Source organism: Loxodonta africana, chromosome X (genome assembly GCF_030014295.1).
Source record: "Loxodonta africana isolate mLoxAfr1 chromosome X, mLoxAfr1.hap2, whole genome shotgun sequence".
NCBI classification, from domain to species: domain Eukaryota; kingdom Metazoa; phylum Chordata; class Mammalia; order Proboscidea; family Elephantidae; genus Loxodonta; species Loxodonta africana.
This window is the reverse complement of record NC_087369.1, coordinates 40,856,840-40,928,185: the sequence shown is the minus strand read 5'-3', so window position 1 is coordinate 40,928,185 and position 71,346 is coordinate 40,856,840. Positions and strand designations below refer to the sequence as shown.

Below are 71,346 nucleotides of genomic sequence, written 5' to 3'. Positions count from 1 at the left end.
CAAGTAGGACTTGAAAAGAGATACCTTGTGGCCACCACCCCATGTGAACAAATGCAGGCTAGCCTGCTGGATGGTGAGAGCTCGATGGCCTAGATACCTCCTTTGCCCCTGCCAACAGAAAGACAAACAGCCAAGCAAGAGATATGTGAGTGAGGCCTTGGACCATCAGCTGACCAGAAACTCAGGAGTGAACCCAGACAACACTACATGCTGCAGAGATGTGTCATCCCAACTGAAACCAGAGACTCATGAACAAATTAATGGCTGTTCTTTTGAGCCACTAAATTTTCACATGGTTTGTTCTATGAGATAAATCTTTACTTAACTAATAACCCCTCTATATTCTGCTTTAATTATTTTCTTCCATTCATTGCCAAATATTTTATTATACTACGAAATATTCACTTATCTATGGGGCAGTTCTACTCTGGCAGTGGTTTTTTTTTTTTTTTTTTTGCTTACCTAACACTTAATTATATAAGCATACTATGTGATAGGGACTGTGCTAACCAATAATGCGTAGAGTAGTAAGCAATAACACACATGGGAACTATCTTTATGGAACAAAAAAAACGATGATAGCTAAAATTTATTGTGTGTTTTCTATGTACTGTCTACCCTCTTAATCATTTAGCATACATTTGTTCATGCACCAACTCTATTACTTCTCCATTTTACAGATGCAGATATGGAGGTTCAGAGAACGTTAAGATATTTGCTTTAAGTCACAATAAGTAGTGGAATGAATTCACATCTTTATCCGTCCCTTGTGCTCTGGACCATTATGCTTTAGTTTAAGAACAGGTATAAAGAAACCTAGAACTAATTTTTATTATTTGTTTTCTTCTGGTGCCTGAGGATTTCTTTTGTTGCTCTCTTTGTATTTGTTCAGGTTGTAAGGAAAATTCTTTGATTTTGGCCCTTTCTTCTTATTAGATGTATATATTTATTGATATAAATTGACCTCTAAGCACTGCTTTTGCTGTGTCCCAAAGGTTCTGATAGGAAGTGTTTTCATACTCACTGGATTCTGTGAATTTCTTTATTCCATCCTTAATGTCTTCTATAATCCAGTCTTTTCTGAGCAGGGTATTGTTCAGTTTCAAGGTGTTTGATTTCTTTTCCCTGCTTTTTTCTGTTCTTGATTTCCACGTGTATGGCCTTATGGTCAGAGAAGATGCTTTGTAATAGTTCAGTGTTTTAGATTCTGCTAAGGCTTGCTTTATGCCCTAATATGTGGTCTCTTCTAGAGAATGTTCCATGTGCACTAGAAAAGAAAGTATAGTTGGTTGCTGTGGGATGGAGTGTTCTGTATATGTCTATGAGGTCAAGTTGGTTGATTGTGGCATTTAGATCTTCTGTGTCTTTATTGAGCTTCTTTCTGGATGTCCTGTCCTTCACCGAAAGTGGTGTACTGAAGTCTCCCACATTATTGTGGAGCTATCTATCTCACTTTTCAATTCTGATAGAGTTTATTTTATGTATCTTGCAGCCCTGTCATTGGGTGCATGAATGTTTAATATGGTTATTTCTTCTTGGTATATTGTCCCTTTAATCATTATATAGTGTCCTTCCTTATCCTTTACAATGGATTTAACTTTAAAGTCTATTTTGTCAGAAATTAATATTGCCAATCCTGCTCTTTTTTGATTGTTGCTTGCTTGATATATTTTTTTCCATCCTTTGGTTTTTTTTTTTTTTTTGGTTTTAGTTTGTGTCTCCAAGTCTAAGGTGTGTCTCTTGTAGGCAGCATATAGATGGATCGTGTTTTTTAATCCATTCTGCCACTCTCGGTCTCCTTATTCGTGCATTTAGTCCATTTACATTCAGTGTAATTATGGATAGGTACGAATTTAGGGCTATCATTTTGATGTCTTTTTTGTGTGTTGTTCAAAGTTTCTTTTTCCCACTTAATTTTCTGTGCTGAATAGATTATCTTTATATATCGTCCTTTCCTCGTATTCATTGTTGTTGATTTTGTTTCTGCTGAGTTTCTATTTTTTCTTGTATTTTATTTTGATGTATAGGATAGGTTGTTTCCTTTGTGGTTGCCTTAATGTTTACCCCTATTTTTCTAAATCTAAACCTAACTTTTGTTTCTTTCTATCGCCTTTTCTTCCTCTCCATATGCAAGATGTATGACTACCTTTCTTACTTTCCTAGTCCCTCTTTATTGTTTTAATGTTGTCTTCTTTTACATAATAACATCGCTGTTTCCTTCTTTTGAGCGTTTTTTTTTTTTTTTTTTTTTTTTTTGATTTATTTTTGTGATTTCCCTGTCTGGGGTGACATCTGATTGCTCTGTCCATTGTTCTAGTCTTGTGGTGATACCTGATATTATTGATTTTCTAAACAAAGAACTCCCTTCAGTATTTCTTGTAGTTTTGGTTTAGTTTTTATGAATTCCCTAAAATTCTGTTTATCTGGAAATGTCCTAATTTCACCTTCATGTTTGAGAGACAGTTTTCCTGGGCACATGATTCTTGGTTGGCAGCATTTTTCCATCAATTCTTTATATAAGTCATCCCATTGCCTTCTTTCTGCCAAGTAGTCCGAGCTTATTCTTATTGACTCTCCTTTGTAGGTGACTTTTCGTTTATGCCTATCTGCTCTTCAAATTCTGTCTTTATCTTTGGTTTTGGCCAGTTTGATTATAATACGTCTTGCTGACTTTCTTTTAAAATCTACTTTATGTGGAGTTCGATGAGCATCTTGGATAGATATCTTCTCAGCTTTCACAATATCAGGGAGATTTTCTGCCAACAAATCTGTGTGTATTTTCTGTCTTCCCTCACAGTCCTGGTACTCCAATCACTGGTAGGTTATTTCTCTTGATAGTGTCCCACATGATTCTTAGGGTTTTTTTAATTTTTTAAGTTCTTTTATCTGACTTTTGTTCGAATATACTGGTGCCACGTGTTTTATCTTCAGGCTCACCATTTCTGCCTTCCACTTTCTCAGTTCTGCTCCTCTGACTTTCTATTGAGTTGTTTAATTCTTTAATTTTATTGTTAATCTTCTGAATTTCTGAATGCTGTCTCTCTATGGATTCTTGCAGCTTATTCCATTTTCCATTATGTCTTCAATAACCTTTTGAATTTCTTGAACTGCTTCATCTGTGTGCTCCTTGGCATGTTCTGTATATTGCCTGATCTCCTTCTTGATGTTCTGAAGAGTTCTGTATATTAATCTTTTGTATTCTGCATCTGGTGATTCTAGGAAGGCAATTTCATCCAGAAGATCCTTTGATTCTTTGCATTGAGAGCTTCTTGAAGTGATCATGGTCTGCTTTTTTATGTGATTTGATATTGACTGTTGTCTCCGAGCCATCTATAAGTTATTGTGTTAGTTTATTTTATGCTTCCTTACTGTATCCTAGTTTCTTGCTTTGTTTTGTTTTGATATACCCAAATGGGTTGCTGGAGTGAGCTAGCTTGATTATTTTTCCCTTTGAAACTCTGACGTCCTGTCACCAGATGGCTAGAGCTGTTGTCAGGTATATCAGTCTAGGAGTCCATTCACTTTTCTTGTATGAATTCAGCTCAGGTGTCCAGGTAGTAGATCATTAAATTTATGGTACAGGCTCTGTCCTACAGTCTTAGAGGGGCTGGAGTGATTGGTGTAGGTACTGGTATCTGGTTGCAGCAGGGGGTCACACTCTGAACAAGCCAGGGGGCTGAGAATCATCCCTCATGTGTCTCTGAGGAAAGCGTGTCCCTGTTCCCTAGAGCACACAGGTGGGTGGGTTCTGCAGATGGACATTGGGCACCCAATGCTTTTGGTTGTAAGGACTGGGAGTTACCAGTTATCATTGGATCCCTATCACGGGTGGCTAGGTGACATAGGTGGAGCCACCAGTCCTTAGGCCCCTGATGTGTGTAGGTGAAAAAAAAAAGACCCTGTTTAATAGGCAAAGTGGTGTTAAATATCAAACACCCACCTCTCTATCGCAGAGCTGAAACAGTTGAAGTCTGCTAAGAAGGGCCTATTCTCCAGAAATAGGCCCACACATGTCCATGCAGGGGGGAAACATATTCATAGTCCATAGACTTTTTATGCCTGGACAGAGCTGATTCTCTCCTAAGCTCCCTAGCTTAGCGAAGGTGGCAGATTATCTTTTTCCCCCAATTCTGAATTTATTCCTTCTCCAAGGCAGGGGGAACAGCTCAGAGTGCTCAGCAGGGCCTGTCTCAAGCCCAGGGAAACTGACAGCCACTGAATCCAGCTTGGCAGCTTGTGGGGGGTGGGGTTAAAATGTACGGAAGTATTTAGCTTTTGCCAAGAGCACCATTTTTCTGTGGTTCTGGAGGTGTGCGTAGCCTGTGTGGCTGGCTGTCTCTCCCTGAGGAAACTGTGTCCAGATTGCTATCTCCAGCCCAGCTTCAGTAGCTCCAGAGAATGGTGCCTGAGGGTTCCCGGCGATTCAGCTCTGGCAACTCCTTTTTGCTTCTGATCTGTCTGTCCCTTTCCCTGCTGCTCAGTCCATTTTCTAACTTTGCGTTCGATGTTCAGGGCTCCTAACTTGTCATAAATATAATTGTTTCACTTGTTTTTTGGGTCTGTTTTTGCAAGAGGGATCACCAGAAGCGTCTGACTACTCCTCCATCTTGGCCCGCCTCTCTTTACTGTGATCCAAAATAAAGTCTTTAACCTGACTCTACTTCCTTGCCACTTACATCTTGCTTAATATCTTGTCCATTAGTATCTGTCTTACTGTATCAGGAAACTAATTTTATTTTTTTATTGTATGTTAAATGAAGATTCACAGAGCAAACTAGTTTCTTATTAAACAATGAATACACATATTGTTTTGCGACATTGGTTGCCTACCCCACAACATGTCAACACTCTTCCCCTTCTCGACCTTAGTTTCCCTCTTACAAGATTTCTTGTCCTCTCCTGCCTTCTCGTCCTTGCCCCTGGAATGGTGTGTCCATTTAAACTCCTTTTGTTTTGTGGGCCTGCCTAATCTTTGACTGAAGGGTGAACTTCAACAGTGATGTCAGTGCTGAGCTATAATGGTGTTCAGGGGCCATACTCTTGGGGTTTCTCCAGTCTCTGTCAGATACTGAGTCTGGTCTTTTTTGTGTGTTTATTAGTTACAATTTTGTTCTACTTTCTTCTCCAGCTTTGTCCGGGACTCTCTACTGTTGATCCCCATCAGAGCAGTTAGGGTGGTAGCCTGGCACTATCTGGTTGTACTGCAGTGACTCTGGTGGAGGCCATGGTAGTTTTGGTCCATTAGTCCTTTGGACTAATCTTGCCCTCCAGTCTTTAGTTTTCTTCATTCTGCCTTGCTCCCAAAGGAGTGAGACCAGTAGAGTATCTTAGATGGCTGCTCACAGTCTTTTCAGATCCTAGATACTACTCAGCAAAGTAAGAATGTAGGACATTTTCTTTATAAACTATGTTATGGCAATTGAACTAGATGTTCCCTGAGACCATGGTCCCCAGCCCCCAGCCCAGCAATCTAATCCCTTAGGGAATTTGTATGTATCTATGTAGCTTCCATGACCTTGCCTTGAATAAGTTGTACTGGCTTCCCCGGTATTGCGTACTGTCTTACCCTTCACCAAAGTTACCATTAGGATACAAAAATTCTTAACAGTAATTGTCTTTGGGGAAGAGGACGTTCTTTCCATTTAAACGATTTTTCACTATTTGAGTTTTTGTTCCCTATACATGTATTGGAAACCCTGGTGGCATAGTGGTTAAGTGCTACAGCTGCTAACCAAAGGGTCAGCAGTTCGAATCTGCCAGGTGCTTCTTGGAAACTGTCTGGGGCATTACTTTTTAAACAAAATTTTAAACCTAATTTGAAAGTAATATATTTTAAAATTCAACAAGCTTTTAAAAGATATTAAAATAAATGATTTTTTCTCATAACTATCTTTTATAAATGAACACTGGGAAAAGGTAATTGGATCGAAGCCTATCTCTGCATGACGACAACCCAGTGAGCAGTTTTTTCATTGGGTAAAATGTTTTGATGGTTCGAGTGTGTCCAGATGTGCCTCAAAAGAAAGGCCTAGTGATCTATTGCCAAAAAATCACTTATTGAAAATCCTATGAAGCACAGTTCTACCCTGACACACATAGGGTTACTACGAGTTGTTATCAACTTGACAGAAAGAGATTTGGTTTGGTTTTAGATAGACCACAGAGTCAATCTGAGATGATCTAGAACAAGAAGGCTTAATCAAAAAGTACCTCTTCTAGTACTATTATGTTTAATGTATTTTAAAATGCTTTCCAGGCTTGAAGTCTTCTAAAATAATACAAACATGAAGGAGATGTTTGCATCTCTGGTGGCATGTGACCTAGGATAGATGTCTTAGGGAGCACCCAAAAGAACAGACAGAAGCTAAAAGGAAACTAGCAAGTTAATAAGGGATGTTGTTTTGAACTGGGAGTCCCTGGGTGGTGCAAATGGCTAACCATTTACATTGGGCTGCTCATCAAAAGGTTGGGGGTTCCAGTCCAACCAGAGTCACATCGAAAGAACGGCCTGGCAATCCATTTCTGAAAAATCAGCCATAGGAATCCCTATGGAGCACAGTTGTTCTCTGGCACACATGGGGTCACTATGAATTGGAAATCAATTCAACAGTAACTGGTAAGGTTGTGAACTGCCTTAGTTTCTCTTAGCAGCCACATCTCCCCTTTACACCCATCACTTCATCTCTCCTTTTAATTTCAGAAGAAGAGTCGTCCAGGAACCCTTCTGGCTCCTGAAAATTCTTGGTCCCATATACTCAACATTCCTTTCAGAAGTTTATCTTGCCTTATTTGCAACTTTCCCTTTTCAGTAAATATGCTAAAATATCATGAGGTCTATTTTGTACGTTTTTTGTTTCACCTGTGCATAAATGGCTACAGTGATTACCCTCCTTGTTGTCCAAGCCTTGCGAAGTTTGTTCCCATAGTGACCCTGGGCTTGGCCATAGTGCTTACTTTGTTCAGTGGGATAACAACAAACATGACACAAGTAGAGACTTGAAAAGAGATACCTTGTGACCACTACCCCATGTGAACTAATGCAGATTAGCCTGTTGGATGGTGAGAGCTAAATGGCCTAGATACCTCCTTTGCCCCTGCCAAGAGAACGACAGTCACCCAAGCAAGAGATATGTGAGTGAGGCCATGGGCCATCAGCTGACCAACAAACTCAGGGGTGAACCCAGACAACACTACATGGTGCATAGATGTGCCATACTAACTGAAACCACACACTCATGAACAAATAAATGGTTCCTTTGAGTCACTAAATTTTGGCATGGTTCGTTACACAACATAAATCTGTAATTAACTATATAACCCTTCTAGCTACTGTTGTAATTATTTTCTTCCATTCAATGCCAAATATTTTATTTCCTACCAAATAGTCACTTATCTGACACATAATTAGATAAGTGTACTATGTGATAGGGACTGTGCTAAGCAATAATACATAGAATAGTAAGCAATAACAGACATAGGAACTGTCTTTATGGAACAAATAAAATGATAATAGCTAAAATGTATTGAGTGTTTTCTATGTACCATCTTCCATGTTAATCTTTTAGCATACGTTAGTTCATACACCCACTCTGTTTTTGACCCCGCTTTACAGATGCAGAGGACATTAAGATACTTGCTTTAAGTCACAATAAGTGGTGAAATTCAGATCTTATTCCACCACTTGTGCTCTGGACCATTATACTTTAGTTTAAGAACAGATATAAACAAACTTAGGAATTTAGTCGTAGCTCTGACAGTAACTTATGCGTCAATGAAGAGAATGCAATTCTCCTTTCTTTATCTTTAAGGGTCTGCCTAGCTACACTTTTACTATGATCCAAAATAAAAAGTCTTTAAGCTGACTCCAGTTCCATGCCACTTAAACTTTGCTTCATATCTTGTTCATTAGTATCTGTCCTCCTCTATGGGGAAACTAAATTCTTTTTTTTTTTTAATTATACTTTAGATGAAGGTTTACAGAGCAAACTCGTTTCTTTTTTTTTCCTTTTTTAAATTTTTATTGTGCTTTAATGAAAGTTTATAAATCAACTCCGTCTCTCATACAAAAATATAATGCTAGCTGCTCTCCCTTAATGAGAGAGCACACTCCAGCATCTGTCCCCCCTGTGCCTTCTCATTTCCCCTCCAGACAGGAGCTGCCCACATAGTCTCATGTGTCTACTTGATCCGAGAAGCTCACTCCTCACCAGTATCATTTTCTAACCTATGTTGTTGTTAGGTGCTGTCGAGTCGGTTCCGACTCACAGCGACCCTATGCACAACAGAACGAAATACTGCCCAGTCCTGTGCCATCCTCAAAATCTTTGTTATGCTTGAGCTCATTGTTGCAGCCACTGTGTCAATCCACCTCATTGAGGGTCTTCCTCTTTTCCGCTGACCCTGTATTCTGCCAAGCATGATGTCCTTCTCCAGGGACTGATCCCTCCTGACAACATGTCCAAATTATGTAAGACACAGTCTCACCATCCTTGCTTCTAAGGAGCATTCTGGCCGCACTTCTTCCAAGACAGATTTGTTCGTTCTTTTGGCAGTCCATGGTATATTCAATATTCTTCGCCAACACCACAATTCAAAGGTGTCAACTCTTCTTTGGTCTTCCTTATTCATTGTCCAGCTTTCACATGCATATGATGTGATTGAAAATATCATGGCTTGGGTCAAGCGCACCTTAGTCTTCAGGGTGACATCTTTGCTCTTCAACACTTTGAAGAGGTCCTTTGCAGCAGATTTGCCCAATGCAATGCGTCTTTTGATTTCTTGACTGCTGCTTCCATGGCTGTTGATTGGGGATCCAAGTAAAATGAAATCCTTGACAACTTCAATCTTTTCTCCATTTATCATGATGTTGCTCATTGGTCCACTTGTGAGGATTTTTGTTTTCTTTCTGTTGAGGTGTAATCCATACTGAAGGCTGTGGTCTTTGATCTTCATTAGTAAGTGCTTCAAGTCCTCTTCACTTTCAGCAAGCAAGGTTGTTTCATCTATATAACACAGGTTGTTAATGAGTCTTCCTCCAATCCTGATGCCCCGTTCTCCTTCATATAGTCCAGTTTTGGGATTATTTGCTCAGCATACAGGTTGAGTAGGTATGGTGAAAGAATACAGCCCTGACACACGCCTTTCCCGACTTTAAACCAATCAGTATCCCCTTGTTCTGTCCAAACGACTGCCTCTTGATCTATGTAAAGTTTCCTCATGAGCACAATTAAGTGTTCTGGAATTCCCGCTCTTCGCAGTGTCATCCATAGTTTGTTATGATCCACACAGGTGAATGCCTTTGCATAGTCAATAAAACACAGGTAAACATCCTTCTGGTAATCTCTGCTTTCAGCCAGGAGCCATCTGACATCAGCACTGATATCCCTGGTTCCATGTCCTCTTCTGAAACCGGCCTGAACTTCTGGCAGTTCCCTGTTCATATTCTGCTGCAGCCGTTTTTGAATGATCTTCAGCAAAATTTTGCTTGGGTATGATATTAATGATATTGTTCTATAATTTCCATACTCGGTTGGATCGCTTTTCTTGGGAATAGGCATAAATATGGATCTCTTCCAGTCAGTTGGCCAGGAAGCTGTCTTCCATATTTCTTGCCATAGACGAGTGAGCACCTCCAGCGCTGCATCTATTTGTTGAAACATCTCAACTGATACTCCATCAATTCCGGGAGCCCTGTTTGTCGCCAGTGCCTTCAGAGCAGCCTGGACTTCTTCCTTCAGTACCATTGGTTCCTGATCATATGCCACCTCTTGAAATGGTTGAATATCAACTAATTCTTTTTGGTATAATGACTCTGTGTTTTCCTTCCATTTTCTTTTGATGCTTCCTGCGTCGTTTAATATTTTCCCCATAGAATCCTTCACTACTGCAACTCGAGGCTTGAATTTTTTCTTCAGTTCTTTCAGCTTGAGAAATGCCGAGCGTGTTCTTCCCTTTTGGTTTGCCATCTCCAGCTCTTTGCACATGTCATTATAATACTTTACTTTGTCTTCTCGAGAGGCCCTTTGAAATCTTCTCTTCAGTTCTTTTACTTCATCAATTCTTCCTTTTGCTTAACCTGCTCAACGCTTAAGACCAAGTTTCAGAGTCTCCTCTGACATCCATCTTGGTCTTTTCTTTCTTTCCTGTTTTTTCAGTGGCCTCTTGGTTTCTTCATGGATGATGTCCTTGATGTCATTCCACAACTCGTCTGGTCTTCGGTCACTAGTGTTCAATGCGTCAAAATCTGTTCTTCAGATGGTCTCTAAATTCAGGTGGGATATACTCAGGGTCACATTTTGGCTCTTGTGGACTTGCTCTGATTTTCTTTAGTTTCAGCTTGAACTTGCATACAAGCAGTTGATGGTGTGTTCCACAGTCAGCCCCTGGCCTTGTTCTGACTGATGATATTGAGCTTTTCCATGAACTCTTTCCACAGATGTAGTCAATTTGATTTCTGTGTGTTCCATCTGGCAAGGTCCATGTGTATAAAAAAAAAAAAAATTATGTTGGTGAAAGAAAGTATTTGCAGTGAAGTTGTTGGTCTTGCAAAATTCTATCATTCACTCTCCGGCATCATTTCTGTCACAAAGGCCATATTTTCCAACTACTGATCCTTCTTCTTTGTTTCCAACTTTCTCATTCTAATCACCAGTAATTATCAATGCATCTTGATTGCATGTTCGATCAATTTCAGACTGCAGCAGCTGATAAAAATCTTCTATTTCTTCATCTTTTGCCCTAGTGGTTGGTGCGTAAATTTGAATAACAGTCGTATTAACTGGTCTTCCTTGTAGGCGTATGGATGTTTTCACTGACACATTGTATTTCAGGATAGATCTTGAAACGTTCTTTTTGACGATGAATGCAACACCATTCCTCTTCAAGTTGTCATTCCCAGCATAGTAGAATATTTGATTGTCTGATTCAGAATGGCCAATACCAGTCCATTTCAGCTCACTAATGCCTAGGATGTCAATGTTTTTGCATTCCATTTCATTTTTGACGATTTCCAATTTTCCTAGATTCATACTTCGTACATTCCAGGTTCCAATTATTAATGAATGTTTGGAGCTGTTTCTTCTCATTTTGAGTCATGCCACATCAGCAAATGAAGGTCCTGAAAGCTGTACTCCATCCGCGTCATTAAGGTCGAATCTACTTTGAGGAGGCAGCTGTTCCCCAGTCATCTTTTGAGTGCCTTCCAACCTGGGAGGCTCGTCTTTCAGCACTATATAAGACAATGTTTCGCTGCTATTCGTAAGGTTTTCACTGGTTAATGCTTTTCAGAAGTAGACTGTTGGGTCCTTCTTCCTAGTCTGTCTTAGTCTGGACGCTCAGCTGAAACCTGTCCTCCACGGGTGACCCTTCTAACCTATAGTACATTACAACCCCTTTCTTAAGAGTTGGCTTTGGGATTGGTTCCTGTCTTGGGCTAACAGAAGGTCTGGGGACCATGTCCTCCTGGGTCCTTCTAGTCTCAGTCAGACCATTAAGTCTGGTCTTTTCACGAGAATTTGAGGTCTGCATCCCACTGCTCTCCTGCTCTCTCAGGGGTTTTCTTTTGTGTTCCCTGTCAGGGCAGTTATCGGTTGTAGCCAGGGACCATCTAGTTCTTCTAGTCTCAGGCTGATGGAGTCTCTGATTTATGTGGCCATTTCTGTCTCTTGGTCTCATAATTACCTTGTGTCTTTGGTGTTCTTCATTCTCCTTTGCTTCAGGTGGGTTAAGACCAATTCATGCATCTTAGATGGCCGCTTGCTAGCGTTTAAGACCCCAGATGCCACTCTCCAAAGTGGGATGCGGAATGTTTTCTTAATAGATTTTATCATGCCACTTTACTTAGATGTCCCCTGAAACCATGGTCCCCAAACTGCCACCTCTGCTACGCTGGCCTTCGAAGCATTTGGTTTATTCAGGAAGCTTCTCTGCTTTTGGTTTAGTCCAGTTGTACTGACCTCACCTGTATTGTGTGTTGTCTTTCCCTTCACCTAAAGTCGTTCTTATCTACTATCTAATTAGTGAATTCTCCTCTCTCTCCCTCCCTCCCCACACTGATAACCATCAAAGAATATTATCTTCTCTGTTTAAAGTATTTCTTGATTTCTTATAATAGTGGTCTCATACAATATTTGTCCTTTTGCAATTGATTAATTTCACTCAGCATATTGCCTTCCAGATTCCTCCATGTTATGAAATGTTTCACAGATTCATTGTTGTTCTTTATGGATGCATAGTATTCCATTGTGTAAATATACAATAATTTATTTATCCATTCATCCGCTGATGGGCACCTTGATTGCTTCCATCTTTTTGCTATTGTAAACAGTGCTGCAGTGAATATGGGTGTGCACATATCTGTTCATGTAAAGGCTCTTATTTCTCTAGAATATATTCCAAGGAGTGGGATTGCTGGATCATTAGGTAGTTCTATTTCTCAATTTTTAAGGAAACGCAAAATCAATTTCCAAAGTGGTCGTACCATTTTACATTCCCACCAGCAGTGTCTAAGTGATCCAGTCTCTCCACAACCTTCCCAATATTTATTATTTTATGTTTTTTTGATTGATGCCAGTCTTGTTGATGTGAGATGGAATCTCATTGTAGTTATGATTTGCGTTTCTCTAAAACACTATTGGCGTAGTGGTTAAGTGCTACCGCTGCTAACCAAAGGGTCAGCAGTTCGCGTCTGCCAGGCGCTCTTTGGAAACTCTATGGGGGAGTTGTACTCTGTCCTATAGGTTCACTATGAGTCGGAATCGACTCGACGGCACTGGATAACGGCTAATGATTGGGAGAGTCTCCTCTTGTGTCTGTTAGCTACCTGAATGTCTTCTTTAGTGAAGTGTCTGTGCATATATTTTGCCCATTTTTTAATTGGGTTACTTGTCTTCCTGTAGTTGAGTTTTTGCAGTATCATATGGATGTTAGAGATGAGACACTGATGGGAAATGTCATAGCTAAAACCTTTTTCCCAATCTGTAGGTAATCTTTTTACTTTTTTGGTGAAGTCTGTGGATCAGCATAAGTGTTTGAATTTTGGAAGCTCTGAGTTACCTAGTTTCTCTTCTGCATTGTTAGTAATGTTTCATATACTGTTTATGCCATGTATTAGGGCACCTAGCATTGTCCCCATTTTTTCTTCCATGATCTTTATCATTTTAGATTTTATATTTAGGTCTTTCATCAATTTAGAGTTAGTTTTTCTGCATGGTGTGAGCTATGGGTCTTCTTTCATTTTTTTTATAGATAGATATCCAGTTATGCCAGCACCAGTTCTTAAAGAGGCTGTTTTTTCTACATTTGGCTGACTTTGTGCCTTTGTCAAATATCAGCTGCTTATATGTGGATGGATTTATGTCTGGATTCTCAATTCTCTTCCATTGGTCTATGTATCTGTTGTTGTACCAGTACCGGACTGTTCTGACTACTGTTGCAGTATAATAGGTCCTAAGAGCAGGTAGTGTGAGGCCTCCCACTTTGTTCTTCTTTTTCGGTAATGCTTTACTTATCTGGGGCCTCTTTCCCTTCCTTATGAAGTTGGTGATTTGTTTCTCCATCTCATTAAAAAATGCCATTGGAATTTGGAACTTTTCCAGCCTGTTTTAGGGAATAAACCAATACCAAAGAAGATGCAGGCAAACTGACATTACGAATATAAAACACTAGCTCTAACACTCACACTTTATTTTCTAAGCCTAAAAAATGTCCCTATACTGGAGTTGCATTCTTGGTCATCCAGGTAAATAGAGTCAGTGACTAAAGTTTTATAAGATTAAAAAAAAAAGCAAACATACCTTTCTAAATTACAGGGAGGTTTGAACAAGTTTTATGGATCTTAACAGAAAACAGCATTCGTCTTATAATAATTATACTTTGAGAAACACAATGAAATGGATGAAATAAATAATATGTACTTTCAAAGGTGGCAAAAGTTGTAAAATGGTAGACACTTATTCATAGGCCCAAAGGAGGTTGTGGGGGGGAACAGAAGAGAAGAAGGAAAGACAAAGAAGCAGGGACTTATTTTTTACATACTTTCTCTGCACCTTCTGAATACCCCGGTGCTGGATGGATAAGACAAGGATTTAAGGGTCTTCTGAGCAGATTAGTCAAAACAGAACGTACAGTCTCTGGAAGGATGGCCTGAGGCTAAAACAAACAGCTTTTCTGAGGTCCTTTCCCCAAACACAAAATTGTGTTCTTTCCAGAACCCTGCAAGAAACCAATGTGTAAATGTTTCAAAGCTGTCTATGTTGCAATGAGTTTTTACTAAATTAGTAGCAACAGGCTTCTGGCCTTGAGGAAGTTACTGGTAACAGACTTGCGCTCCTGCTATAAACAACTAGAAAACTGGACAAGATCTATTAAACACCAGCTTTTGGATATTGGATGACAGAGTAGTGCATTATGGAGATTGCCCAAGAGGAGAAGCCCTGGTAGTGGTTAAGAGCTTGGCTGCTAACCAAAAGGTTGGCAGTTTGACTCCACCAGCCACTCCTTGGAAACCCTATGGGGCAGTTCTGTTCTGTTCTACAGGGTCGCTATGAGTCAGAATCAACTCGACAGCAATCGGTTTGGTTTTTGGTAGAGCGCTATCCTGGACCATTTGTCTTGTGCTGCAACGTCCCCATCTCACATCCATTCTCTACAAGGTTTCCAGGAGGCAAATGACTCAAGACTTGGGGGGATGTGACATCTCCCGGGAAGCCTTTAGTCCAAGAGATAGGAACCAAGATTAGGACATCCATGAGTGAGGACTGGGAAGATGAACACCCCAGAATATAGGGCTCGCCCAGAGACCAACTAGCACCTGCTCTCAAACCTAGAAAGCCCAAGGCAGGGCTATCAGGCTGAGCATCCCCTCACTTATCCTTTGGAGTTCTCAGGGACTTGAGAGCCTGGGCCTAAGAAGGGCACCTCAAGTCAGTAGATGCAGGAGTCTCAGTCTCTGATAGATATCAAGCTGATGATCCTGAATAAGGATGATGGAAGGACCCAGGCAAAAAAGTGGTGTTCTATAGAGACTCATCTCTGCTGTCACTCCTTCGAGGTTCTGAAGAGCTGTGGACAGATATGCATCAACATGATTCGAAATCATGGTGCCAGGAAGGTGTGGACCTTGATCAGAGAGGATCTTCAGGTAAGTAGTGGGTAGATTCTTGGAACTGATCGGGTATCAAAGAGAGGACCCTAACTGAGGAATGAGGGAACCATCCACCCCAGGATAGAGAAGGCCCCACAAAGTCCCTTCCCCTGCTGTTGAGTTGGGTTACAAAGCTCAGAGCTGCCAGACTAAGCAGTACCCTCATTTCCTTCCCAGAAATGGCTATGCAGAGACTGTCTCAGGTCCTTGGGATACTGCAGTTGGCCCTAGTTCTGCAGAGGGAGGACACCTAGGGCCTAGTAGGAGGCAGGAAAAAGATCCTTCCTGTTATGAAGGCATCCACAAAACAAAGGGCTCCTCACAGAGTCTCACTCCTGTTCACTGCTCCAAGGGCCCGGCAAAGCTGTCGGTCTGAGGCGCCCCTTAATTTTATCCTGTATGTATTCTGTGTGGCAAGGGCTTTGGTCTTATGTGAGGTGGAAGGGAGAGCACTCCTGGTTCTTGAGCAGGTATAGACCTAGGACCTAACAGGAGTTAAAGTGAAGACCTGTGTGTTTTGAGGGGACCCTCCACAACAGAAAGACCCCTACCGAGCTTAGCCCCTGTTTTAATCCTGGAAAGCACCAGGCAGAGTTACTGGCCTGAAGTGCCCCCTCATTTCAACACTCATGGTGTCAGGAAGAAGGGTCTGGGTCCAAAGGGGCAGTCCCCATTGGCCAGAGGACAGAGTCTTGTGCCTAACTGGTTCAAGGTGTGGACCCTGAGCGCTAAAGGCATGAACTACCCCGAAAACAGGGTCTTCTCAGAGCACTGACCCAGCCAGCACTCCTGTGAGGTCCCAGGCAGGGGTAGCGTGAGGCACGCCCTAACTGCCCCCTCTAGGGTCTCTGCGAGGTGAGGGACTTGTTCTGAGCCGGTGACTCAGGTCTGTATAGGCAGAATCCCCAGGCTTTGATAGGTATCAAGGTGAGGACCCTGAGTGAGCACAAAGGGACCACTGAAGTCTGCACAGTGAGGTCTCAGGGATCCCGCTCTTGCCCTGGGCCCTCGGAAGCCCCCACCCACAGCTTAGGCCCTCAGAGGGCCCCCTCTACCCTTGGCCAGATGTGAGGTTTCCTGACGTCCTGTCTTCTGTGACGTCCTGTCTTCTGCACAGGAAGTGCCAGAAAGTTGCCACCCCTGATCTGAGGGGCGCAGCTGATCAGCAGAGGGGGATGGAGTCTGAGGACTGGTCTGGAGTCCAGGTGAGGGCCCTGAATGTGAGCTAAGGGGACCAACTAACCTAGAACAGAGGAGGTACCATCAAGTCTCGCCTCCAGCCATCAGCCTCAAGGCCACCAGGATGACTTCAGCCTGGAGGGTCTTGGGCATGAGCGGGACCTGGTTCAAGGAAGCACCCCAGTTCTCAAGAGGGAGAAGACCTAGATCCTAACTGGAGGTGAGGAGAGGACCCTTAGAGCTAATGAGCATGCCTTCCCTCAAATGAGGGGCTGTCCACAACCCACCTGTGCTCTCAGCTCTGGGAGCCCCAGGCAGGGGGTAGACAGATATGCAGCACCCTGACTTCCGTCTAGGGAGGTGAGGGCCTTAGTCCGAGCCATCGATCCTACCCCTGCTTTCGGGTAGACTCAAGTTAGTGGAGAGAGGAATCCCAAGTCCTACCCGGGCAAAAGATCAGAAGCCTGAGTGAGGAATGATGGGGTCACCAATTGAGAACTCTGGGGTCAGGAACCCTTGCCGACCGGGCCAGACCTAGGATTCCCAAAACAGCCTGCAAAGGATTTGGCTCACTCTGATTTTCAACTCTGAGGTCTCAGGAAGGTGTGGTCTTTGGTGTGAGGGATGTGGCCTCATGACAGCAGAGGGTGGGGTTCCAGGAATGGTTCAGACTGAAGGGAAGACATGATTGAGGTACTAAGACCACTCAACCCAAACTGGGGAGGATTGCAGTGGGCTCTGCTAATGCCAGTAGCCCTGAAGCCCAGGAAAAATCTGGCAAGTTGCGGGGACTGTGGACTTCTGCCTGGAGTGTCTGAGGGAGATTAGCGCCTTCGTTTAAGCCCCAATTCAGGAGATAGAGGGATCCCAGAAACTGGTGGGAGTTAAGGTAAAGATCCTTTAGAAGGCAATAGGGAATTAACTCTTTTTCTCCCCTCCCCAAAGAAGAGAGGAGGATGCAGAAATAGCTCCCACTGCTATTGGCCTTGGGGAGCCACGCTCAGAGGTGTTAGGCTGAGGTGCCCCTCGATTGTTCTTAAGGACAGATGGTGTCAGGGACATAAAGTCCTTGGACTAATGGAGAGGCTTATTCAGCAGAGGCAGGAGACTTGGTCCCTAATAGGAGTCAAGGTGAGGATACATAGTTATGATGAGGTGACTACTCCCAGAAATAAGGGGGAACCATAGAGCCCCAGCACTGCTTTCAGACCTGGAGGACCTGAGTATGGTGACGTAGTGAGTTGCACTCACTAACTCCCAGGGCATCTCAGGGAGATGAGGGACCTGGTGAAAAGGCGCCGCCATGGTGAGGACCCTGGTGGAGGACTGAGGCTTCTAAGGAACCCCAGACAGAACGGGCCCCACTGTGCTGTCATCACTGAGACACCCTGCCAGGAGTGCTGGCTGAGCTGCTCCTTAAGTTTCTGCGTGTTAGTCCCAGAGGGATTTGAGGTGTCAGTTTAGAGTAGCGTAGGGGAAGTGCCCTGGCCCTGCCAGCAGGTGAAATGATAGCCCTAAGAGTGAACTTAGAAGAACCCCAAGTATCCCAGTACAGAGTCCCTAGCGTCAGCCCCTGCTGTCACTCCTATAAGCCCCAAGCAGGGCTTGCAATCTACAACCTAATCATTCCTCTAGTTTCCTCTATAGGGTCCTGACAGGACAATAGGAGCCTTGAGGGATCTTAGAGCAATGTCCTCAAGAATCCGGCAGAGGCAGTGGTTGTGAAAGCCAAGGTGGCATCTGTCTACTGCAGGGGTGCACACCCTCTCAGCCTCCCTCCTCCACCGTGCCCTCATCACCTGCTCTCCTTCCACACTCCTGCCTGCTGTCCTTGAGCAGAATCATCATGCCTTACGGTCAGAAGAGTAAACTCCGTGCCCGTGAGAAACGTCGCCAGGCTCGAAGTGATACCCACAGTGTCAAGGGTGCTCAGACCACTACAGCAGAGGAGGAAGGGTCCCCTTCCTCTTCCTCTCCTCCTTCTAGGGATTCTCCAGAGAGCTCCCCTGCTGCTGCTGGCATTCCCCAGGAGCCTCCGAGAGTCCAGCCCATCACCACTGCTACTGTTGTTGATGCTTCGGGCACAGGAGCTTCTGGAGGGGCCGAGGGCCAAGATGAGGGAGGGCCAAGTTCCTCTGCGGCCCCAGCCCCCACTGAGAGGTCTCAAAGAGACCCTGTAACCAGGAGGGTGAGCACGTTGTTGCAGTTCCTGCTGCACAAGTATAAAATGAAAGAGCCCATTACGAAGGCAGAAATGTTGAAGATCGTCAACAAAAGGTACAAGGAGCATTTCTCTGACATCCTGAGGAGAGCCACTGAGCACATGGAGCTGGTCTTTGGTCTTGACCTGAAGGAAGTCGATTCCACAGGTCAATCCTATACCATTGTCAGCAAATTGGAGATCACCAAGGAAGAGAATCTGAGTGGTGGCAGGGGCTTTCCCAAGACCAGGCTCCTGATGCCTCTCCTGGGCATCATCATCTTGAATGGCAACCGGGCCACTGAGGACGAGATCTGGGAATTCCTGAGTTTCCTGGGGATCTACGATGGAAAGAGGCACTTCATGCTTGGGGATCCTAGGAGGCTCATCACCAGAGATATCGTGAAGGAAACGTACCTGGAGTACCAGGAGGTACCCAACAGTTATCCTCCACGTTACGAATTCCTGTGGGGTCCCAGAGCCCATGCTGAAGCAAACGAGGAAAAAGTCCTGGAGTTTTTGGTCAAGATCAATGATACCGACCCTCGTGCTTTCCAAGCCCTGTATGAAGAAACCTGGGTAGATGAGGCAAAGAGAGCAGCAGCCGGAGAATGGGCCGGGGCTGGTCCTAATGCCAGGGCCTGGGCCCATGTCCGGGCAAAGTCCACCAGGTCCTTCCACCCCTAGTGAAGTCTGAGGTAGGTTCTTCAATTTGTGTTCCAAGAGAGCTGTCAGCTTTCTAAGTTGTGGAGGAAATTTCGGGCTGGTGGGAACACATGTATCTCTTCTTTTTGTTCTTCATCTACATGGATAACATTCAGTTTTTTTGGGGGGGGGGTTGGGTGTTACTTTGAAAATTCTTTTCCTTATAGTAGAATGTTTGTTTAGATTCGTAATCTAAGCTTATGAATAACATGGATCACTTGTTGATTGCTGTTTTCGTGTATTAGTGTAACAGTTTTGGTGTTTTTAAAAACAAATAGAACACCCTGGAATCTCTTTTGTGGTCTAGAATAAGGTAACATGCATCGGAACAGAGATTTTCTTATAAACGTGAATGATTCCCATAGTAGAACAGTTGGGCTCAAGAAATAAAGAAAAAAGTTTTACTGTTTCCTCTCAAACCTTGTAATACTTCTTTTTTTATTAACTTTTATTGAGCTTCAAGTGAACGTTTACAAATCAAGTCAGTCTGTCACATATAAGTTTATATACACCTTACTCCATACTCCCACTTGCTCTCCCCCTACTGAGTCAGCCCTTCCAGTCTCTCCTTTTGTGACAATTTTGCCAGCTTCCAACCCTCTCTACGCTCCCATCCCCCCTCCAGACAGGAGATGCCAACACAGTCTCAAGTGTCCACCTGATACAAATAGCTTACTCTTCATCAGCATCACTCTCGTACCCACTGTCCAGTCCCTTCCGTGTCTGATGAGTTGTCTTCGGGAATGGTTCCTGTCCTGGGCCAACAGAAGGTTTGGGGACCATGACCGCCGGGATTCCTCTAGTCTCAGTCAGACCATTAAGCATGGTCTTTTTGTGAGAATTTGGGGTCTGCATCCCACTGATCTCCTGCTCCCTCAGGGGTTCTCTGTTGTGCTCCCTGTCAGGGCAGTCATCGGTTGTGGCCAGGCATCAACTAGTTCTTCTGGTCTCAGGATAATGTAGGTCTCTGGTTCATGTGGCCCTTTCTGTCTCTTGGGCTCATAGTTATCGTGTGACCTTGGTGTTCTTCATTCTCCTTTGATCCAGGTGGGTTGAGACCAATTGATGCATCTTAGATGGCCACTTGTTAGCATTTAAGACCCCAGACGCCACATTTCGAAGTGGGATGCAGAATGTTTTCATAATAGAATTATTTTGCCAATTGACTTAGAAGTCCCCTTAAACCATGGTCCCCAGACCCCCGCCCTTGCTCTGCTGACCTTTGAAGCCTTCAGTTTATCCCGGAAACTTCTTTGCTTTTGGTCCAGCCCCTTCACCTAAAGTAGTTCTTATCTACTAACTAATCAGTAAAAAACCCTCTCCCACCCTCCCTCCCTCCCCCCCTCATAACCACAAAAGTATGTGTTCTTCTCAGTTTATACTATTTCTCAAGATCTTATAATAGTGGTCTTATACAATATTTGTCCTTTTGTCTCTGACTAATTTCGCTCAGCATAATGCCTTCCAGGTTCCTCCATGTTATGAAATGTTTCACAGATTCGTCACTGTTCTTTATCGATGCGTAGTATTCCATTGTGTGAATATACCACAATTTATTTAACCATTCATCCGTTGATGGACACCTTGGTTGCTTCCAGCTTTTTGCTATTGTAAACAGAGCTGCAATAAACATGGGTGTGCATATATCTGTTTATGTGAAGGCTCTTATTTCTCTAGGGTATATTCTGAGGAGTGGGATTTCTGGGTTGTATGGTAGTTCTATTTCTAACTGTTGAAGATAACGCCAGATAGATTTCCAAAGTGGTTGTACCATTTTACATTCCCACCAGCAGTGTATAAGAGTTCGAATTTCTCCGCAGCCTCTCCAACATTTATTATTTTGTGTTTTTTGGATTAATGCCAGCCTTGTTGGTGTGAGATGGAATCTCATCGTAGTTTTAATTTGCATTTCTCTAATGGCTAATGATCGAGAGCATTTTCCCATATGTCTGTTAGCTACCTGAATAGCTTCTTTAGTGAAGTGTGTGTTCATATCCTTTGCCCACTTTTTGATTGGGTTGTTTGTCTTTTTGTGGTTGAGTTTTGACAGAATCATATAGATTTTAGAGATCAGGCACTGGTCGGAGCTGTGGTAGCTGAAAATTCTTTCCCAGTCTGTAGGTGGTCTTTTTACTCTTTTGGTGAAGTCTTTAGATGAGCATAGGTGTTTGATTTTTAGGAGCTCGCAGTTATCTGGTTTCTCTTTGTCATTTTTGGTAATGTTTTGTATTCTGTTTATGCCTTGTATTAGGGCTCCTAAGGTTGTCCCTATTTTTTCTTCCATGATCTTTATCGTTTTAGTCTTTATGTTTAGGTCTTTGATCCACTTGGAGTGAGTTTTTGTGCATGGTGTGAGGTATGGGTCCTGTTTCATTTTTTTGCAAATGGATATCCAGTTATGCCAGCACCATTTGTTCAAAAGACTATCTTTTCCCCAATTAACTGACACTGGTCCTTTGTCAAATATCAGCTGCTCATACATGGATGGATTTATATCTGGCTTCTCAATTCTGTTCCACTGGTCTATGTGCCTGTTGTTGTACCAGTACCAGGCTGTTTTGACTACTGTGGCTGTATAATAGGTTCTGAAATCAGGTAGAGTGAGGCCTCCCACTTTCTTCTTCTTTTTCAGTAATGCTTTGCTTATCCGAGGCTTCTTTCCCTTCCATATGAAGTTGGTGATTTGTTTCTCTATCACCTTAAAAAATGACATTGGAATTTGGATCGGAAGTGCATTGTATGTATAGATGGCTTTTGGTAGAATAGACATTTTTACTATGTTAAGTCTTCCTATCCATGAGCAAGGTATGTTTTTCCACTTAAGTAGGTCCTTTTTAGGTTCTTGTAGTAGTACTTTGTAGTTTTCTTTGTATAGGTCTTTTACATCCTTGGTAAGATTTATTCCTAAGTATTTTATCTTCTTGGGGGCTACTGTGAATGGTATTGATTTGGTGATTTCCTCTTCGATGTTCTTTTTGTTGATGTAGAGGAATCCAAGTGATTTTTGTATGTTTATCTTATAACCTGAGACTCTGCCAAACTCTTCTATTAGTTTCAGTAGTTTTCTGGAGGATTCCTTGGGGTTTTCTGTGTATAAGATCATGTCATCTGCCAATAGAGATAATTTTACTTCCTCCTTGCCAATCCGGATGCCCTTTATTTCTTTGTCTATCCTAATTGCTCTGGCTAGGACCTCTAGCACAATGTTGAATAAGAGCGGTGATAAAGGGCATCCTTGTCTGGTTCCCGTTCTTAAGGGAAATGCTTTCAGGCTCTCTCCATTTAGAGTGATGAATACTTCTTTTTTGTAAAATTAAAAGATATATGCCTAAACTTGCTTACCTTATTCCAGAATGTAGAAACTAAACTGTGTGCATTAGGAGTTTTATTCACTGTCTGATTTACACCCCAAATGTTAACCGAGCGTCTGGTGTGTGGTGGGTTTTAAGCTAGGACTGGAAGTGCTTAAAAAAAAAAAGGAGAAAAACTCCATTCTTCTGGCTATAGAATTTTAGAGTTTAGGAGCAGCCATCAGATAAGGAAGACAGTGGGATACTCTCTAAGACCTAGATAACTAGTAAAAAGGAGTGACAATGGGGGAGGCTGGAGATGAGAGTAGTGTCCCCTGAGGCAGGACAGAGGGTTTGGGGAACTCCACGTGCCTGAGTGGGGGGTCATTTTAAGTTAGGCTGCATGGGGGGTTCTATGAGGCTGTGGGAAGGGTGTTCAGGGCCAGATACTGCTACGATGTATTTCAGCCTCAAGAGGCTGAGCCTAAAATGGAAACCTGCTCTTCACAGTTACCCTGGGATTGTGGACAAACCAGAGAGAAATCCCCACCTGGGTCAGGACTGGAAGGTACCCTGTGCTCTTGTCCAGGTGCACTTGAACACATGGTCTGACTGGGTGTGTTATTCACGTGATTTCCAGGAAGATTCTGAGAGATGGGGAAACACTCCCTTGAGGTGAGGTGTCAGGAAGCCACTGTTAGTAGCCTTTTGCGTTGGGCTGGGGGAGCCAGAGCCACTCCATTGAAGGGACTTTAGAATTAGGTTATCCTTTGGCAAACTCCAAGTGAGTACTAGCCTTTTGGCTGTGGTGATGTGAATGAAAATTGGGGGACTTAGATGAAAGTGCAGCTGGGAGGGTGAATTGTTGGTCCTTGCCATTAATTCTAGGAGTTTTGTGTTTCATTAAACTGGGGCCGTTTACCTCACAATCATATTAAATAGCATAATCCCCATTGTGCCCACTCTCCCAAAACTGTTGTTGTAAAACCTAACCACATTCCTATGGTTATAATCCCATTTGGGAATTACGTCAAAGGTACAGTATTAGTGTACGGTGTGTTATAAATCAACCCTCCAGTGGCTCCACTGGAGAAAGATGTGGCAGTCTTCCTCCACAAAGGCTACAGCCTTGGATCCTGTGGGGCAGTTCTACTGTGTCCTATAGCATTGCTGTGAGTCAGAATCGAACCAGTGGCACCGGTTTAGTGTTTTTGGTTTTTGGTTTTCTTGGACTTTTTTTGGTGGGGTGTCTTAAATTAATCTCGATTGAGATATAAAAGAGTAGATTGAGCAAGCAAGTAAGCACAGATGAGGGAAGATTGGGACCACGCCACATAAGATCTCCAAGGAACCAAGAAACAGAAAAAAAATTCAAAGACCTTCCCCAGGACCCAAAAGACAGAAAGCCTTCCCCTAGAGCTGAACCCTGAATTCAGACTTCTTACCTGCTAAACTGTGAGAAAATGAATTTCTGTGTGTTCAAGCTATCCACTTGTATTTCTGTTATAACAGCAGTACATAACTATGACATTCCCTAATGGGTAACAAAAACCTTTGCCCTTGACTATTACCTTTAAGGTTGCCGGTGCGAATCCACCCAGTGGCACTGCTGAAGAAAGGCCTGGCAGTCTCTATCTGTAAAGATTATACCAAGAAGACCCTATGGGGCATTTCTCTTCTGTAACACGTGGGGTCACACTGAGTTGGAATCAACTTGACAGCAACTGGTTAATGCTGTCAGCCTTCGGAGGCCCCCCAAGTAGCCTTGGCACTTAGAGGGCCCCCCACAGCCTTGGCCAGATGTGCCCTGTCCTGATTTCCATCTTGGAAGTGAAGTGTAAGCAAGGTGCAGCTTCTGACGTGGAGGGCAGTGATCTGTCATCATCGGAGGAGGGTGGAGCCCCAGGACTGGTCAGGAATCCAGACGAGGACCCTGAATGTGGACTGAGGAGACACTTAACACCAGAACAACTGTTTCCCATGATCCCTGCCCTTAACATTCACCGTCCCAGGCCCTACCAATACTCTTGGCCCTGGGAGGCCCATCTATAACCTTGGGCTGGATATGACATGCCCTGGCTTCCATCTAGGAAGTGCCGGGAAGGCGTGGCTTCTGGTCTGAGGGGCTGCAGTCCTTCTTCATCAGAGGAGTGTGGAGTCTCAGGACTAGTCAGGAGTCTAGATGAGGACCCTGAATGTAGACTAAGGGGACCACCTAACCCAGACCAGAGGAGGTCCCGCAAAGTCCCGCCCCTACTGCCGGCCTCAAAGGCACCAGACCGACTTTGCCCAGAAGGTCTCCTTACCGGAAGACCTTGGTTCAAGGAAGCACCCCAGTTCTGAAGAGGGAGGATGCCTGGACTCTAACTACAAGCCAGGCGAGGGCCTTAGTACTAATGAGGGGGCTCCCCGGAAAAGAGACACCACTCACAGCCCAACCTTGCTCTTAGCTCTGGGAGCCTGCAGGAAGGGGTAGCCAGATGTGCAGCACCCTGACTCCCCTCTAGGGAGGTGAGGCCCTTGGTCTGAGCCCTATCCCACTCCTGCTTTCAGATGGACTCAAGTTAGTAGAGGGAGAACTACCAAGTCCTACCTGGAAGCAAGGTCAGGGTAGGGGAAGTGCCCTGGCCCTGCCAGCAGGTGAAATGATGGCCCTAAGAGTGAACTTAGCAAAACCCCAAATAACCCAGTACAGAGTCCTTAGTGCCAGGCCCTGCTGTCACCCCAGTAAGCCCCAAGCAGGGCTGGCAATCTACAACCTAATCCTTCCTCTACTTTATTCTATAGGGTCCAGACCAGGACAACAGGAGCCTTGTGGGGTTCTAGAGCAGGGCCCTCCAAGAATCCTGTAAAGGCGGCATTTGTTAAAGCCAAGGAGGCATCTCTCTGCTGCAGGGGTGCACGCCCTCTCAGCCTCCCTCCTCCACCGTGCCCTCATCACCTGCCCTCCTTCCACACTCTTGCCTGCTGTCCTTGAGCAGAGTCATCATGCCTTGGGGACAGAAGAGTAAGCTCCGCGCCCACGAGAAACATCGCCAGGCCCAAGGTGAAACCCACAGTGTCAAGGGTACTCAGGCCACTGCAGCAGAGAAGGGTCCCCCTCCTCTTCCTCTCCTCCTTTTGCGGGGCCTCACCAAAGCTCCCCTGCGGCTCACACTCCCCAGGGGTCTTAGAGAGCCCCATCCACCACCACTGCTGCTGTAGGTGCTTCGGGCAGAAGAGCTCCTAGAGGGGCCAAGGGCCAAGATGAGGGACATCCAAGTTCCTCTTCTGCCCGAGCCCCCAGTGAGAGGTCACGTACAGACTCTCTAACCAGGAGGGTCATCACGTTGTCACAGTTCCTGCTGTCCAAGTATGAAATGCAAGAGCGCATTAAAAAAAATTTTTTTTTACCAAGGGAAAAATGTTGAAAATCATCAACAAAAGGTACAAGGAGCACTTCCCTGAGATCCTGAGGGGAGCCTCTGAGCACATAGAGATGGTCTTTGGCCTTGACATGAAGGAAGTCGATTCCAAAGGTTAAGCCTATACCCTTGTCAGCAAATTGGAGATCACCGAGGAAGAGAATCTGAGTGGTGGCAGGGGATTTCCCAAGAAGGGGCTAGTGATGCCTCCCCTGGCCATGACCTCCGTGAATGGAAACTGTACCACCAAGGAGGAGATGTGGGAATTCCTGAATTTGTTTGGGATGTACAATGGGAAGACGCACTTCATCTTTGGGGAGCCCAGGAAGCTCATCACCAAAGCTTTGGCCCAGGAAAAGTTCCTGGAATACTGGCAGGTGCCCAACAGTGATCCTCCACGCTATGAATTCCTGTGGGATCCCAGAGCCCAAGCTGAAGCCAGCAAGACAAAAGTCTTGTAGTTTTTGGCCAAGGTCAAGGATACCAACTCCACCCTGCCTTCCAAGCCGTGTATGAAGAAACTTGTAGAGATGAGGAAGAGAGAGCCGCAGGCAGAGAATGGGCCGGGGCAAGTCCTAAGGCCAGGGCCAGGGCTAGTGTCAGGGCAAGTCCAGCCAGTCTTCCCATCCCTAGTGAGTTCTGATGCAGATTCTTCGCTTTATTGTTGAAAATGGCTATTAACCTTCTAAGTTGTAGAGGCAACATGGGGCTGGAGGGAGCACGTGTATGTCTTCTTGTGTTTCTGTTCTACTTGAGTGACTTGTAGATTTAGCTCGTTTTTTGTATTTTTGAAATGTTAGTTTTCATTGAAGGTTTATTAAGATTCAGAATCTCAATTCACCCTCATGCGTTTATTGCTGTTTTTCAGATTTAGGAGTAAGAGTTTTGTATTGTGTAAAACAAATTGAAAATCCTTCCATCTTTTTTTTCTGAATCCAGAACTAGTTAACATGGTTTCAGAATAGGGATGTTCTTGGAAATATTAAAGACATCCACAACAGTTAGTTGGGATCACCAAATAGAGGCAGGAAAACATAAAAGTTGGTCAAATCTTGGTTTCCCTTATTCCGTTTCATAAAACTAAAACATGCATTTCCTGAATTTGTTTAGCTTTTTTCAGAATGTGGGAGAAAACAAATTGTGATGATTTGACCTCTTGTTCATGGGCTCTTACTTTCCCCAAAGAGTAATTGAGCATCTGCTCTTTGGAAGGCTTCATGCTAGTACTCAGGCCCTTTAGGCAAAGGCGTCACAACCCATGTACAGATTTTAGAGTCTAACAGCAGCTATGAAATAAGGAGGAGGCTGAGATATTGTCCGAGACCTCAGGCCTAGTAGAAAAGGAGTGAGCACTTCAGGGTTCCCTCTAGTGTAAATGCCCCGAGGGAGGGCAGTTTGAGGCCTTGGGAAGCTTTGATCTCTCAGTGGGGGTGGGGAGAATTTTAAGTTAGGAAGCATAGGGTAGGGAAGGGTAGGGGGTGAGAAGAGCAGGTAGGGGTGAGGCTGTGGGGAGGAGTCCAGATGAGGCTGTGGGATGGGTGTGCAGGGCCAGATACTCCCATCATGTGTTACATCATGGAAGGTCTGAGCCTGGAATGGAAACCAGCTCTTCACACTGACTGGGATTGGGGGTAAACCACAGAGATACCCCCCACATGGGCAAGACTGAATGGTGTCCTGTGCTCTTGTCCCAGTGCTCCTGAACACAAGTGCTGACTGTGTGTGTTATGCACATCATTTCCAGGGTTTCTGAGAAATAGGGAGATACTCCTTCATGTCAGGAGCCAGAGCCCATGCCATTGAAAGGACGTTAGAATGAAGCCGTCTTGAGTGTCAGTTGGCAAACTCCATGTGAAGACTAGACTTTTGGCCGTGGTGATGTGAATGAAAACCAGGGTGACATACATGGAAGAGCAGCTGGGAGGGGAAATCGTTGGTCCTAGACAGCACTTCTAGGAGCTTCCTGCTGCATTAAACTGGGACAGTCTACCCACACCCACAGCAAAGAATATACTTCCTAATATGGATTGAATTTAACCACCATGCCCCCTAAAAACAGGTGTTATAAATCCTAACCCTACACCTATGGTTATAATGCCATTTGGGAATGTGTGTCATTGTGTTAAAGAGACTGGATTGTAAGGTGTGTCTTGAGTCAACCCACCAGGTGCTCCAAAGGAGAAAGATTGTGGTGGTCAGCTTCTGTAAAGATTTACAGCCTTGGAATCCCTATGGGGCAGTTCTACTCTATGCTGTTGCATCCCTGTGAGTCAGAATCTTCTATATGGGAGTGTTCCCCCCGCCCCGCGGATGTCTTAAGTCCAATCTCTTTCGAGATATAAAGGAGGCGTTTCAGCAAACAAGTAATACAAGTGGGGAATGATAGTTGCCACGCCACATGAGTCCTCCAAGGGAAGAAGAAACGGAAGCTTAAGAAAGACAAGGACCTTCCCCCAGAACAAAGAGTTAAAGTTTTCCCCTAGAACCAGCACCTGAATTCAGATTTCTAGCCTCCTAAACTCTGAGAAAATAAATTTCTATTTGTTAAAGCCATCCACTTGTGGTATTTCTCTTATAATAGCACTGTATAACTAGGACACTCTCTAATGAGTGACAAAATGCTTTGGCCTTGACTACTAACATATATGTGGCAGTGCAAAGTCATCCAGTGGTACTGCAGAAGAAAGACCTGGCAATCTGTTTCTTTAAAGTTACATCCAGGGAAACCCTATAGGGCAGTTCTACATGGGGCTGCATTTAGTTGGAATTGACTCGACGGCAACAAGTTAATGTAAAATATTACTTCATTTTTCTTCCGAATCAGCATTTTTTCTGATTTTGTCTTCTCTGTCCTAGAGTGCTCCATATTCTCTCATATCATGGAGTAAACAAAACCAAAAATCCTCAAGAGGAGGGTGGTATTCTGTAGTGTGAAAATAATCATAGTAACAAGTGCCATTCTTTAAAGACCAGATATGTGTAGTCACTTTGCCAGGTGCTTCTCATGCCTTGCACTAAAAGCACCTGCCCTATAAGACAGGGCTTATCGATCCCACTTCACAGAAGAAGAACCGAAAGCTCAGGGAGTTTGGTAATGTGTTTAGAACTCTAGTACATAACCCAGCTAGATTAAACCCCTGGTCTGAATCTGTGTGGAGCCTAGCTTGTTCCACTCCTCCCATTCAGAGGCTTACTGTGTGTCTCTTAATTCACTGTTCTTCTCTCCACTACAAAATGTTTCTCAGGTAAGAATGTGAATAACACTGTGCCCAGAGCATTGAGTTGGACTGTATAGTCAGAGCTATGTGAATACTAGAATAAGTGAGAGGTATGAATAAGGAAAAGAAAAGAAAATATTCAGTGACAATATAATCATCGACAAATGCAAGGCCAGATAACCTGAAAAGATCTGGGGCTCATAAAATCATCCCAGAGAGCCCCTGCCTGTAGAAATTAGATCTGTTAGAACCAAGGATACATGCACCTCCAACTGTGGTTGAAGGAGAGAAGGATTAGATCAGCCTCTTTTCCTGACAGCCCACCACCTGTGCTGGGCTTCCTGTCTTTGGCTGCAGCTTCCCCACCTCATGCCACTTCTCACTCCGGGATAGGGACCCAATCTCTACAAGATTTGCAGTAACAAAACTGCTCAAGTTTGCAAGGATGTTGCATTTCTCAGGAAGCCTTTCATCAAAAAGGAGGCAAGAAGAAGAGCCCAGTGAATGAAAACAGAGAAGAAAAACACACTATAATTTAGAGATCACACAAAGAACGGCAGGGCTTGCCTGGACACAGACAGCCCTAGATAGTGCCCTCACTTATTCTTCAGGTTTCTCAGGGACCTGAGACGTCGGCCTACGGATACACTCCAAGCCAGTAAAGCATGGACACTCAACCTCTGATAGATATCTAAGAGATAACCCTGAATGAAGACATTTGGAGGGCCCCTCAAGAAGAGTGTGGTCCCCAAGTGTCCTGGCCTTGCAATTGCCCCTGAGAGATCTTGTACAGTCCTGGCTGGATATATAGCTCATCCTGACTTCCAAAAAGAGGTCCCATGTCAGCGAAGACCTTGATCTGAGGGGACCAGCCTTGGATTCAGCAGGGAGTGGATTTCCAGGACTGGTCATTTTCAAGATAAAGACTCTGAATTAGGGAGGAGGGAACCACCCACCCCAGACAGAGGAGGCCACACAAAATGCTCCCTGCTGTGGGCCCTGGGAGGCCCAGGGCAGAGTTGTTAGGATGAGGAGTCCCCTCAGTTCTGCCTGGAGGGTATTAGGTCTTGTGGGCATCCCCCAGGTCCATAGAGGGAGGAGACTCAGACCCTCAAAGGCGGCAAAGTGAAGACCCCGAGTGTTATGAGTGGGAACCCCATCAACAGAAGGAGCAGAAGAGAGTATTGCCTCTGTTCTTAGTCTTGGGAAGCCACTGGGAGAGCTCTCTGACAGAGGTACCCATAGTTTCTTCCTGAGTGGTCTCAGGCAGGAAGGGTCTGGTCTAAAGGGGCAGCCCCCATTTCTACGGAGGGAGGAGTCTTGTCCCTAAATGGAGTTAGGTGTGGACCTTGAGTGTTTATGGGGTGACCTATCGCCTAAAAAGGATCTGCCAGCCGCAGTGAAATAGCTTGCAATCCTGTGAGGCCCCAGGCAAGTGTATGGTGCGGCACGCCCTGACCTGTCCATCTAGGGTATTGGCGTGGTGAGAATCTTGTTCTGAGCCTGTGAGTCAGGTTTTCATACGCGGGACTCCCAGGCTCTGATAGGTATCAATATGAGGACCCTGCGTGGGCACTAAGGGACCACTCACTTCAGAGCACTGGAGTCCCAACAAGGATCCTGTCCTTGTTGTTGGCCCTCAGAGGCCCCGCTGCCCCTGTGTTAGGGCCTTGATCCTTGGAAGCCCTCGGTACAACCCTGTACGGATGTGACGTGTCCTGGCTTCCATCTAGGAAGTGCTGGGAATGTGCAGCTTCTGGTTTGGGTGGCTGGGAGCTCTCCTCAGCAGAGGAGGGGGGAGTCTGAGGACTGATCAGAAGTCAAGGTGAGGACCCTGAATGTGGACTCTGTTGACCAATTATCCCCAGAAAAGCAGGGTCCTAAGAGCGTCGTTCCTACCGTTGGCCCTCGGAGGCCCCCCTGTAGCCTTGGCCGGAAGTGACGGCCGGGCATGCGCTGACTTCCATCTAGGAAGTGCCAGCAAGGCAAGGCCTCTGGTCTGACGGGGTTGCGACTTTCATCATCGGAGGAGGGTGCAGTCTCGGGACCGGTCAGGAGCCCAGGTGAGGACCCTGAATGTGGACTAAGGGGACACCTAACCCAGAACAGAGGAGATCACACAAAGTACTGCCCCTACTGTCACCCGCAAGGCCACCAGGCTGACTTCGGCCTGTAAATTCTCAGGATGGGTGGGCCTTGGTCCAAGAATTGCACCCGAGTTCCGAAGAGGGAGGAGACCTAGACCCTAACTGCAGGCGAGGCGAGGACCGTTAGTGCCAATGAGGAGGCCTTCCCTTAAAAGAGGTGCCATCCACAGCCCAAGTTTGTTCTCAGCTCTGGGAGCCCACGGGCAGGGGTATCCAGATGTGTACCACCCCGACTTCCCCCTAGGGAGGTGAGGGCCTTAGTCTGAGCCATCAATACCACCCCTGTTTCGGGCGGATTCAAGTTAGTAGAAGGAGGAATCCCAAGTCCTACCTTAGAACAAGTTTAGAAGCCTAAGTGAGGAATGAAAAAAAAAAAAGTGAGGAATGAAGGGGTCACCAATTGAGAACTCTGGGGTCAGGAATCCCCGCAGCCCTGGCCAGCCCTAGCATTCCCAAAACAGCCTCCAAAGGATATGGCTCACTCTGACTTTCAACTCTGAGTCTCAGGAAGGTGTGGTCTTTGTTGTGAGGGATGTGGCCTCATGACAGCAAAGGGTGGGGTTCCAGGAATGGTTCAGACTGAAGGGAAGACATGATTGAGGTACTGGGACCACTCAACCCAAAATGGGGAGCATTGCAGTGGGCTCTGCCAGTGCCATTAGCCCTGGAAACCCAGGACAGATCCGGCAAGTTCAGGTGACTCTAGACTTCTGCCTGGAGTGTCTGAGGGAGATGAGTGCCTTCGTTTAAGCCCCAATTCAGGAGATAGAAGAATCCCAGAAACTGGTGGGAGTCAAGGTAAAAATCCTTTAGAAGGCAATAGGGAATTATCTCCTCTTCTTCTCTCCCCCAGGAGGAGAGGAACAGGCAGAAAAGCCTCCTGTTGGTACTGGCCCAAGGGAGCCACGGTCAGAGGTGTCAGGCTCAGGTACCCCTTGTTTTGTTCCTAGGGATAGATGGTCTCAGGGACATGAAGTCCTTGGAATAATGGAGAGCCTTATTCAGGAGAGGAAACCCTGGTTGCGTAATGGTTAAGTAGTATGGCTGCTAACCGAAAGGTCGGCAGTTCAAATCCACCAGGTGCTTCTTGGAAACTCCACGGGGCAGTTCTACTCTGTCTTAGAATCGACTTGACAGTAACAGGTACCAAAGGGGTATTTGGCAGAGGCAGGAGACACGGTCTCTAATAGGAGTCAAGGTGAGGACACTGAGTTCTGATGAGGTGACTCCTCCCAGAAGAAAGGGGAAAACATAGAGCCCCAACATTCTGTTCGCACCTGGAGGACCTAGGTATGGTGACTTACTGAGTTGTACTCACTAACTCCCAGGGGATTTCGGGGAGGTGAGGGACCTGGCAAAAAGGAGCCGCCATGGTGAGGACCCTGGTGGAGAACTGAGGCCTCCAAGGAACCCCAGACAGAATGGGCCCCACTGTGCTGTCATCACTGAGACACCCTGCCAGGAGTGGCGGCTGAGCTGCTCCTTCATTTTCTGCTTGTGGGTCCCAGAGGGAGTTGAGGCTTCAGGGTCAGAGTAGTAGAGGCAAGGTGCCTTGGCCCTGCCAGCAGTTGATATGATGGCCCTAAGAGTGAAATTAGAAGAATCCCCGATAACCCAGTACAGAGAGTCCCTAGTGTCAGCCCTTGCTGTCACCCGAGTAAGCCCCAAACAGGGCTGGCAATCTACAATGTAATCCTTTCTCTAATTTCCTCTACAGGGTCCTGACCGGGACAATAGGAGCCTTCTAGAGCAGTGTCCTCAAGAATCCTGCAGAGGTGTTGGTTCCGAAGGCAAAGGAGGCATCTCTCCGCTACAGGGGTGCACATTCTCTCAGCCTCCCTCCTCCTGTGGACCAACATCACCTGCCCTCCTTTAGCACTCCTGCCTGCTGTCCTTGAGCAGAGTCATCATGCCTCGTGGTCATAAGAGTAAGCTCCGTGCCCGTGAGAAATGTCGCCAGACCCAAGGTGACATCCACAGTGTCAAGGGTGCTCAGGCCACTGCAGCAGAGGAGGAAGGGTCCCCCTCCTCTTCCCCTCCTCTTTTTGGGGGGCCTCCCCAGAGCTCCCCTGCTACTCGCACTCCCCAGGGGTGTCAGAGAGCCCCATCCACCACTGCTGCAGGTGCTTCGGGCAGAAGAGCTCCTAGAGGGGCCAATGGCCAAAGTGAGGGAGGTCCAAGTTCCTGTTCTGCCCGAGCCCCCAATGAGAAGTCATGTAGAGACCCTATAACGGGGAGGGTGATCATGTTGTCACAGTTCCTGCTGTCCAAGTATGAAACGCAGGAGCGCATTACGAAGGGAAAAATGATGAAGATCATCAACAAAAGGTACAAGGAGCACTTCCCCGAGATTCTGAGGAGAGCCTCTGAGTACATAGAGATGGTCTTTGGCCTTGACGTGAAGGAAGTCAATTCCAAAGGTCAATCCTATACCCTTGTCAGCAAATTGGAGATCACCGAGGAAGAGAATATGAGTGGTGGTAGGGAGTTTCCCAAGAAGGGGCTCCTGATGCCTCTCCTGGCCATGATCTACACAAATGGAAACCGTGCCACCGAGGAGGAGATGTGGGAATTCCTGAATATGGTGGGGATGTACGATGGCAAGACGCACTTCATCTTTGGGGAGCCCCGGAAGCTTGTCACCAAAGATTTGGTGCAGGCAAAGTTCCTGGACTACCGGCAGGTGCCAAACAGTGATCCACCACGCTACCAATTCCTGTGGGGTCCCAGAGCCCAAGCCAAAGCCAGCAAGATAAAAGTCCTAGAGTTTTTGGCCAAGGGCAACAATACATGTTCCAGTGCCTTCCAAGCCCTGTATGAAGAAACTTGTAGAGATGAGGAAGAGAGAGCCACAGGCAGAGAATGTGCTGGGGCTAGTCCTAATGCCAGGGCCAGGGCTAGTGTCAGGGTGAGTCCAGCCGGTCATCCCATTCCTAGTGAAGTCTGAAGCAGATTCTTCACTTTGTTGTTGAAAATGGCTGTTAACCTTTTAAGTAGTGGAGGCAACATGGGGCTGGAGGGAGCACATGTATGTCTTCTTGTATTCCTGTTATACTTGAGTAACTTATAGATTTAGCCCGTTTTTTTTTCTTTTTTTGTATTTTTCAAATGTTCCTTTTATTTCAAGGTTTATTAGGATTCAGAATCTCAATTCACTCTCATGCATTACTGCTGTTCTTTTGCTTGATTTAGGTGTAAGAGTTTTGTATTGTGTAAAACAAATTGAAAATCCTTGAATCTATTTTTCTGAATCCAGAACTAGTTAACGTGGTATCGGAATAGAGATGTTCTTTGAAATATTAAAGACATCCACAATAGTTGGGATCACAAGATTGAGGTGGATAAATATAAATGTTGGTCAATTCTTGGTTTTCTGTGTTCCATTCGGTTAAAGTAAAACATGCGTGTGCCTGGATATGTTTAGCTTATTCAAAGCTGTTGTAGAAAATAAATCGTGATGATTTGATCTCTTGTTCCCTGGCTCTTATTTTCCCCAAAGAGCAATTGAGCGTCTGCTCTTTGGAAGGCTTCATGCTAGTACAGGGCCCTTTAGGCAAACATGTCGAAGTCCGTGTGTATAGATTTTAGAGTTCAACAGCAGCTATGAAATAAGGAGGAGGTTGAGATACACTCCAAGACCTCAGGCCTAGTACAAGAGGAGTGAGCACTTCAGGGTTCCCTCTAGTGTAAATGCCTTGAGGGAGGGCAGTTTGGGGCCTTGGGAAACTTTGATCTCTCAGTGGGGGTGGGGAGAATTTTAAGTTAGGAAGCATAGGGTAGGGAAGGGTAGGGGGTGAGAAGAGCAGGTAGGGGTGAGGTGGTGGGGAGGGAGTCCAGATAAGCCTGTGTGAGGGGTGAGCAGGGTAAGACCCTCCCATGGTGTGTCTGAGCCTGGCTAGGCTGTGCCTGGAATGGAAACCAGTTCTTCACAGTGACTCTGGGTTTGTGGACAAACCAGAGAGGAATCATCTCCTGGGGCAGGATTGGAAGGTGCCCTGTCCCCTTGTCCCAGTGTACTTGAACAGGTTTTCTGACTGGTTGTGTTCTGCATAGCGTGTCCAAGGAGTTCCTGAGAAATAGGGAGCTACTCCTTTGTGTCAGGAATCCACTGTTAGAAGCCTCTTGTGTTGAGCTGGGGGAGCCAGAGCCCATGCCGTTGAAAGGACTTAAGAATTACTTTACACTGAGTGTCACTTGGCAAACTCTAAGTGAAGACTAGTCTTTTGGCAGTGGTGATGTGAATCAAAATTGGGGTGACTTGGAAGTGCAACTAGGAGGGTGAGTTGTTTCTTCACAACAATTCTAGGAGTTTTGTGTTGCATTAAACTGAGGCAGTCTGCTCCACATCCACATTAAATACCATACTGTGTATTGACTCGGCGGCACTGGGTTGGGGGCCTAATATGGATTGAATTGCTCTCCCCCCCACCAAATAGTTGTTGTAATTCCTGACCCTATTCTTGTGTCTGTAATCTCATTTGGGAATTGGTTTTCTTTGTTATGTTAAAGGCACAGTATTAGTGTTGGGAGTGTCTTAAGTCAACCCACCAGTGGCTTCACTGGAAAAAGATGTGGCCCTCTTCCTCCATAAAGATTACAGCCTTGGAAATCCTATGTGGCAGTTCTGCTTCATCCTATACGGTCGCTATGACTTGGAATCAAATCAGTGGCAGTGTTTTTAGTGTTTTTCTTGGGCTTTTTTCTTTGGGGAGGAGGGGGTTCTTAAGTCAATCTGTATGGAGATATAAAAGAGCAGATTGAGCAAGCAGTGAAGCAAGTAAGCACAGATAGGGGAAGATTGGTACCGTGCCACATGACATCTCCAGGAACCAAGAAACAGAAGCTGAAAAAAGACAGGAACCTTCCCCCAGAGCCAACAGAGAGAGAAAGCCTTCCCCTACAGCAGGTGCCCTGGAATCGGACTTGAAGCCTCCTAAAGAGTGAGAAAGTAAATTTGTTTGTTAAAACCACCCACTAGTGGTATTTCTCTCATAGCAGCACTAGATAAAGTAGACACTACCTAATGGGTGACAAACATGTTTGTCCTGATTCCTAACCTGAAGGTTGGAGGTGTGAACCCACCCAGTGGCACCTCGGAAGAAAGGCCAGGCAATATGTTTCTGCAAAAATTTCCACCAAGAGAACCCTATGTGTGCAGTTCTACTCTGTAACACGTGGAGTCGCATTAAGCCGAAATCAACTCAACAGCAATGACTTAATATAAAATATAACTTAGTTTTTCTTTCTAAGCAAGTATCTTGTCTGATTTGTTTTTGATTTTCTTTTTCTCCTAGAGCACTGCATATATTTCCTGGAGAAAACAAAACAAAAAATTCTCAGAGAGGAGGGTGGTATTGTGTGGTGTCAAAATAATCATTGTAATAGTTGCAAGTATTTTAAGACCCAGTATTTTTCAGGTACTTTGCCAGGTGCTTTACATGCATTTCACAGAATGCACCAGCCCTAGAAGACAGGGCTTATCAAACCCGCTTCACAGACGAAGAACCTGGAGCTCTGAGAGTTTGGTAACGTGTACGAGTCCACAACTCTAGTATATGACCAAGCTGGAGTAGACGGCTGGTTTGAATTTGCTGGAGCCTTCAAGACAAAGACTAACTTGGTATGTCTAAATTCACTTTTCTTCTCACTACTCCTGGTGGAGCAATGGTTAAGCACTCAGCTGCTAACCAAAAGGTTGGAAGTTCAAACCCATCCAGAGGCTCCACAGGAGAAGGAAGTGGTGATCTGCTCTCATAAAGATTAGAGCCCATGGGGCAGTTCTACTCTGTTGCATGGGGACACTATGAGTAGAAATTGACTGGACAGCACCTAACAAAAACAACACTCATAAGAAAAAGATAGTATTTGGTAACAGCTATATATACAATGCCAGATAACCTGAAAAGATGAGGGGCTCACAAAATCATCCTGGAAAGCCCCTGCCTTGAGAAAATATATCTATTAGAACACAAATCACATGAGACTCTAAGTGTAGCTGATGAAAAGAAAGAATAGGTGAGTTCCCCCTCCTCCCCGGCAGAATATACCACCTGTCCTGGGCCTCCTGCCTTGGGCTGCAGCTTCCTCATCTCACATCGCTCCTGGAACAGGCACACATTCTTTGTTTAAAAACTGCTCAAGTTTTTAATCAAAGATACAGGAGCCAAAATAGAGACCCTCATGTAGGAAAGCTGGGGAAACCAACACTCTATAGGAATCACCCAGAGACTGGCTGGCACCTGCTCTTTCTTAGTCGTCTAGTGCTGCTATAACAGAAATACTACAAGTATATGGCTTTAACAAAGAGAAATTTCTTTCTTCTTAGTAAACTAGGCGAAAAGTCCAAATTCAGGGCGTCAGCTCCAAGGGTACGCTTTCTCTCTCTGTCGGCCTTCTCATCAGTCTTCCCCAGACTAGGAGCTTCTCCGCGCAGGGACCCCGGAGCAAAGGACACAATCTGCTCCTGGCATTGCTTTCCTGGTTGTAAGAGGTCTCCCCTCCTCTCTGTTCTCTTCCCTTTCCTTTTGATCTCTTGTGAGATAAAAGGTTGTGCAGGCCACACCCCAGGGAAACTCCCTTTACATTGGATCAGGGATGTAACCTCCTTAAGAGTGTTATAATCCCACCCAAATCCTCTTTAACATAAAATTACAATCCCAAAATGGAGGACAACCACACAATACTGGGAATCATGGCCCAGCCAAATCGATACATACATTTGTGGGGTACATAAGTCAATACATGACATGCCCTCAGACCTAGAAGGCCCCAGGCAGGGCTGTCAGGCTGAGCATCCCCTCACTTATCCTTGAGAGTTCTCAGGGACTTGAGAGCCTTGGCCTAAAAAGGGCACCTCAAGTCAGTAGATACAGGAGTCTCAGTCTTTGATAGACATCAGGGTGATGGTCCTGACTGAGCATGATTGAAGGACCCAGCCAGAACAGTGGGGTCCCATAGATTTCTGCCCTGGCTGTCAGTCCTTGCAGCTCCAGAACAGTCCTGACTAGATGTAGCTCAGGGGACCCAAGTCAGCGAGCGCCTTGATCTGAGGGGAGCATCCTCAGATCAACAGAGAATGGAGTCCCATGACAAGTCAGGTTATCAAGCTGAGGACCCTGAATAATGACTGAGGGAACCGCCCAGGGCAGAAGAGAGGAGGTCCCACAAATCCCCACCCCACCCTTACACCTTCAGCCCTGAGGGGCAATGACAGAATTGTCAGGTTAAGGAGCCCCCTTATTTCCACCTGGAGAGAGGGAAGAGAGGACTTTGGTGTAGGGGAGACTGGCCCCAGGTCCACAGAGGCAGAAGAGCAAGAAAAACACTAAGAGGAGTCAAGGTGAGACCCTGAGTGTTAGGAAGGGATCACCAATAGTAAGTAGAACAGGACCTCACAGAACTCAGCCCCTGTTTTGATGACATGGAGGCACCAGGCAGAGCTTTCAGCCTGAAGTGCCCCCTCATTTCGGCACTAAGAGCGTCAGGGAGGGATGGCCTTGGTCCAGAGGGGTGGCCCCGTTTGTGCAGAGGGAGGAATCTTGTCCCTAACTGGAATAAGGTTTGGAAGGTTAGTGCTAATGGAGCGACCTATCCCCAAAAGAGGGTCTGCCCAGAGGGCTGACCCAGCCAGCACTCCTGTGAGGCCCCAGGCAGGGGTAGTGTGAGGCACGCTCTGAGTTCCCCCTCTAGGGTATCCAAGAGGTGAGAGTCTTGTTCTCAGCCTGTGACTCAGGTTTCTATAGGCAAGAATCCCAGGCTCTCATACGTATCAAGATGAGGAACCTGAGTAAGCACTAAGGGACCATCCACTCCAGAACAGTGCGATCCCATAGAGCCCTGCATTTGTTGTCGACAGTCGAAGGCCCCCCACAATAGCCTTGTCCCTTGGAGGGCCCCCAACAGCCTTGGCCGGATATGACATATTTTGACAGCCTGCCTCTGTGCCGGAAGTCCAGGAAGGTTAGTTCCTTTCTCTAAGGGGCTAGGCTTCTGACCCCAGAGAGAGTACGTCCAGGATCGGTCAGGAGTCAAGGTGAGGAAGGACTCTGAGTAGGGTCTGAGATGATCACCCACCCCAGAACAAAGCGTCCGCCCCACCCCGTCTCAAGGTCCCGCTTCTGCTGTTGGCCCTGGGAGACGCCGCCAGAGCTAGCTGGCTAAGTTCTGCTTGGAAAGTCACAGGGATTTGAGGGTCAGGTCTTGGGAAGTGGGTTCTAGGTCTGCAGAGGGAGGAGTCTTGGGCTTAGCTAGAATCAAGGTGAAGACCGTGAGGACAAATGAGATGCAAACAATGAGCGCCACAAAGTCCCGGCCCTAGTGTTGGCCCTGGGAGGTTCCATGCAGTTTCAGCCAGACTTCTACCTGAAAGGTCTCAGAGAGATGAGGACCTTAGTCTAATGGGGGCTGCCTGATTCTGCAAAGGGAGTTCACTTGGTCCTTAAGAGGAGTCAGTGAAAAATTCCAGTATGAGGTGGGAGGGAACCAGGTGCCCCATAACTGAGTATGCCCTCTTCTCTCGACCTGGGGTAACTCTAGAATAAGTGTCGCCCTGAGGTGCCCCCCTCATTTCCTCCTGGAGGGGGCTAAGGAGGTGTGGACTGTTGTCTAATGGAGCAGCCCCAATTCTGGAGAGGGAGGAGACCTAACAGGAGTTACAGTGAGGACCCAGTATGAGGACTGATGCTATCTATCACTCACCACAGAAAAGTGGAAGTGGCAGACAGTTCCTGCTTGCGGTCTTTGGAGGTGTGTTTGAACCCTCCTTCCTTTTTGCTGCTGTCAGGTTGGTGAGAGCCTTGATTTGAGGCGAAGGGCCTCAGATCAGCAGAGGAACGTGCCCCAGGCCTTAACTATAGACAGTTAGGGCTCTCAGGCCCTACTTAGAGCCAAGATAAAGACTCTGAATGACTACTGAGGTCTCCAAGGAACCCAAAACAGAAAGGGCCCAATTGAGCAATCAGCATTCAGTGCCCCCTGAGAGGGTGCTACTTCACTTTCTCTTAGGTGGTCCCAGGAAGACGGGGACACTGGTTCAATGCGTCAAATTTAGAGCATCGCTGGGGGGCGGGGGCGAAGGTGAAGGCCCTGCCAACAGTTGACATAATGGTCTTGAGCGTTAAGTGAGCGGGCCACCTATCCCAGTACAGAAGAGACCCCAAAGAGTCTAGACCCGCCAATTCCTGTTTTCAGGTCTAGTAAGACCCAGGCAAGGCTCGCGGGATGCAGCCTCAGGCATACTCTAATTACTTCCACAGGGTTCTCAGGGGACAGGATGACCAGGAGCACAGGAACCCTCTAAATTTTCTAGATTAGTGCCTTCAAGCAAACCTGTAGCAGTGCCTTCTTAAAGCCTAAGTGGTGTCTCCCTACTTATGGTGCTAACTCTGTCTCTCCTCTCTCTTCCAGGGAGCATACGTCACCTGTTGTCCTTCTCTCTCTCCTCTTGTCTGTGTCCCTGACCAGTCATGCCTCACACTCAGAAGAGTAATCTCTGTGTACGTGAGAAACGCCAGCAGAAACAAGGTGAGACCAAGGTTCTCAGGGGTGCTCAGGCCATGGCAACAGCAAAAGAAAAGTTTCCCTCCTCTTCAGCTCCTCCTTTTGGGCGTACTACCCAGAGAAAGCCTGGTGCTAAGTCACGTAGCACTTTGCAGGGCCCTGAGAGAGCCCTATCCACCCTCACTACTTCTCCAGGGGCTTCACGTACAAGATCTTATGCAGGTGCCAAGAGCAAAGGTAAGAAAAGGCGATGTTCCTCCCAGGACCAACCATCCACTAAGCGGTCCCGCAGAGACCCTCTAACCGAGAAGGTGGGTACACTGGTGCAGTTCCTGGTGCAAAAGTATAAAATGAAAAAGCTTGTCATGAAGGAAGACATGCTGAAGATTGTCAACAAAAAGTACAAGAAACGCTTCCTCGAGATCCTCAGGAGAGCTTCTTTCAGCATGGAGGTGGTCTTTGGCATCACCTTAAAGGAAATCGACTCCATCAAGCACTCCTATGCCCTTGTGAGCAAAATGGACCTCCCGAACAATGGGAGGCTGAATCGTGGCAGGGGGTTGCCAAAAACTGGTCTCCTGATGATTCTTCTGGGCGTGATCTTCATGAATGGCAACTGCGCCAGTGAGGAGAAGATCTGGGAATTCCTGAATAAGATGAAAATTTTTGCAGGGAAGAGGCACTTCATGTTTGGGGAGCCTAGGAAACTTATCACCCAAGATTTTGTGAAGCTAAAATACCTGGAGTACCGGCAGGTGCCCAACAGTGATCCTCCAAGCTATGAATTTCTCTGGGGTCCCAGAGCCCATGCTGAAACCAGCAAGATGAAAATCCTGGAGTTTTTGGCCAAGATCAATGATACCGTGCCAAGTGCTCTCCCATCCTTGTATGAAGAGGCCTTGAGAGATGAGGAAGAGAGAGCCAGAGCCACAGTTCCAGACCGGGCTGATCCTACTGCTATGGCCAGTGTAGTGCGTGCTCCCGTGCCAGGTCCAGCAGCTCCTCCCAGGCCCAGTGAAGCGTGAGGCAGATTCTTCACTTTGTGGTTGAAGAGGGCAGTCATCGTTCCAAGTAGTGGAGGGCTGGGTGGGACAGGAGGGAACACAGTGTATCATACCTTTCTGTTTCTGCTCTATGTAGGTCACTTAGGGATTTAACTGTATGTTCTTTCTTTATTTTTCAAATGTTAACCCTTTCAAGTGAAGGCTGTTTTTAGCATTATAATCTAAGTTCATTAATGACATGGATAACACATTTATCGATGTTTCTCAAGTTTAAGATAAAGAGCTTTGCTATTTTGGGAAAGAAAAAAAAGGGGGGGAACCTTCCATTTTAGTGATCTGAAGGAAAATACATGACATTCGAACAGGCATTTCTTAGAAATGTAAAGAACACAGCAGTAAAAAAAGATACAAGAAATAGAGAAAAAAGTAAGATAGTCAATATTTAGCTTTTAACTCAAAGGCAATGGGTTTGGTTTTTTTAGTTAATCTCTACAAGGTCCTATAAGATTGCTATGAGTAGGAATCGATTCAAAAGCAATAAATTTTGTTTGGTTTTTGAATCTCTTTCAGTCTGTTATTAAATAAAATAAAAAGATGCATAACTATATTTGCTTAACTTATTTAATGTAGAAGAAATTAATAAATTAGGAGTCCTCGTTGCACAGGACCGGTAACCAAATCAGCTGGTAACCAATAGGCTGGCAGTTTGAATCCACCAACCACTCCTTGCAAACCCTATGGAGCAGCTCTACTCTGTCCTTAGGGTCACTGTGAGTCGGAATCGACTCGTCGGTAATGGGGTTATTTTTCTGTTCATTTCTTAGTTTATTCACCTACTCACTTATGCCTCCAAGATTCATTGAGCATGTGCTCTTTGGAAGATGCAGTGCTAATGCTGGGAATGTTTAAAGAAAAAAGAAAAAACAAGACTAACCATTGCCATAGAAGTTTAGGGTCTAGAAGCCGCCATCATGTAAGGAAGATGGTGACCCAAAGGACAAGTAAAAAGAGTAAGAAGGGGGGAGGTTTGGAATGAGAGCTCTCTAGTGTAAATGCCCTGAGGCATGGAAGTTTGGGACACTTTGATCCCTCAGTGGAGGTAATTAGATTGCATGCAGTGGGGAGGGGAGGGATGAGGAGTGGATTAAATGTGGCTTTCCACAGGGGTGCGCAGGGCCAGACAAAAACCCATGATATTTCTCAGCACCGAAAGGCTGAGCCTGGAATGGAAACCAGCTATTCACAGATACCCTGGGATTGTGGGTAAACCAGGGAGAAATCCCCACCAGGGGCAGGACTGAAAAGTGTCCTGTGTTCTCCTCCTGGTGCAGTTGAACACGTGCACTGACTGGGTGTGTTACGCACATTATTTCTAGGAAGATTCTGAGAAGTAGGGTGATACTCCCTTGAGGTAAGATGTCAAGAAGCCACTGTTCTGGCACTTTGTCTTAGGCTGGGGGAGCCAGAGCCCACTCCATGCAACAGACATTTGAATGAGGTTATCTTGAGTGTCTTTGGCAAACTCCAAGTGAAAACTAGATTTCTGTTGGTGGAGATATCAGTGAAAACAGGTGACTTGGAAGGGCAGCTGGGAGGGTGAATGGTTGTCCTTGACAATAATTCTAGGGCGTTGTGTTCTATCCAGCTGGGGAAGTCTACCCCACACCCACATTAAAAAACATACTCCCTGATGAAAAATATTACCCAGTTTTCCTTCCTAAGGTGCATTTTGGCTGATTTGGTTTTCCTGCATATTCACTGACACATCCTGGATTAAAATAAGAAAAAACCCCAGAGAGGTGGGTGGTTTCATCTGGGGTCCAAATAATTCTAGTAATAACTGCCATTCTTTGAAGACCCAGAACATGCCAGGCACTGTACTAGGTGCTTTCCATGCATTACATGTATTACGCACAGGGACTGAGCCCTCCAAGGATCCCAGGAAAGAAAGGGCCGCACTGAACTGTCAGGACCGGGGGTCTTCTCTGCCAGGGATGGTGGCCGGGCTGCCCCTTCCCTTCCTTCTACACTGTCCCAGGGGGCTCTGATGTGTCAAGTTCAGAGTAAAAAAGAGAAGGGGCCCAAGCCCTGCCAACTGTTGATACGATGTCCATGAAAGTGGACTGAGAGGACCCCTTAACCCCAGTACAGAGGAGCCCACTGCCAGCCCTTGCTGTCACCACAGCAAAGCCTAGGCAGGGCTGCCAGGCTGCAGGTTAAGCCTCACCCCAACTTCCCCCACAAGGTTTCGGGACAGGCTGACCAGGAGATCAGGAGCCTTGTGGGTTCCTAGAGCAGTGCCATCCAGGAAAAACTGCAGAGGCAGTCGTTGTTAAAGCCAAGGAGGCATCTCTCTGCTCAAGGGGTGCACACCCTCTCAGCCTCCCTCCTCCAGTGGACACACATCACCTACCCTCCTCCCACACTCCTGCCCACTGTCCTTGACCAGAAACATCAGGCCACGTGGTCAGAAGAGTAAGCTCCGCGCCCCTGACAAGGGTGCTCAGGCCACTGCAGCGGAGGAGGAATGGTCCCTGTCCTCATCCTCTCCTCCTTTTGGGGCCCCCCCCAGAGCGCCCCTGCTGCTCACATTCCCAAGGGGCCTCAGAGAGCCCCATCCACGAACACTGCTGCTGCAGGTGCTGCGTGTACAAGAGCTAATGGGAAACGGGCTTTGCTAAGAATGGGCTCCTGAGGCCTCTCCTGGGTGTGATCTACAGGAATGGCAACCGGGCCACTGTGGAAGAGATCTGGAAATTGCTGAATGTGCTGGGGATCTACGATGGGTGGGGGCACTTCATCGATGGGGAGCCCAGGAAGCTCCTCACCAAAGATTTGGTGCAGGAAAAGTACCTGGAGTACCAGCAGGTACCCAACAGTGATCTTCCATCCTATAAATTCCTGTGGGTCCCAGAGCCCACACTGAAGCCAACAAGAAAAAAGTCCTGCAGTTTTGGGCCAAGGTGTATGATACATTCCCCAGTGCTTTCCCATTGCACTATGAAGAGGCTTTGAGAGATAAGGAGACCTCGAGCCAGAGCTGCAGCCAGGGCTGATCCTACTGCAAGGGTCAGTGCACATTCCAGAGCCCCATCCAACAGCTCTTCCCACCCCTAGTCAAGTCTGAGGCAGATCATTCACTTTTCTTTTAGTGAGGCTGTGTGATATATACATGGATTTGCTTAGGAAATTCAATCTATTAAATTTATTATTTGTCCTCTTACCTACTTGTTCTTTTATTCTCCAAACATTAATTGAGCATGTGCTCCTGGAAGTATCTTGATATTGCTGGAATTCTAAGACGATGAAATCTCAGCCTCTGTCCATAGGTTTTACAGCAAGAGCAGTTATCATATAAGGAAGAGGGCAAGATACTCTCTCTATGAACTAAAGGATAAGTAAAAAGAAGGGTAAGATGGGACTTTCAGATGTGAGCAGTGAGGTGTAAATGCCCTGAGGCCTCAGTGTAAGGTTATTTTAAGTTAGGCTTTAAGGTGGGAGTGGTGCACAGGGCCAGACACTCCCATGATGCGTCATAGCATAGAGAGGCTGAGCCTGGAGTGGAAACCAGCTCTTCACAGTGACTCTGGGATGGTGGGTAAACCAGAGAGAAATCCCCACCTGGGGCAGAACTGGAAGGTGTGCTGTGCTCTTGTACCAGTTCATTTGAACACACACACTGAGTAGGTGTCTTATGCACAACGTGTCCAGGGACTTCCTGAGAAATAAGGGCGACACTCCCTTGAGGTGGGATGCTCAGCAGCTTCTGGACTATCACTTGGCCCTGGTCTGCAGGAGCCAAAGTACTCTCAAATAGAAGGGCATTCAAATTAGGTTATTTTGTGGGCAAGTTGGCAAACTCTAAATGAGGTCTAGATTTTGGGGAAGGAGCTCTGGTGGCTCCACAATTAAGTGGGAGAAAGACTGATGATCTGTTTCTATAAAGGTTACTGCCGAGAAAATTCTTGTGGGTCTGTTCTACTCTGTCCTAGTGGGTCGCTGTGACTTGGAAGCGGCTCAATGACAACTGTCTCTTTGATTGTTTGAGGACAGAAATATAGCTTGGAAGGAAGGAAACGGCTAACCTTAGAAACAACTTCTCAGGGCTTTCAGTTGTATCCAGCTGGGAAAGACATCTTCGTACCCCAAATATAAAAGATACTCCAATGGGAAAACCTTAGTTTTCCTTGCTAAGTAGCGTTTTGGCTGATCTGATTTCCTTTGTCCGAGAGCACTACGTATTTTCTGACATCTCCCATTTCTTAAAAAAAAAAAATCCTACTGGGCTGGGTGGCCCTCTGGGCTTGTTACTCAACCTAGGGAGGTTGGTCCTTGTGCAGCGTACTCAGACTTGCCAATTATCTGGACACCAGTCTTTGAGAAAAAAAGTAACTTTATTGCAATGCCCAGAGCAAGGAGCCAGAAAGATGTTCCTCAGATTCAACTCCCCGAGCTACAGAGAAGCGGGGCCTACATGTGACTTGTCCAGCAAGATGGCAGCCACAGTGTTTGGGAGGGAAAATTCTAGAAGGTGGCCAGGAAACAGGAGGTGATGCAGTTCTTGTCAGACCTCTTGCTTTGCAATAGGGTCCAGGCGATGATTTCTCCTCTGATTCATTCCACCTGTTGCTGTGTCCCCTCTTATGATCAATTAGGTCATGGCTGGCTCTTCTGCACATGCTGGGTGGGCCAAATCTGACTTAGGCAGGTTTAAGGACTAATGGAAATTTACTGGCACTCATAAATTCAGGTTACAATCTTCCCTTGATATGTAGCAATTCCTTAACCTTAAGGAACAAGAGTCGGCTACTCATCTGGCTACTTCCTGCTGACATGTGGTGGAGTTTTAGGGACCTAGGAACAGGCAAGGAATGATTATCTCCTGGAGGTAGCAGGCAAAGAAGACATAGAAGGTAGAAAAGGAGAGCTTAAGTCTTCCTCTTACCTTCCCCACCAAACTCACAAAAAGAAATATAAATGTCTAAGTGGTTTTCAGTTTATCTTAGCCACTTGGAAGTGAAATCCCTTGACCCCAAACCAAAAGCTAGCAGAGCCAAGATTTTAACCCAGGGAGATGGTCTCCAGGACCCTTCTGCTATACTGCCACCAGAAATGTTATTGGTTTTCTCCTGCTGCCAGGCCCTTTCATACACTCGGAGAGATTTTCTGTTCAATCTAATTAAAACAACCTCCCCATAAACACTGTACACCCGCTGCTGGGTTCCAACTTCTGGGCACCACTGCTACTCACCCAACTTCTGCTGCCTTGCTCCACCCCTAAGATTTAGGAGGGCAAAGAGAAAGGCCAATAAATGTTGCTTACGTGCTAGGAGAAGTGAAGGAAATTGCCCTGTATAAGCAGAACACACCCCAGTAACCACTGAAATGCAAGTCGTCCTCATCCCTGGCCCAGAAGACTGAAGTAGAAGCTTTACCTAAGATACCTGGAAACACTAAGTTCCTGGACTACTTAAGGGTCATCTGGAGCACTACATCCCCAGGCTGCCTTAAGGAGAGGTCTCCCATACAACATTTCATAAGGGCTCAGTTGGAGCCAGCTTCTGGGGGCCACCCAGACTCTCAACAGGGCAATGTAGCAGCTTGATCCAGGGCAGACTGGTCTCTTAGGATACAAGTATTCACCCACATTGCCCACACTAGCTTAGGTTTCTAACTAGACCTTTTAAACACCCAGTCATGGCAGTAGTAGTAACAGTAGTGGTCTCCAGGGAGCATGTAGCTCCCACCAAATTCATAAATGTCCTGACTTTGGATACAAAGGCTCCTCTATTATCACTTTGAATTGAATAAGGTAGGCCAAATCCAGGAATCATTTCACTGAGGACAGCCTTGCTTTCCTCGGATGCCTTTTCCGTTCAGTGGGGAAGGCTTCTACCATTAAGGTAAGGGGGTATCTATAAACACTAAAAGATACTTGAAACCTCCTGGAGCCATTGGCATAACTGTTAAGTCCACTTGCCAGTCTTCTCCGGGTCCAGTCCCGCCAGCATGTACCCAAGGCTTAGGACGTGGTGGGCCTGTTTTGGCTTGTTCTTCATGCAGGTGATGCATTGTTGAGTCTTTTGTAGATTAGGCCCTTTAACCAGTTTGGCTAGCCAGTGAAACATAGCATGTGGACCGTAATGTGTGCTCTCATGAGCTGCCTTTATGATCAGGTGCATCACGTGTTCTGGTATAACACCTGTCCTTGGAAAATCTACAACCACCTGTTTTCTGCTCTGTTCAAGGTCAAAGCCCCATTCACAAGCTCTGTGTGTATCACATTCAGTGCACTGGGGGTTTCCTGGTAGCTGAAGATGAGGAATTAAAGCAAAGCAAGTTTCGGGGGTTTTGTTTAACACCTTGGTTGGCTGCCTGATCATTTAATTATGTGAGACTGTCCCTACTGGTGCTGGAGGCAGTGTATACCTGCCACCTCTGTTGACCAAACATTACTCCAAAAAGGCATCTCTAGTTTTTTAGTAGGCTTTCTTTCCTCCAGTCCCACCACCCGAGACACTTTTTACTGTCACAGCCCTCACAGGGTGTGAGGCGAGTTAAGGAAGATGACCGTCTTGTCAGGCCCTGAAGCTGTGTGGCACCTCTGCCTGTGTTTGGCAGCTCTCCGCCCTGCCAGTGACGCTGGCTGATGGCTGGGACTGCACACTTGTCCCTGCCTGGGGTGGCTGGAGAGTCTTCTGTGTGCTTGGGACAGCAACAGAGGCCATGTTTTCCAGTTCTCTGGTCTGTTGTGTCAGTAAGTTGTCCTCCCACTGTTATTGCAACCTGGGGTTCCCTGTGGGTTGCAGGGGAGCCCCAGGGCCCCATCAGTCCAAGTCACTGGCTGACAGCTGCAGAATCTCTTATGGGATTCCTTCTCGGGCTAGGCTGGCCGCCAGAGGCAATCTCTTTTCCAGTGGACTTACTATTTGCAGTAGACACACTGTCTGGGGCTTAGGTGGCCTTGGGTTGTCCACTGGTCCTTTTGGGGCTGAGGACTTATTCAACATGAGATCTGCCTGGGTGGCAGGTAACCTCCGAGAGCTGCTACCAGGAGCACGGCCTTTTTACTTGTACTTGGTCCCGATTATTGAAGACCTTAAAGGCAATCTCAAGAAGCTGTGAAGTAGTCATTCTTAGACCTCCTTCTAACTTCTGAAGTTTCCACCTGATGTTGGGGGCACTCCTGGGTGATGAAACTCATTATTTAGGAACCGGGCATTCTCTGGGTCTTCAGGGTTTATGTCAGTAAAATGCCGGTATGCTTCCTACACCCGTTCTAGGAAACTGGAGGGATTTTCCTTGGGGCCTTGTAGTACATCCTGAACGTTCCTAAGGCTCTTCTGTGTTGGGGTCCCTTGCTGTCAAACAATTTTTATCATGTTCTAGCTGTCCTGCCCCCAGCCGATATCTGGGGCACGTACAGCCTTGGCTGCTGGGAGTCTAACGCCATTTTGTGGGTTGAGGTTATGCAACCTGTCAGTCTCTTGGCGTGCCTTTTCTGAGACCATGTTCCGTTCCTCTGGAGTTAGGTGGAGAACGGTGTATGGACCCAGATAAACCCTCTAGGCTGGCCATTGTGATCCAGTGCGGCAGACACTTATCTCAGTGGAAATTGCCGTGAGGAAATTTGGGCAGGTCCTGGCCAAAATGCATCCCACTATGGGTGTGTGCAGGACTGGAACTCTCTGACTCAGGAGGCCTGGGAGCAATTTTCCGGAGGAGTGGCAGAGGGTTCCGCCAAAGGAGTAATGCTGCCGGGCCTACACCTCCAGGTGGAAGGGGTATGGATAAATGCAAATCTCAGGGCGGCTCAGTGGTCGATCTAAGCCCCCACTCTATAAACAAGGAGCCTGTGTTTCCGCTGGGCAAATCCTAGTTCCCCTCTTAGTATATCCAATTTAGCATTGGCTGAAGGCAGAGTTACATGCTCTGTAATTTCTAATTTCTAATTCTATGTTCATTTCTAGCATACATTTAGGTCTGCTTTACATTAGGTAGGAGAAACATTCACTATCCATAATACATTCAGATAAATGTATAAACCTAACCACAATCCTTTTAACATACTCCAGTTTAGTCTTCTCTACACCTTAACTGGAGCCTGGTGCACAATGGTTAAACCCTATGGCTGGTAACCAAAAGGTCTGCAGTTCAAGTCCACCAGTCGCTCCTTGGAAACCCTATGGGACAGAGTAGAACTGCTCTTTAGGGTCACTATGAGTCCAAAACTTCCTGTTCATGTATTTCCCCTTGGGCCTCTGGCCGGAGGGAACCAGAAGACCTTGGCCCCCTAACACTCATCCCTTTTAACTGCCTGGCTTTGGCCCCACACCTCTCCAGGTGGGCTTTTCTCCCCTTCATTTTCCCCGTACCATTAGCTTACACTGTTCCTGTAGGTTTTTATTTTGCAAGAAAGACATAAAGATTTGTACTTACAGGATTTCATCCCATTTTCCTCCTGTTTTGCAAAACAGATCTAACTGTAAGATGATAGCATAGTTAAGTGACCCCAAACAGTATTGGAATCCACATGAAAAAACAAAGAGCGCCAGGGGTTTTCCATTTTTCACTCACATTCACAGAACCAGAACTGGAACCTAACAACCACAAACTAGGCCGCCCATTCTCTGCCCTCTGCTAGGTGGAGTGGGGGAGTAACGAGGATAACCTTAGTGGAGCTTCAGTTCCCCCTAATGGGGTTGTCTTAGTTCTACTTCAATCCTGCAGATACCTCCTGATACCTCCAATTCCAAGCACTTACACACTTAACAAGAGAAATTCTGAGGGCACTTACCTAGTGGACTTCCATTCCTGAGTTAGTTTCTAATTCTCAAAGCAAAAGTGCCCTGGGCTGGTCGTCGCCTCGGTGGCAGTTAGGAGGCCCACAGGATCCTCCCGAACAAGGGGCTTGATGGTTGCTGAGGGTCGGTGGACATTCTGCTCATGGTCGAGTTGCTGCCGGGCTCCAGACAGGGGGTCTGTGGGACACTTTGGCCCCACATCCGGCTCCAAAATTGTTACTGAACCCAGGAAGGTGGATCCCTGTCCAGCACGTTCAGACTTGCCAATAACCTCGGCACTGGTCTTTGACAAAGAGAAAATATTTTATTGCAATGCGCAGAGCAAGGACCTGGGAGGATGTTTCTCAGATCTGACCCTTAGAGCTACGGTGACTGTGCAGGCATACCGGGGATGGAAAAATTCCAGAAGGTGGCCAGGAAATAGGAGGTAACATGGTTCCTGTCGGACTTCTGGCTTTGGAATAGGGTCTGGGTGATGATTTTTTTTCAATTCATTCCACCCGTTGCTGGGTCCTCTGTTGGGGTCAATTAGCGGTCCCAGCTGGCCCTTCTGCGCATGCAGGGTGGGCCAAATCTGGCTTGGGCCACTTTAAGGACTAATGGAAATTTACTGGCATTCTTAGGGTCAGGTTATAGGGTCAAAATAATCATAGTAATACCTGCCATTCTATAAAGTCTCAAAATGTGCCAGGCACTCTGCCAGGTACATACATTACATGAATTTCAACAATCCTAGAAGACAGGACTTATCAAATCCACTTCACAAATGAAGAACCTGAGGCTCAGAAAGTTTGCTAATGTGTGCGAGTTGACAAGTCTAGTACATAACAGAGCTGGACTAGAGCCCCGGTCTGAATCCCTCTGGAGCGCACACTGTTCCACTCCTCCCAGCCAGAGGCTTACCTTGTGTCTCTTAATTCACTGTCCTTCTCACCACTACAAAATGTCTCTTGGATGATAAAAAGAATATCTTTGTGCTCAAAGCAGTGAGTTGGAATACACAGCCAGAACCATAAGAATACCAAAATAAATGAGTGGTATGAATAAATGAGATAAAGAGATACTTCTCACTGAAATCATGATCATCTACTTATGCTATCTCAGATAACCTCAAAACATAGAGGCTCACAAAATCAACTTGGACAGCCCCTTTCCTGTAGAAGGTAAACCTTTTAGGAAAGAAGTCAAAATAGATGCCAGAACTAAAACCATTCCCGAAGCCTACTGTCCAGACAAAGATCAGACTGAACTATAAAACATAAAACAATACTTGTGAAGAGTGTGCTTTTTAGTTCAAGCAGATACAGGAGACCAAATGGGCGGCTCCTGTCCAGAGGCAGGATGAGAAGGCAGGAATGGACAGGAGCTGGATGAAGGGACATGGGAAACCTGGGGTGGAAAGGGGACGTGTGCTGTCACATTATACGGATTGCAAATAAATGTCACATAACAATATGTGTATATATTTTTGTATCAGAAATTAACTTCAGCTGTAAACTTCCACCTAAAGCACCATAAAAAAAATAAATGGATATATTTGGTTATACACACACATACAAAAAAATAAAAAACACAGATGCCAAGTCTGGCTGATGAAGTGATGCACTAGATCCCCGTGTATTTTCTCTGGCAGCCCACCACCTGTCCTGGGCCCTTTGTCTTGTGCTGCAGCGTCCCTGTCTCACATTGCTTTCGGACAGGGACCCATTCTCTGCAATGTTTCCAGGAGGCAAATGACTCAAGACTTGGAGGGATGGGACATTTCCCAGGAAGCCGTTAGTCCAAGAGACAGGAACCAAGATCAGGACATCCATGAGTGAGGACTGGGAAGATGAACACCCCATAAATACAGGAATTACCCAGAGACCGACTGGCACCTGCTCTCAAACCTCGAAAGCCCCAGGCAGGGCTGTCAGGCTGAGCATCCCCTCTCTTATCCTTTAGAGTTCTCAGGGACTTGAGAGCCTGGGCCTAAGAAGGGCACCTCAAGTCACTAGATGCAGGAGTCTCAGTCTCTGGTAGATATCAAGCTGATGATCCTGAATGAGGATGATGGAAGGACCCAGGCAGAAAAGTGGTGTCCTATAGAGACTCATCTCTGCTGTCACTCCTTCGAGGTGCTGAAGAGCTGTGGACAGATATGCATCACCTGGATTCCAAATCATGGTTCCATGAAGGTATGGACATTGATCAGAGAGGATCTTCAGGTAAGTAGAGGGTAGATTCTTAGAACTGATTGGGTGTTGTCTTGGTCATCTAGTGCTGCCACAACAGAAATACCACAAGTGGATGGCTTCAACAAAGAGAAATTTATTCACTCATAGTCCAGTAGGCTACAAGTCCAAATTCAGGGTGTCAGTTCCAGCGGAAGGCCTTCTCTCTCCATTACCTCTGGAGGAAGGTCCTTGTCCTCAATCTTCCCACGGTCGAGGAGCTTCTCAGGTGTAGGGACCCTAGGCCCAAAGGATGTACTCTGCTCTTGGTGCTGTTTTCTTGGTGGTATGAGGTCCTCAAGTCTCTGCTTGCTTCCCTTTCCTTTTATCTTTTGAGAGATAAAAGGTTGTGCAGGCCACAGTCCAGGGAAACTCCCTTTACATTGGATCAGACAGGTGACCTGAGTGAGAATGGTGTTACAATCCCACCCAAATCCTCTCAACATAAAATAGATAACACAAACTAGATAACTGAGAGCTCCTAAAAGTCAAACACTTATGCTCACCCAGAGACTTCACCAAATAAGTAAAAAGATTACCTACAGACTGGGAAGAACTTTTTAAGTATGGCATTTCCGATATCTAAAATCTACATGATATTGCAAAAACTCAACAACAAAAAGACAAATAGCCCAAATAAAAAATGGGCAAAGGAATAGGCACTTCACTAAAGATGACATTCAGGTAGCTAACAGGTACATAAGGAAATGTTCACAATCATTAGCCATTAGAGAAATGCAAATCAAAATTACAACAAGATTCCATATCACTCTAACAAGTCTGGCATTAATCCAAAAAACACAAAATAATCAATGTTGAAGAGGTTGTGGAGAGACTGGAACACTTATACACTGCTGGTGGGAATGTAAAACGGTGCAACCAATTTGGAAATTGATGTGGCGCTTCCTTAGAAATCTAGAAATAGAACTACCATGGGATCCAGCAATCCCACTTCTTGGGATATATCCTAGCGAAATAAGAGCCTTTACATGAACAGATATACCCACACCCATGTTCACTGCAGCACTGTTTATGATAGCAAAAAGATGGAAGCAACCAAGGTGCCCATCAATGGATGAATGGATAAATTAATCATGGTATGTTCACACAATGGAATACTACGCATGGATGAACAACAACGATGAACCTGTGAAACATTTCATAACACGGAGGAATCTGGAAGGCATTAGGCTGAGTGAAATTAGTCAGTTGCAAAAGGACAAATATTGCATGAGACCACTATTATAAGAACTCAAGAAATACTTTAAACAGAAAAGAAAATATTCTTTGATGGTTACGAGAGGAAGGAGGGAGGGAGAGGGGGATTCACTAATTAGATAGTGGACAAGAACTAATTTAGGTGAAGGGAAGGACAACACACAATACGGAAGAGGTCAGCACAACTGGACTAAACCAAAAGCAAAGAAGTTTCCTGAATAAACTGAAGTCTTCGAAGGCCAGTGTAGCCTGGCATCCCATTTTGGAGAATGGCTCCTGGGGTCTTAAACGCTAGCAAGCAGGTATCTAAGATGCATCAATCGGTCTCAACCCACATGGAGCAAAAGAGAAAGAAGTACACCAAAGACACAAGGTAAAATTATAAGCGCAAGAAACAGAAAGGGCCACATAAATCAGAGACTCCATCAGTCTGAGACCAGAAGAACTAGATGCTGCCCAGCTACAATGAATGACTGCCATGACAGGGAACACAACAGAGAATCCCTGATGGAGCAGGAGAACAGTGGGATGCAGACCTCAATTCCTCACAGAAAGACCAGACTTAATGGTCTGAGTGAGACTAGAAGGACCGGGGAGGTCATGGTCTCCAGACCTTCTCATAGCCCAAGACAGGAACCATTCCCAAAGCCACTCTTCAGACAGGGATTGGACTGGACTATGGGATAGAAAATGATAATGATGAGGAGTGAGCTTCTTTGATCAAGTAGAGACACGAGACTACATGGGCAGCTCCTGTCTGGAGGGGAGATGAGAGGGCAGAGGGGGCCAGAAGCTGGCCGAATGGGCGCAAAAATAGAGAGTGGAGGGAAGGAGTGTGCTGCCTCATTAGGGGGAGAGCAGCTAGGAGTATATAGCAAGGTGTATGTAAGGTTTTGTATGAGAGACTGACTTGCTTTGTAAACTTTCACTGAAAGCACAATAAAATTTTTTAAAAAATGAACACTGGGAAATAATAATTGGATCTATGTCTGTCTCTATGTAATGTAAACCCAACAAGCAGTTTATTCATTGGGAGAAAAGTTTTGGTGGTTCAAGTCAATCCAGAGGTGCCTCAGAAGAGAGGCCTGGCAATCCATTACCATAATATTCCCTCATTGAAAGCCCTATGGAGCACAGTTCTACCCTGATACACATGGGGTTTCTGTGAAGTGTAATCAACTTGACAGGAACAGGTTTGCTTTGGTTTTGGGTAGACCACACAGTCAAACTGAGATGATCTCGAATTTATGGAGAATCAGCAAGAAGGCTTATTCAAAAAAAAATACCATTCTAGTGCCTGTTATGTTTAATGTATTTTAAAAATGCTTTCCAGGCTTGAAGTCTTTTAAAATCATACAATCCTGAAGATGTTTCCATCTCTGGTGGAATGTGGCCTAGGATAGATGTCTTCAGGAGCTCCAAAAATAATAGACAGAAGCTAAAAGGAAACTAGCCAGGTGAAGAAGACATCAGTCTTCAGTTAATAAGGGACATTGTTGTGAATTGAGAGTCCCTGGGTGGTGCAAATGGTTAACCCTTTACATTGGACTACTAATCAAAAGGTTGGAGGTTCTAGCCCCACCAGAGAACCTCACAAGAAAGCCTTGGAATTCCAAATCTGAAAAATCAGCCCTTGGAAACTCTACAGAGTACAGTTGTTCCCTGGCACACATGGGATCACCAGGAGTTGGAATCAACTCAGCAGTAACTGGAAAGGTTGTAAAGTGCATTGGTTTCTCTTAGCAGCCACATCTCCCCTTTAAGCCATCAATTCATCTCTCCTTTTAATTTCAGAGGAAGAGACATCCAGGAACCCTTCTGGCTCCTGAAAATTCTTGGTCCGATAAACTCATCTTTCCTTTAAGAAGTTTATGCTGCTTTCTTCATCAGCAAATTTCCCTTTGCCATAAATATGCTCAAATATCATGAGATCTCTTTGGTACATTTTTTTCACCTGTGCATAAATGGCCACACTGATTACCCTCCCTGTTGTCCAAGCCTTGGGAAGTCCCTTCCCATACTGACGCTGGCCATGGCCATAATGCTTATTTTGCTCAATGGGATAATAGGAAGCATGACACAAGTAGAGGCTTGAAAAGAGATTCCTAGTGACCACTACCCCACGTGAACAAATGCAGTTTAGCCTGTTGGATGGTGAGAGCACAATAGCCTAGATATCTCCTTTGCCCCCGCCAACAGAAAGATAGGTAGCGAAGCAAGAGACATGGGAGTGAGGCCATGGACCATCAGCTGACCAGAAACTGAGGAGTAAACCCAGGCAACACTACATGGTGCAGAGGTGTGCCATCCCAACTGAAACCACAGACTTATGATCAAATAAATGGCTATTATTTTGAGCCACAAAATTTTGGCATGGTTTGTTATATAACATAAATCTTTACTTAACTATATAACCTTCTGGCTACTGCTTTAATTATTTTCTTCCATTCAATGTCAAATAATTTATTTCCTACCAAGTAGTCACTTAAAAACCCAGTGCCGTTGAGTTGATTCCGACTCATAGCGACCCTATAGGACAGAGTAGAACTGCCACACAGAGTTCCCAAGGAGCGCCTGGTGGATTCGAACTGCCAACCCTTTGGTTAGCAGCCGTAGCACATAACTACTACACCACCAGGGTTTCTGACACATAATTATAAAAGGATTCTATGTGATAGGGATTCTGCTAACCAATGATGCATAGAATACTAAGCAATAACAGACATGGGAACTATCTTTATGGAACAAAGAAAATGATGATAGCTAAAATTTATTGAGTGTTTTCTATGTACCACCTTCCATGTTAATCTTTTGGCATATGTTAGTTCATACATCAACTCTATTATTAACCCCATTTTACAGATGCAGAAATGGAGGTTCAGAGAACCTTGTTTGCTTTAAGTCACAGTAAGTGATGGATTTCAGATCTTTCTCCAGACTTATGCTCTGAACCATTATACTTTAGTTTAAGCACAAATACAAAGAAACCTAGGAATTGAGTCTTAGCTGTGACAGTAACTTCTGCATCAATGAAGAGAATGCAAGTCTCCTTTCTTCATTATTGAGGGTCTGTCTAGCTACCCTTTTTCTATGATCCAAAATAAAAAGTCTTTAACCTGAGTCCAGTTCATTGCCACTTACACTTTACTTCATATCTTCCCCTTACTATCTATCCTCCCCTAAGAGGAAACTAATTTTTTTTTCCATTGTACTTTAGATGAAGGTTTACAGAGTAAGCTAGTTCCTACTAAACAATTAATACACATATTGTTTTGTGACATTGCTTGCCAACCCCACCACATGGCAACACTCTCCCCTTCTTGACCTTGGGTTCCCTGTTACCAGCTTTCTGGTCCTCTCCTGCCTTCTGGTCCTTACCCCTGGCTGGTGTGCCCATTTAGACTCCTTTTGTTTTATGGGACTGCCTAATCTTTGGCCTAAGGGCGAACCTCAGGAGTGACTTCAGTACTGAGCTACAAGGGTGTTCGGGGCCATACTCTTGGGGTTTCTCCAGTCTCTGTTAGACAATAAGTCTTTTTTTTATTTTTATGAGTTAGAATCTTGTTCTACATTTTTCTCCAGCTCTGTCCAGGACGCTCTATTGTGATCCCTGTCAGAGCAGAAAGTGTTGGTAGCTGGGGTCCATTTAGTTGGCTGGACTCAGCCTGGTGGAGGCTGTGGTAGTTGTGGTCCATTATTCCTTTGGACTAGTCTTTCCCTTGTGTCTTTGGTTTCCTTCATTCTCCCTTGCTCCAGATGGGGTGGGACCAGTAGAGTATCTTAGATGGCTGCTCATAGGCGTTTAAGACCCCAGATGCCACTCACAAAAGTAGGATGTAGAACATTTTCTTTATAAACTATATTATTCTAATTGAGCTAGATGTTCCCTGAGGGCATAGTCCTCATAGCCCCCAGCCTAACTCAGGAAGTTTGGATGTGTTTATGGAGCTTCCATGATGTTATCTCGGAAAAGTTGTGCTGCCTTCCCTAGTATTGTGCACTGTCTTACCCTTCACCAAAGTTACCACTTAGTTTGGTTTTGGATTGACCACAGAGTCAAAAAATACCTCTTCGAGTGCATGTTATGTTTAATGCACTTTAAAATGCTTTCCAGGCATGGAGTCTTCTAAAATAATAGAAACATGAAGGAGATGCTTGCATCTCTGGTGGAATGTGGCCCTAAGATAGATGTCTTAGGGAGCACCCAAAAGAACAGACAGAAGCTAAAAGGAAACTAGCAAGATGACCAAGACATCAAACATCCAGTTTTTGTGAACTGAGAGTCCCTGGGTGGTGCAAATGGTTAACAATTTCCATTGGGCTGCTAATCAAAAGGTTGGAAGTTTGAGTCCAACCAAAGGTAACTCAGAAGAAATGCCTGGCAATCCACTGTCCAGGGGCCATACTCTCATGGATTCTCCAGTCTCTGTCAGACACTAAGTCTGGCCTTCTTTTTTGGTGAGCTAGAATTTCGTTCTACATTTTTCTCTAGCTCTATCTGGGACCCTCTATTGTGATCACTGTCAGGGCAGTCAGTGGTGGTAGCCAGGCTCCATCTAGTTGTGCTGGACTCAGCCTGGTGGAGGCTGTGGTAGTTGTGGTCCATTAGTCCTTTCGACTAATTTTTCCCTTGTGTCTTTTGTTTTCTTCATTCTCCCTTGCTCCAGATGTGGTGAGAGCAGTGGAGTATCTTAAATGGGTGCTCACAATCTTTTAAGACCACAGACGCAACTCACTAAAGTAGAAGGTAGAACATTTTCTTTATAAACTATGTTATGCCAATTGAGTTAGATGCTGCCCCCGAGAGCATGGTCCCCACAGCCCTCAGCCCAGTAATTTGGTACTTCAGGGAGTTTGGATGCATCTACAGAGCTTCCATGACGTTGCCTTGGATAAGTTGTGCTGCCTTCCCCAGAATTGTGTACTGTCTTACCCTTCACCAAAGTTACCACTTAAAAAATAAAAAACCAAACCCATTGCCGTCGAGTAGATTCCGACTCATAGCAACCCTATAGGGCACAGTAGAGCTTCCCCGTAGAGTTTGCAATTAGCGCCTGGCGGATTTGAACTTGGAAACCCTGGTGATGTAGTGGTTAAGTGCTACGGCTACTAACCAAAGGTCAGCAGTTCAAATCCGCCAGGCGCTCCTTGGAAACTCTATAGGGCAGCTCTACTCTGTCCTACAGGGTCACTATGAGTCAGAATAGACTCGATGGCACTGGGTTTTGTTTGGATCTGAACTGCTAACCTTTGGGTTACCAGCCGTAGCACTTAACCACAACAGCACCAGGGTTTCCAGGTTACCACTAGAATACAAAACTCTTAACAATTGTTGTATTTGGGGGAATAGCACATTCTTTCCATTAAAACAATTTTTTAGTATTTGAATTTTTGTACCATGTGCATGTATTACTTTTTCAACAAAATTTGAAACCAAATTTGAAAGTAATATCTTTTGAAATTCAAAATTTTAAAAGATAATATTAAAATAAATGATTTTGTTATAATACCTGTATTTTTAAAAATAAACATGGGGAAAAGATAATTGTAGCCAAGGCTCTCTCCAAATGATGTTTAACTCAACCAGCAGTTTATTCATTGGGGGAAAACTTTTGGCTTTTTGAGTCAAAAAAAAAAACTTTTGGTTTTTCGGAAGAAATACCTGGCGATCTGTTTCCAGAAAAATCACTCGCTGAAAAACCTATGGAGCACAGTTCTACACTGACACACACGGGGTCACCAAGAGTTGTAATCAACTTGACAGAAACAGGTTTGGTTTGCTTTTGGGTAGTCCACAGAGTTAAACTGAGATGTCTAGAATGTGTGGAGAATCAGCAGGAAGGCTTACGCAGAAAAATACCTCTTCTAGTCCCTGTTAAGCTTAATGTATTTTAAAATGCTTTCCAGGCTTGGAGTTTTCTAAAATAATACAAACCTGAAAGAGATGTTTGCATCTCTGGTGGAATGCGGCCTAGGATACATGTCGTAGGGAGCCCCCAAAAGAACAGACAGAAGCTAAAGGAAACTAGCAAGAGGACCAAGACATCAGTCTTCAGTTAATCAGGGAAGTTGTAGTGAACTGGGAGTCCCTGTGTGGTGCAAATGGTTCACCGTTTACATTGCGCTGCTAATCAAATGGTTGGAGGTTCTAGTCCCAACAGAGGTACCTCAGAAGAAAGGCCTGGCAATCCAGTTCTGAAAAAACAGCCATTCGAAATCCTATGGAGCACAGTTGTTCTCTGCCACACATGGGGTCCCACTGATTTGGAATCAACTCAACAGTAACTGGTAAGGTTGTGAAGTGCCACATCTCCCCTTTATACCTTGCACTTCATCTCTCCTTTTAGTCTGAGAGGAAGAGACGTCCAGGAACCCTTCTGGCTCCTGAAAATTCCTGGTCCTATGAACTTTTCTTTCCTTTCAGAAGTTTATCTTCCTTTCTTCGTCAGCAAATTTGCGTTTGTGGTAACTATGCTAAAGTATTATGAGATTTACCTGGTGTATGTTTTTCACCTGTCCATGAAAGGCCACCTTGATTACCCTCCCTGCTGTCCAAGCCTTGGGAAGTCCCTTCCCATACTTAACCTGGACTTCGCCATAGTGTTTGCTTTGCTCAGTGGGATAATAGCAAACACGACACAAGTAGCCTTGTGTGACCATCACCATGTGAACAAACCTTGGCTAACCTGGATGGTGAGAGCTGAATGGCATATACACCTCCTTTGCCCTGCCAACAGAAAGACAGACAGCCAAGTAAGAGACATGTGAGTGAGGCCATGGACCATTGGCTGACCACAAACTCAGATGTAAACCCAGACAACACTACATGGTGCAGAGATGTGCCATCCCAACTGGAACCACAGACTCATGGATAAATGGCTGTAGTTTTGAGCCACTAAATTTTGGCATGGTTTGTTACATAACATAAATCTTAACTATATTACCCTTCTACCTACTGCTTTCATTATTTTCTTCCATTTATTGCCAGGTCTTTTATTTCCTACCAAATATTCACTCATATACCACATAATTATACAAGCATACCATGTGACAGGGACTGTGCTAACCAATAATGCATAGACTAGTAAGCAATAACAGCCATGGGAACTATCTTTATAAAAATATGGAACAAAGAAAATGATGATAGCTAAAATTTATTGTGTGTTTTCTATGTGCCATCTACCACGTTAATCTTTTAGCATACATTAGTTCATACACCAACCCTATTATTGACCCCATTTTATAGTTATAGAAATGGAGGTTCAGGCAGTGTTAAGATATTTGCTTTAAGTCACAGTAAGTGGTGGAATTCAGATCTTTCCCCAGCGCCTGTGCTCTGGACCATTATCCTTTAGTTTAGGGACAGTTATACAGAAACCTAGGAATTCAGGCTTAGGTCTGACAGTAACTTCTGCGTCAGTGAAGAGAATGTAACTCTGCTTTCTGTATCTTTAAGGGTCTGTCTAGCTGCCCTTTTACTATCATTCAGAATAAAAAGTCTTTTCCTGACTCCATTTGCTTGCCACTTAGACTTTGCTTCATGTCTTGTCCATTAGTATCTGTCCTCTTTTATGAGGATACTAATTTCTTTTCTTTTTTATTATACTATAGATGAAGGTATACAAAGCAAACTAGTTTCTTATTAAACAATACACATACTGTTTGTGACAAGGGTTGCCAGCCCCACGACACGTCAACACTCTCCACTTCTCGACCTTGGGTTCCCTGTTACCAGCTTTCTTGTCCGCAGCTGCCTTCTCGTCCTCACCCCGGTCTCGTGTGCCCATTTAGACTCATTTTTTTTAATAAAAAAAAAATGGGCCTGCCTAATCTTTGGCTGAAGGGTGAACTTCAGCAGTGATGACAGTACCGAGCTATAAGGGTGTCTGGGGGCCATACTCTTGGGTTCTCCAGTCTCTCTGAGACGCTAAGTCTGTTTTGTATGTGTGTGTGTGAGTTAGAATTTTATTCTACATTTTTCCCCTGCTCTGTCCAGGACTCTCTATTGTTGATGCCCCTCAGGGCAGTCAGTGGTGGTAGCCTGGCACCATCTGGTTGTACTGGACTGACTCTGGTGGAGACCGTGGCAGTTGTGGTCCATTAGTCCTTTGGGCTAATCTTGTACTCATATCTTTAGTTTCCTTCATTCTTCCTTTCCCCCAAAGGAGTGAGACCAGCAGAGTATCTTAGATGGCCGCTCACAGGCTATGATCCCAGATGCTACTCATCAAAATAAGAATCTAGAACATTTTCGTTATAAACTATGTTATTGCAATTGAACCAGATGTTCCCTGAGACCATGGACCCCACAGCCCTCAGCCCGTAACTTGGTCCCTCAGGGAGTTTGGATGTGTCTATGGAACGTCCATGGCCTTGCCTTGGATAAGTTGTGCTGGCTTCCCCAGTGTTCTGTACTGTCTTTCCCATCAACAAATTTACCAGCAGGATACAAAAACTCTTAACAGTAGTTTTCTTTGGGGAAGAGGACATCCTTTCCATTTAAACAATTTTTTACTATTTGAATTTTTGTACCATGTGCATGTAGTAGTTTTTCAACAAAACTTTAAACCTAATTAGAAAGTAATATCTTTTGAAGTTCAACAAAATTTTTTAAAAAGATAATATTAAAATAATTTTTTGTAATAACTTTCCTTTTAAAAATGATAACTGGGAAAAAGTAATTGGATCTAAGGCTATCTCTACATGATGTCAATCCAATGACCAGTTTATTCATTCAGGGGGAAGTTTTGGTAGTTGCAGTTGATCCAGAGGTACCTCAGAAGAAAAGCCTGGCTGTCTATTTCCAAAAAAAAAAAATCACTCCTTGAAAATCCTATGGAGCACAGTTCTACCCTGACACACATGGGGTTGACATGAGTTACAATGGGCTTGACACACACAGGTTTGGTTTGGTTTGGTTTTGGATAGACCACACAGTCAAACCGAGACGATCTAGAATTTGTGGTGAATCACCAAGTAGGCTTACTCAAAAAATACCTCTTCTAGTATCTGTTATGTTTAATGTATTGTAAAATGCTTTCCAGGCTTGGAGTCTTCTAAAATAATATAAACATGAAGGAGATGTTTGCATCTCTAGTGGAATGTGACCTAGGATAGATGTCTTAGGGAGCACCCAAAAGAATAGTCAGAAGATAAAAGGAAACTAGTAAGATGACGAAGACATCTGACTTTACTTAATAAGGGGTGTTGTTGTGAACTGGGAGTCTCTGGGTGGTATAAATGGTTAACACTCTACATTGGGCTGCTAATTCAAAGGGTGGAGGTTTCAGTCCAACCAGAGGTACCTCATAACAAAGGCCTGGCAATCCAGTTCTGAAAAATCAGCCATCGGAAACCGTATGGAGCACAGTTGTTCTCTGGCACACATGGGGTAACCATGAGTTGGAATCAAAGCAACAGTAACTGGTAAGGTTGTGAACTCCCTTAGTTTCTGTTAAGGGCCACATCCCCCTCTTATGCCCATCACTTCATCTCTCCTTTGAGTTTCAGAGGAAGAGACGTCCAGGAACCCTTCTGGCTCCTCATAATTCTTGGTACTATGAACTTGTCTTTCCTTTCAGAAGTTTATCTTGCTTTGTTCATCAGCAACTTTCTCTTTGCAGTAAATATGGTAAAATATCATAACAGGTATCTGGTGCATTTTTTTGAACTGTTCATAGATGTCCACACTGATTACCCTCCCTTTTGTCCAAGCCTTAGGAAATCCTTTCCCATACTGACCCTAGGCTTGGCCATAGTTCTTGCTTTGCCCAGAGGGATAAAAGCAAACATGATACAAGCAGTACTTGAAAAGAGTTACTTTGTGACCACCACTCCATGTAAACAAACCCGGGCTTGCCTGCTGGATGGTGAGAGGTCAATGGCGTAGATACCTCCTTTGCCCCTGCCAAGAGAAAGACAGACAGCCAAGCAAGAGCCATGTGAGTGAGGCCATGGACCATCAGCTGACCACAAACTCAGGACTGAACCCAGACAACACTACATGGTGCAGAGATACGCCATCCCAACTGAAACCAGACTCAGGAACAAATAAATGGCTGCTGTTTTGAGACACGAGATTTTGGCACGGTTTGTTATATAACGTAAGTCGTTGCTTAACTATATAACTCTTCTAGCTACTGCTTTAATTATTTTTTCCATTCTTTGCCAAATCTTTTATTTCCTACCAAATATTCACTTATCTAACACATAATTATATAAGCATACTATGTGATAGGGACTGTGCTAACCAATAATGCATAGAATAATAACCAGTAACAGACATGGGAACTATCGTTATAGAACAAAGAAAATAATCATAGCTAAAATTTATTAGGTATTTTCTATATAGCAGCTACCATGTTAATCTTTTAGCATACATTAGTTCATACACCAACCCTATTATTGACCCCATTTTACAGATGGAGAAATGGAGGTTGAGAGAACATTATTTGCTTTAAGTCACAGCAAGTGATGGAATTCAGATCTTTCTCCAGCGCTTGTGCTCTGAACCATTATATGTCAGAACAGAGATAAAGAAACCTAGGAATTTATTCTTATCTCTGACAGATTGCAAGTCTCCTTTCTTTATCTTTAAGGGCCTGTCTAGCTACCCTTTTACTATACTATGATCTTAAATAAAAAGACTTTAATCTGAGTCCAGTTCCTTGGCACTTACACTTTTCTTCATATATTGTCCATTATTATCTATCCTCCTCTATCAGGAAACTAAATTTTTATTATTTCATTTTTTTATTGTACATTAGATGAAGGTTTACAAAGCATACTAGCTTCTTATTAAAAAATTAGTACACACATTGTGACATTGGTTGCCAACCCCAGGACTTGTCAACACACTCTCCTTCTTGACCTTGGGTTCCTTGTTACCAGCTTTCCTGTTGTCACCTGCCTTCTCGTCCTCACCCCTGGCTGGTGTGCCCATCTAGACTCATTTTGTTTTATGGGCCTGCCTAACCTTTGCCTGAAGGGTCAACCTTAGGAGTGACATCAGTACTGAGGTATAATGGTGTCTGGAAACATTCTCTCGTGCTTTAGCCACTCTCTATCAGACAGTAAGTCTGGTCCTCTCTCTTTTTTTTTTTCTTATGAGCTAGAATGTTGTTCTACACCTTTGTCCGTCTGTGTCCACAATCCTCTGTTGTGATTCCTGCCAGAGAGGTCAGGGATAGTAGCAGGGCTCCATCTAGTTGTTCTGTACTCAGTCTGGTGGAGCCTGTGGTTGTTGTGGTCCGTTAGTTTTTTGGACAAATCTTTCCCTTGTGTCTTTGGTTTCCTTCATTCTCCTTTGCTCCTGGTGGGGTGGGATCAGTGGAGTATCTTAGATGGTTGCTCACAGGCATTTAAGACCCAAGATGCTATTCACCAAAGGAGAATGTAGAACATTTCCTTATGAACTATTTTATGCCAATTGAGCTAGAGGCTCGCTGAGACCATGGTCCCCACAGCCCTCAGCCCAGTAATCTGATCCCTCAGAGAGTTTAGATGTGTCTATGGAGCTTCCATGACCTTACCTTGGAAAAGTCGTGCTGGCTTCCCCAGTACTGTCTACTGTCTTACCCTTCACCAAAGTTACCACTAGGATGCCAAAACTCCTAATGGTAGTTGTTCGGCAAGAGGATATTCTTTCCATGGAAACAGTTTTTTACTATTTGAATTTTTGTACAATGTGCATGGATTAAAATTTTCAACAAAATTTTAAACCTATTGTGAATGTAATATCTTTTGAAATTCAGCACAATTCTAAAAGGTAATATTAAAATAAATGATCTTTTTAGAATAATTATCCTTTGAAAAAAGAACACTGGGAAAAGGTAATTGGATCTAAGGCTATCTCTACATGATGTCAACCCAACGAGCGGTTTATTCATTGGGTGAAGATTTTGGTGGTTCGAGTCAATGCAGAGATGCCTCAGAAGAAAGGCCTGGTGATCCATTTCCAGAAAATTCGGTCACTGAAAAGCCTCTGGAGCCTAGTTCTACCCTGACACACATGCGGCTGCCATGAGTTGTAATCAACTTGACAGAAAGAGGTTTGGTTTGGCTTTGGATAGGCCACAGAGTCGTGATGAGATGATCTAGAATTTGTGGAGATTCAGCAAGAAGCCTTACTCAAAAATGACCTCTTCTAGTGCCTGTTATGTTCAATGTATTTTAAAATGCTTTCCAGGCTTGGAGTCTTCTAAAATAATACAAACCTGAAGGAGATGTTTGCATCTCTGGTGGAATGTGGTCTGGGATAGATGTCTTAGGGAGCACCCAAAAGGATACACAGAAGCTAAAGGAAACTAGCAAGATGACCAAGATATTAGGCTTCAGTTAATAAGGGAAGTTGTTGTGGACTGGGAGTCCCTGTGTGGTGCAAATGGTTAACACGTTACATTGGACTGCTAATCAAATGGTTGGAGGTTCTAGTCCCAACAGAGGCACCTCAGAAAAAAGGCCTGGCAATCCAGTTCTGAAAAGCAGCCATTCGAAATCCTATGGAGCACAGTTGTTCTCTGGCACACATGGGGTCCCACTGAGTTGGAATCAACTCAACACTAACTGGTAAGGTTGTGAACTGCCTTAGTTTCTCTTGGTAGCCACATCTCCCCTTTATACCCAGCACTTCATCTCTCTTTTTAGTTTGAGAGGAAGAGACGTCCAGAAACCCTTCTGGCTCCTGAAAATTCCGGGTCCTATGAACTTTTCTTTCCTTTCAGAAGTTTATCTTCCTTTGTTCATCAGCAAATTTCCGTTTGCAGTAAATATGCTGAAGTATCATGAAATCTACCTGGTGCATTTTTTTCACCTGTCCATAAATGGCCACCTTGATTATCCTCCCTGCTGTCCAACCCTTGGGAAGCCCCTTCCCATACTTAACCTGGACTTCACCATAGTGTTTGCTTTGCTCAATGGGATAATAGCAAACACGACACAAGTAGAGACTTGCAAAGAGATACCTTGTGACCATCACCATGTGAACAAACCTAGGCTAACCTGGATGGTGAGAGCTGAATGGCGTACACACCTCCTTTGCCCTGCCAACAGAAAGACAGACAGCCAAGTAAGAGACATGTAAGTGAGGCCATGGACCATCGGCTGACCACAAACTCAGGCGTGAACCTAAACAACACTACATGGTGCAGAGATGTGCCATCCCAACTGAAACCACAGACTTGTGAATAAATGGCTGTTGTTTTGAGCCACTAAATTTTGGCATGGTTAGTTATATGGCATAAATCTTTACTTGACTATATAATCTTTCCAGCTACGGCTTTAATTATTTTCTTCCATTCATTGCCAAATTGTTTATTTCCTATCAAATACTTATCTAACACATAATTATACAAGCATACTATGTGATAGAGACTGTACTAACCAATAATGTACAGAATAGGAAGCAATAACAGACAGGGAACTATCTTTATGGAACAAAGAAAATGATGAGAGCTAATATTTATTGACTGTTTTCTATGTACCATCTACCATGTTAATCTTTTAGCATACATTAGTTCATACATGAATGTTATTAGTGACCTCATTTTACAGCTGCCAAAATGGAGGTTCAGAGAATGTTAAGATATTTGCTTTAAGACACAGTAAGCGATGGAATTCAGATATCTCTCCGGTGCTTGTGCTCTGAACCACTATACTTTAAGAACAGATATAAAGAAACCTAGGAATTGGGTCTCAGCTCAATTAGACAGTAACTTCTGAGTCAATGAAGAGAATGCAAATCTCCTTCTGTTATCTTTAAGGGTCTGTCTTGCTACCCTTTTAAAAATGATCCAAATCAAAAAGTCTTTAACCTGAGTCCAGTTCCTCACCACTTACACTTTGCTTACTATCTTGTATCATTAGTATCTGTCCTCTTCTATGGGGAAACTAAGTTCTCTTTTTTTTAATTGTACTTTAGATGAAGGCTTACAGAGCAAACTAGTTTCTTATTAAACCAATACATATATAGTTTTGTGACATTGGTTGCCCCTTCTTGACCTTGGTTTCCCTATTACCAGCTTTCCTGTTCTCTCCTGCCTTCTCGTCCTTGCCGCTGGGCTGGTGTGCCCATTTAGGCTCGTTTTGTTTTATGGGCCTGCCTAATCTTTGGCTGAACCTCATGAGTGACTTCAGCACTGAGCTGTAAGGGTGTCCAGGGGCCATATTCTAGGGGTTTTTCCAGTCTCCATCAGTCACTAAGTCTGGTCCTCTTTTTTTTTTTTGTGAGTTAGAATTTTGTTCTACATTATTCTCCATCTCTGTCCAGGACCCTCTACTGTGATCCCTGTCAGAGCAGTCAGTGGTGGTAGCCAGGCTCCGTCTAGTAGTGCTGGACTCAGTCTGATAGAGGCTGTGGTACTTGTGGTCTATTAGTACTTTGGATTAATCTTTCCCTTGTGCCTTTGGTTTTCTTCATTTTCCCTTGCTCCAGATGGGTTGGGAGCAGTGGAGGATCTTAGATGGCCACTCAAAATTTTTAAACCCCAGATGCTACTCACTATAGTAGAAAGTAGAACATTTTCCTTATAAAGTATGTTATGCCAATTGAGCTAGATGTTCCCCAATACCACGGCCCCATAGCCCTCAGCTCAGTAATTTGGTCCCTCATGGACTTTGGATGTATCTATGGAGCTTCCATGACCTTTTAACCTAATGAGTGTTCTTGTCCACTCCTATTAGCCAATCGAAATAAGACGGACGCCACACCACCAGTTGCAAGGGAAACAGAAAGTGGAAATTTATTGTCTACACAGACAAGGAGCAACGCAGGGTCTAGCAACCATAAGGCCCGGTGCTTGCTGTCTGAGTGGGTTGGGGAGCTTTTTATTTCTAATGGCGTCTGGGGGTTGGATTTGATGCCCTGAACTCTCTGCCCTTAGCCCTCCCATGTCCACATTTGGAGGTCCGGATGTTGAATCAAGTCAGTGATGTACAGGTCCAAGGACAGACTGAGGACACAGCTCTTCAGGTCCTGCGCCTGTGCCAAAATCTTGGCTCGCGCATGCACAGGATTCTGACGCCAAATTCAAACTGTTGTTAGGGCCGCAGCGTGGTCCGGCAAACTGCAGTTAGAAGCTGTGGCTTGGCAGGCTGCGAGGGGGGCGGGGAACTGCGGCGGAGTGGGGGAATGTCTCTGCAGAGGTTTCAATCCCCCCTCTAACAGGTTCCTTTAAATCTTATAAGGGGTTTAGGGCTGATGGTCTCATCTTCTGTAGGTTCTTCCTGCTGGCTAGGGGCACTGGCATAGAACAGGGCTCTAGCTGGAACCTGCTGGGGGGAGATGGTGTGATATCCCAGTCGTAGCATCATTTGCAGGTGGAACTTTTGAAGCCTGGAAGACACAAGCTTTACTAAAAGGTTAAAAAAACAAGGCCTGAATACAAGCAGCAGGACCACCATGGCCAAGGATCTTAGAAGGGGAAGACGCCATGTTAAATTTGGGATTCCTGCCTTTACTATATCTCAGATAGTTTGTGAAGTTGGGCCCTGGTTGAACTTGTGTAGCCATTTATTTTGGAGGGGCTCGAGTCCTCAACAGGAGGCCAGGAGCCCTATTACTGCACCGGTCCCAGTTAGGATTAAACCCAGTGCCTTCTTTAGTCTACAACCTGAGGCCTCACCTGGAGGCCCAATACATGCAGACACTGGTGCCTGAGAGAAACAAAAGTCCTAGGGAACACTGACCTGTGGTTTTGACAGGGCTGATGTAAGAAGCTGTCCATTTATACCCAGGACAATGACAAGCCGGGCTGCGGTCACCCAGGCACCAGCCAGACCCACACACTCAGACACATTCACCAGGGGCACACAAAGATTCAGTGATGGCATAGCCGCCGAGGGTGGCACCAGCTCATTCCAGCCAACTGCACCTCCACAAGCTCTGAGCCAGGGGACCACAAAGCCCTGGTCGGCACACTCAGCACCCAGGGCTTTGGTGTTTTTTTCTTGTGGCATTGTAAATGTGTTTCGGAGGTAAATGAGTGTGTCTGGGGTGTAGGCCCCATGTGGTTGGGCAAGTGATAGTCAAGGAACAAATAAAAAGTTCTTGGGAAATTCCTGATTCTCTTTTCTCATTAGGTATCTCCATGTAACAGACTTGGTTGGTCAGATTAGTGTGGAGATAAGTTGTCTCATTCCAATTGCCTGGGGTTTTAGCAGTGGAGTCAGTAAGACCCTGGATAGTCTGTTGGACAAAGTCCCTATTGTAATTAATGGAAGATGGGCCCCGGGGGAGACCCATCCCATGAGGAATCTAGTGGTGTTTTTAGTAGGTGGGGGCACCTGGACCGGGACTGCCTCTACATTGCCTTTAGTTCTGGTGGGGGGGTGAAGCAGGCCCAGTGATCTTTTTAAGTGGAGGGCGATTGAGGTGTTTATGAGATAATTATCCTGCCCTTCTGGGGACCCCATTTTTCTTCTAAGGAGACATAGGAAATAAACAAGCAGGATATACTGGTGGCAAAGGTAAACGGAGTCATGAATAACAAACTGCACAACTGCCGGGGGTGACAGTCAACTGGCACAATTCTCTATCACTTTAAATCCTCTGAAGCCTGAGTTTTTCAGTCAATTCTAACTGTTCTGCAGGGCTTGTTGGTCAGTATCGTGAGTAGCAGGCAGCTAGAGGCGAGAGTTTTGGATCTACTCTCCCTTTTTGGCGATCTGATTGTAGTGCCGGGGTTTTGTCCTTCTGCCAAGTCTGTAGTGCTCCAGGTCTTGACACGCAGAGAGAGACTTCAGGTTGTGGAAGAGTCTGTCACGTCATGTACCTGTAAGGAGAGTCAAGCACCCCTGCCACAGAATACAAATATTGTTTAATAGCAAGCTAGCTTTGTATATGTCTCTGGCCTCCAAGGTATCCTCAGGACCCAGAGTAATGAAGCCCTCTCACAAGTTACGGAAGAGGTGACGCCCATGCATAAGCTCAAAAAGGCTTATCTTAAGTTTGGTTTGAGGTGCAACCCTAGTACTGAACAGAGCCAAGGGAAGGGTCTTAGCCCGTGCTAATAATTAGGTCTTCTTGCAAGTTTTGGCCCGGTGGGCTTCAGTAGTCCAGCTTACCTTTTTCTTGCAATCTTTTTCCGGAGCATATTCCTGGTGCTTAGTCTCCTCTTATGCTTCCAAGAAAATCTTGTCTTTTTTTTTTTTTTTTGTAAGTAGTGGTCTTTAATATTGAGAGCGACCATACAGAGTGACAAGTGGTGCAGAGCCAGCTGCTCACAAAACTCTAAAACCTGATCCAGTAGCAGAATAAATCAATATATTTACATTTAGGTTTTTCCTAGAAACCCAGGACACTCCAGTCTGGAGCCATCCCTCCCTTT

General features: G+C 45.1%; 3 protein-coding genes across 3 annotated transcripts; all 3 read left to right on the top strand.

Annotated features, from left to right (window-relative positions):
• The first annotated feature begins 18,003 nt into the window (after positions 1 to 18,003).
• On the top strand, positions 18,004 to 19,208 carry LOC100675137 (melanoma-associated antigen B4-like). The gene has a single exon (XM_003420187.3). It carries the CDS (start codon positions 18,168 to 18,170, stop codon positions 19,206 to 19,208), a length of 1,041 nt encoding a protein of 346 aa, XP_003420235.1. The 5' UTR covers positions 18,004 to 18,167.
• A 13,891-nt stretch (positions 19,209 to 33,099) lies between these two features.
• Positions 33,100 to 35,374, top strand: LOC100675416 (melanoma-associated antigen B2-like). The gene has a single exon (XM_023539119.2). It carries the CDS (start codon positions 33,195 to 33,197, stop codon positions 34,230 to 34,232), a length of 1,038 nt encoding a protein of 345 aa, XP_023394887.1. The 5' UTR covers positions 33,100 to 33,194; the 3' UTR covers positions 34,233 to 35,374.
• Positions 35,375 to 40,650: 5,276 nt separating this feature from the next.
• LOC104846866 (melanoma-associated antigen B3-like) lies at positions 40,651 to 42,220 on the top strand. Its single transcript, XM_010599741.3, has one exon. It carries the CDS (start codon positions 40,750 to 40,752, stop codon positions 41,806 to 41,808), a length of 1,059 nt encoding a protein of 352 aa, XP_010598043.2. The 5' UTR covers positions 40,651 to 40,749; the 3' UTR covers positions 41,809 to 42,220.
• The last annotated feature ends 29,126 nt before the right edge of the window (positions 42,221 to 71,346 follow it).

Coding starts and splice junctions, on each gene's coding strand:
- LOC100675416 (XM_023539119.2), top strand. CDS start 33,195: ATGCCTCGTGGTCATAAGAGTAAGCTCCGTGCCCGTGAGAAATGTCGC.
- LOC104846866 (XM_010599741.3), top strand. CDS start 40,750: ATGCCTCACACTCAGAAGAGTAATCTCTGTGTACGTGAGAAACGCCAG.
- LOC100675137 (XM_003420187.3), top strand. CDS start 18,168: ATGCCTTACGGTCAGAAGAGTAAACTCCGTGCCCGTGAGAAACGTCGC.